The sequence below is a fragment of the Osmerus mordax genome, chromosome 5, assembly GCF_038355195.1.
Source record: "Osmerus mordax isolate fOsmMor3 chromosome 5, fOsmMor3.pri, whole genome shotgun sequence".
Classification (NCBI taxonomy): Eukaryota; Metazoa; Chordata; class Actinopteri; order Osmeriformes; family Osmeridae; genus Osmerus; species Osmerus mordax.
The window spans coordinates 21831503-21901645 of NC_090054.1; the positions used below are offsets into that span (position 1 = coordinate 21831503).

At 49.2% G+C, this 70143-nt stretch overlaps 5 protein-coding genes across 7 annotated transcripts in view; 4 read left to right on the forward strand and 1 right to left on the reverse strand.

Moving 5' to 3' along the window:
• Window positions 1–12301: 12301 nt before the first annotated feature.
• Window positions 12302–13247, forward strand: map10 (microtubule associated protein 10). The gene is made up of 2 exons (XM_067235745.1): window positions 12302–12880; window positions 13119–13247. The coding sequence occupies exons 1-2, from the start codon at window positions 12302–12304 to the stop codon at window positions 13245–13247; spliced, it is 708 nt and encodes a 235-aa protein (XP_067091846.1).
• Window positions 13248–13847: 600 nt separating this feature from the next.
• On the forward strand, window positions 13848–14871 carry LOC136943566 (microtubule-associated protein 10-like). The gene has a single exon (XM_067236931.1). It carries the CDS (start codon window positions 13865–13867, stop codon window positions 14852–14854), a length of 990 nt encoding a protein of 329 aa, XP_067093032.1. The 5' UTR covers window positions 13848–13864; the 3' UTR covers window positions 14855–14871.
• Window positions 14872–15179: 308 nt separating this feature from the next.
• Window positions 15180–19441, forward strand: ntpcr (nucleoside-triphosphatase, cancer-related). 3 transcript variants are annotated; one of them, XR_010876664.1, is made up of 6 exons: window positions 15180–15258; window positions 16210–16372; window positions 16445–16547; window positions 17056–17259; window positions 18078–19087; window positions 19282–19441. XR_010876664.1 is itself a non-coding variant. In XM_067236424.1 (5 exons), the coding sequence occupies exons 1-5, from the start codon at window positions 15225–15227 to the stop codon at window positions 18153–18155; spliced, it is 582 nt and encodes a 193-aa protein (XP_067092525.1). In that variant the 5' UTR covers window positions 15180–15224; the 3' UTR covers window positions 18156–19441. The 3 variants fall into 3 exon arrangements, 1 of the variants encoding a protein (XP_067092525.1); XR_010876665.1 differs by having other exon boundaries at window positions 17056–17226; XM_067236424.1 differs by having other exon boundaries at window positions 18078–19441.
• A 5664-nt stretch (window positions 19442–25105) lies between these two features.
• LOC136942774 (uncharacterized) lies at window positions 25106–57720 on the reverse strand. The gene is made up of 35 exons (XM_067235746.1): window positions 57220–57720; window positions 55949–56044; window positions 53908–54057; window positions 53506–53592; window positions 51556–51690; window positions 50836–51027; window positions 49994–50077; window positions 49256–49374; window positions 49049–49163; window positions 48873–48944; window positions 48652–48767; window positions 47294–47429; window positions 43634–43767; window positions 43207–43318; window positions 42267–42416; window positions 41926–42075; window positions 41436–41692; window positions 39847–39985; window positions 39448–39639; window positions 39133–39285; window positions 37983–38200; window positions 36330–36513; window positions 35854–36015; window positions 35367–35711; window positions 34159–34278; window positions 29693–31840; window positions 29381–29509; window positions 29102–29179; window positions 28827–28913; window positions 28346–28437; window positions 27812–27897; window positions 27577–27646; window positions 27284–27453; window positions 26935–27126; window positions 25106–26820 (listed from the first exon to the last, which is right to left on the reverse strand). Exons 1-35 carry the CDS (start codon window positions 57718–57720, stop codon window positions 26573–26575), a joined length of 7419 nt encoding a protein of 2472 aa, XP_067091847.1. The 3' UTR covers window positions 25106–26572.
• An 11899-nt stretch (window positions 57721–69619) lies between these two features.
• The window catches only part of klhdc3 (kelch domain containing 3), a 21265-nt gene continuing 20741 nt past the window's right edge, over window positions 69620–70143 (forward strand). Inside the window, exon 1 of the mRNA XM_067235747.1 lies at window positions 69620–69698. The gene's annotated coding sequence lies outside the window, so the exon portion shown is untranslated. The remainder of the gene's footprint in view (window positions 69699–70143) is intronic.

Sequence of the window (70143 nt, forward strand, 5' to 3'; positions counted from 1 at the left end):
AGGGGCGTGTCCTGGAGGGGGTGAGGGGCGTGTCCTGGAGGGGGTGAGGGGCATGGCCTGGAGGGGGTGAGGGGCGTGTCCTGGAGGGGGTGAGGGGCGTGTCCTGGAGGGGGTGAGGGGCGTGTCCTGGAGGGGGTGAGGGGCGTGTCCTGGAGGGGGTGAGGGGCGTGTCCTGGAGGGGGTGAGGGGCATGGCCTGGAGGGGGTGAGGGGCGTGTCCTGGAGGGGGTGAGGGGCGTGTCCTGGAGGGGGTGAGGGGCATGGCCTGGAGGGGGTGAGGGGCGTGTCCTGGAGGGGGTGAGGGGCGTGTCCTGGAGGGGGTGAGGGGCGTGTCCTGGAGGGGGAGCATTCACAACACCCGGTATGAAGGACACAGACGACACACGCACAGATTTTGACACCAGCTGTGCCCAAAACGCAATCCCCAGTTCACACACACACACACACTTTCATCATGTTCTGGGCTCAGCCTCAGTTGACAGATGATCAGCAGGCCAAGTCTTCAGAGTAAAGACCTAGAAGGGTAGTCTGATCTCAGTCATCAGCATCCTTCCTCCCCCACCCCTCCTCCCCCAGCCCTCCTCCTCCCCCACCCCTCCTCCCCCAGCCCTCCTCCTCCCCCACCCCTCCTCCCCCAGCCTGAATGCTAAATGGGAGGGAGGGTGTCTGGGGGGACGAGTGTGGATGAATTCCTTCCACCAGGAGCCAAGTGCAGTCATCCGGTCTGACAGGAGGCCCCCAACGATCGAGAGACCCCTGACCTCAGAGAGCCGTCGGGGCTAGCGATCTGATGAGACGCTGCAGAGTCGCGATGGAGGGGAGGGGATGAGGGGAGGAGGGGAGGAGGGGGACACAAAGAAAGCCCTCTCCTCTAACGGTCGCTTGAAACAGCCATCTGATGTCCTCTCCTGCTGCCTACCTCAGACCACACAACCCTGTCTGTGGGAAACACTGGACCCAAACAGCAAACCTGTCATTTAGACAGACATCAAGAGGGCCTACAGTTACATATCTCAGTGTCTCTCCACGCTGCTCAAGCGGAGATCAGATGAAAAGCGAGCGCAGGACTCGATTGCAGAGTTGACTGAGCTTAAAACGGCGACCTGAATAAAGCTCCTCATTTCTCACTTCCTTATCTCCCCGCCGCAGACTGCGAGGAAGGACTCAGGAGAAGCTGGAGGTTAGACACGACGCAGCCAAGCAACCTGTTACTAAGGGGACTGACCTGCTGTGGGGGGAACACTGTGTCATGGAGGACTTCCAGACACAGCCTTGAATTTTACTGATCAAACCCTGATTTAAAACACAACAAAGAAATAACTAATTCAGCTATCCATAGAGCAGTGTTACTGGCTTGAGTTGATATCCAGACATGGAAACAATCATTCCCTTTGTTTATAAGGATGGAAGCAATCAATTGGTGGTTTGAGAGGGACTAAATCTCCCTTGTCCAATCATGGGGCAGAGGTGAGACTTCTTCACCTTTGACCTTCACCTCTGACCTGGGCATCAGAACGGAGGGACAAACACACCAGCTTGCCATTTTATGACTATTAAATGAAATGACAGGAAACAATTAACTAGTACTTTCTTTCCTTCTTTCTCGCTCTCCACCGAAACATGTCAAATGTCACCACCTCCAGGAATAGCTGTCTGAGGGAGAGCAGGTTAGAGAGCCAGCAGGGAGAGCAGGGAACACCAGGTGAGACTGTTGGGTGTGGGGAGAATGTTGAGGTTGTCAGATCTACTGGCCTAGTTGTGCAGAGAGGGTCTAGAGCTGGTGTCTGGTCAGCCTGTCACGAGATGCCTCACAGACAGGAAGGGTTATGTAAGATCAAGGCCCGGCTGGGGACAAAACACCACAACCCCTCTGTTTCTGCTGCCCCTCTCCCCTGGTACTGCTGCCCCTCTCCCCTGGTACTGCTGCCCCTCTCCCCTGGTACTGCTGCCCCTCTCCCCTGGTACTGCTGCCCCTCTCCCCTGGTACTGCTGCCCCTCTCCCCTGGTACTGCTGCCCCTCTCCCCTGGTACTGCTGTCCCTCTCCCCTGGTACTGCTGCCCCTCTCCCCTGGTACTGCTGCCCCCCTCCCCTGGTACTGATGTCCTGGGGGAGAGCTGGTAGGGGGAGGGGAGAAGAGGGAGACTCTGATCTTGTCCACATTCATTGAGAAAGACAGACAGACACACACACAGAGAAAGAGAAAGAGAGAGAGAGAGAGATTGCAGAGGGGAGGAGAAAAGAAGAATCAGGCCACTGTCACTCCAGATCATTATCCTCAGTCAACAGCCTTTAGAAATGGGATAAAAGGAAGGCTATTTCAAACGACATTGCAGAAAAACAACACTGAGATGGAATCGACTAGCTTGAGATTAGCTCTGCCTGGCTGGGCGGCCTGTCTTTAAACAGGCCTGCTGCTGCAGCCTGCACACAGCACTGTCCAGCCGGCCCCAGCCCCAGCCTGGCCACAGCCCCAGCCTGGCCACAGCCCCAGCCCCAGCCCCAGCCTGGCCACAGCCCCAGCCCCAGCCTGGCCACAGCCCCAGCCCCAGCCTGGCCACAGCCCCAGCCCCAGCCTGGCCACAGCCCCAACCCCAACCCCAGCCTGGCCACAGCCCCAGCCCCAGCCTGGCCACAGCCCCAACCCCAACCCCAACCCCAGCCTGGCCACAGCCCCAGCCCCGGCCCCAAACCCAAACCCCAACTCCAGCCCCAGCACCAACCCCAGCCCCAACCCCAGCCCCAACCCCGGCCCCAGCCCCGGCCATGTGCATTAAGCCTCCCTTCCACTCCATCTGAGTCCAATAGCACTCCCAGCACACACCAGCAACCCCAGTGTGTCAAGCATGTCTGAAAAAGTCAAAGAATAACATTCCTTTGGTGGAGAACCGTCGATCGCTCAGGGCAAGTTTGTGTCGTACTATTTTTGTGTGCTTAATCAAGGAGCAATTGCATCCAGGCTAAACACAAGAGCAGAGGCTTCACCTGTAGCATCTGACAGCCACAGCAACAGGGACGTCAGGACGCCTCCTGAACCCTGAGCAGCATGTGCAGCATGGAAACAACGTTAGGAACACGGGAAGTGTGAAATCTCCATTGTGTTCTGATTTATGAGCCAAGGAAAAACAAACAAGTTAAGCATCCACAGCCTTGCTGTTTGGTCAGCTTTCCTGAAGACAAAGACAGAGAACAGACCCTGACACCTTCTCATGTGTCTCCCGTCTGTGAGCTGGCAACATGAAACCAGCCAACAAAAAGCAGATCGTTTCTCACGACTGATAAAAAGGCTGTTTAGGACAGAGTTCCTTCCTGGAACACGGCTGATATCCTGCAGACCAGCACATTCCCCTCTGAGCTGCTGTCACTGGGCAGAACATGGGCTGGCTCAGGGCTCCCATGGATACGACACTGGTCTAAAAGCCCCCAACTGCTTCACAGCTAGCAGTACATTGTTGATAAAGGATTTCATTTATAATAGATACACAATCTTCCAGATGCTCCATTCAACATTTTTTTATTACAAACAATATCCCCAGAGAAAATTGCATTTCACCCTGTGCAGTATGCTAAACCTCCCTCATGCCATCAAACGAGTTTGCATCCGGCAGTGGGGCTAAATTGAATAGAAACACCAGCTCATGTTCAGTCCCAATAGAAACACCAGCTCATGTTCAGTCCCAATAGAAACACCGGCTCATGTTCAGTCCCAATAGAAACACCGGCTCATGTTCAGTCCCAATAGAAACACCGGCTCATGTTCAGTCCCAATAGAAACACCGGCTCATGTTCAGTCCCAATAGAAACACCAGCTCATGTTCAGTCCCAGTAGAAACACCAGCTCATGTTCAATCCCAATAGAAACACCAGCTCATGTTCAGTCCCAGTAGAAACACCAGCTCATGTTCAGTCCCAGTTAGAACCCTGCAGCCCTCATCTGGTCTGGAGTTACTGCAGAGGTTAAGTGAAGGATACTGGTTCCAGAAGCAACCCCACACACACACACACCACACACACACACACACACACACACCACACCACACACACACACACACACACACACACACACACCTTTACAGGACACACACACACACACCACACACACCACACACACACACAGTAGATGAGCGCTCAGGACATTAAAGCACATCTGTCACGGATGTGCTCCATTTGACTCGTTAATTACATTCCACCTCCATCAGAAACAGAGCAGCATGCTCTCCTCTGACACAACTCATCCGTTGTCTATGTGCTCCGAGGTTCTTCTGAGTCCATCTGACAGTCAAGGACACACATTTGTCTGTGAAATGGTGTGTTAGACTACGTTTGGTTGACGGCTGAAGGGCCAAAAGGTTTCAAACTGTTTATGTCTGGTGAGTGAATGTGCTCAAGCCATCTGTTCCCTTCACCTTCAGACAGAGAGAGAGAGAGGGAGGAAGACAGAGAGACAAAGGGAAAGGACTGAGAGAGAAAGGTGGGGCAGACAGAGGAAGAAAGTAAGAAAGCAAGTGAGATAGATAGCAGGTTTCCTCTATGTTACCGTGGCGTTTCGTTGTTTGTATTCTTCCCCTGCTACCCAAATTGCACATGTCTGTTGATTCGATAGCGATTGCTGCCCTTGCTCACGTTTGTATTTTAGGTGCATTATTATGCTGAAGTAGTTTTAATTAATGAATAGTGGGTTTATTGTTATTATTTGCTACAGAATGTTTAGCCTATCAAGATCAAATGAAGCAGGCAGTGTACATGCTTCTGAGTGGCCTACCTTAATCGATAAGCTAGGCTACTGACCATTTACAATAAGTTGTTACTTTATTTATTATTAATTGGCAGCATTTATGCCATTTAGAACATACTTTATGAGTGTAAGGTGTCTTTAAGTAACCTCACTTTATTGCTTGCTATCTGTCTGGACACACTGGACACTCGGGTGAGGGGAGAGTTGACCCCCTGGGTCAGCCCTGGCCCCTGGGTCAGCCCTGGGCTCTGGGTCAGCCCTGGGCTCTGGGTCAGCGCTGGGCTCTGGGTCAGCGCTGGGCTCTGGGTCAGCCCTGGCCCCTGGGTCAGCGCTGGGCTCTGGGTCAGCCCTGGGCTCTGGGTCAGCCCTGGCCCCTGGGTCAGCGCTGGGCTCTGGGTCAGCGCTGGGCTCTGGGTCAGCCCTGGCCCCTGGGTCAGCCCTGGGCTCTGGGTCAGCCCTGGCCCCTGGGTCAGCCCTGGGCTCTGGGTCAGCCCTGGGCCCTGGGTCAGCCCTGGGCTCTGGGTCAGCCCTGGGCTCTGGGTCAGCCCTGGGCTCTGGGTCAGCCCTGGGCTCTGGGATAATGACTGACTACCTCTCAGTCTCACTATTGTGGCCGTGGTAAAAGAAATGTAGACAAAACATGAACGAAGGGTCAGCAACTTTCTGTGAGTTGTTCTCCAACGTTCCAGTCAGGGAAACTAATGAGTCCCCATGGGAACCAGAGGTGTAGACATGTTTTATATGGGGAGTCATTTTCTTTTGGGTTCATGAATCCATAATGCATGAACTGCATGAGGTGTTTTGCTGTGACATTGTTTAATGATTGGAGAAACAAAGAGAGATGTTCAGACTCTCGCTCTCAGCTCAGAGACTCAAACAAGAGCTGTTGGCTCAGCATATCACAGGGCAGGCAGGTCACGGTGAGACCACTGTGTCAACATGGGAAGACAAAGACAGTATCCCTCCTGGGTTAGAAGTGGAAACACTCCTGGATGGAGGACAGCCGCCTGACCCTGCAGCCGCCTGACCCTGCAGCCGCCTGACCCTGCAGCCGCCTGACCCTGCAGCCGCCTGACCCTGCAGCCGCCTGATCCTGCAGCCGCCTGACCCTGCAGCCGCCTGATCCTGCAGCCGCCTGACCCTGCAGCCGCCTGACCCTGCAGCCGCCTGATCCTGCAGCCGCCTGACCCTGCAGCCGCCTGACCCTGCAGCCGCCTGATCCTGCAGCCACCTGATCCTACAGCCGTCTGACCCTGCAGCCGCCTGACCCTGCAGCCGCCTGACCCTGCAGCCGCCTGACCCTGCAGCCGCCTGACCCTGCAGCCGTCTGACCCTGCAGCCGTCTGGGGAAGCTCCTGTGTGAGACCACATCAGAAGGAGCCGGGATCCTCCTGATAAGAGGGTTCGAGTGGCCTCCATGGTTTAGAGAGACACCCCTGTGGCCTAAACTGCAGATGAGATGGGCTGGATGTCACTGCTGTGGTGCTGGTCTGCTGCTATAACCTGGATCATCATCATGTTACAGATTGAAAACAACAAAGGTTGCATGTAATCAGTGGTGTTCTGTAAACAAAAAGCCTTATCTTATCTACGATGATCATATCCACTGCTCCTGTAACCCTGTAGCTGTGCATGTGGTTACTGTGGTCAAAGTGGGTCACCAGGGGGCTCAATGCCCCCCTCCCCTCACCCCCTCAACTCTGCTCCTCACCCCTCCCCTCACCCCTCTTCTCTCCCCTACCCTCACCCCTCCCCCTCTTAACCCTCCCCTCCCCCTACCAGGGGGACACCGTGTGTAACCAGAGCTTGACTGCTCCAGAGCCATCTGCCACCCTGTGCCCCTGATCCCTGGGTCAACGTCTGCCCTCCAGGCACTGCCCAGGTGCTGCCCCGGTGCTGCCCCGGTGCTGCCCTGGTACTGCCCCGTGCTGGTACTGCCCGCATATCCCAGGTCTTCACTGGCATGCCAGCCTGCCTGGGTGGCAGGACTGAGGGACAAACTGTTTCATCCCCAAAGCACTGATCCCAGGATGTGTGAACCACATGAATAATATCTGTCCCAAGATGATGTCCATCTGTGCTCTGCCCGAGCTTAGCCACATCTGTAAGGCCAGATTAATCTGCAACACGACCGACAAACACAAACAAATACGCCAGCGATCACGCGAGACCAAACTGTCAGATGGCCTGTGCTGGTTTCTCCCACAGGAGGGTGAATCTCATTTGTCTACAGCTTGTCTAGAGCAGGAAACACAGAGGATAGGAAACAGAGCATCAGTGGTGTCTATCCGTGGTCCCTAATGCATGACAACTAAACACGGTGCTTGACCAAGCTGTTAAAACATGCCATCTTGCTAAGCATCAAGCCCTTTACACATGAAAAGACATGCATTATGCGCAGAGCTAGGACACAGCCAACTACAGCCCGGTGAGAAGCAGCGATCTATACAATCTGTCTCGGTTTCACTGTGGCCCAGTAAGTAGCTTCATTGCAGAATTCACTCACTACTGTGTGTTTTCTATAGGATACTCTTTGCGGATAAACTCTTAGTGATTATGTTACCAAATCTGAATCATTGGCCGACACCTCTCAGACAGACACAGCTTCACCTGTCTGTCCCCACATAGCGGCCAACGGTAGCTAGCTAGCCACATGACTAACGCCCGTGGTATAGCCAGGTTACTATGGCTAGTCGAAAATTCAGCAAATTGTTTATATGATTAGAAATAGCTAAATGTACAAAAGAACACACATTATGTCTGTTTAACGAGAAGAACCAGCAAACAGTCTGACATATTTACAACGGGCATTGCACTGGTTAAAACTAATTGAGGCACAGGGGAGTGATTAAGGAACCCCGTCAGAATGCTGGGTTGACAATATTGTATTCACAGAGGTGCGAGGGATGCAATATGAAGTCATCCGTTTTTAATCAAGTCCCCCACAGTCAGTGATGCTAGGGACCAGTGATGGCTAACACTGCAGGTCTGTGGAACTTCATGAAGGTGACTCTTCCTTCCTCTAATCTCATTCCACTCTGTCCCGGAGGGCAAAGAATCTCTCCTCTCCTGAAAGAGCAAAGACACACAATGCATTTCCATTTGGCCAAGTGAACATTCGCCGACTGTACAGGGCGCACACATCCATCCCATCAGGGCAGCACGACCACACTGGGTCCTGCCTGCACAGCCTGCATCTCGGGGAAACGGCACCAACAAACAGAGAGTGGCACTGTCTCTGTGGATCAGCTCAGAGAAACCTGAACCCTGGGCTGCACGAACAAGCACGCAGACAACCACTCAGAACACCAAACTGCTATCTAAACAATGTCTGATAAAACAAAGGGGACAAGGAGGGAGAGTCAGAGAGAGAGAGAGAGAGAGAGAGAGAGAGAGAGAGAGAGAGAGAGAGAGAGAGAGAGAGAGAGAGAGAGAGAGAGAGAGAGAGAGAGAGAGAGAGAGAGAGAGAGAGAGAGAGAGAGAGAGAGAGAGAGAGAGAGAGAGAGAGAGAGAGAGAGAGAGAGAGAGAGAGAGATGGAGAGAGATGGAGAGAGATAAAGAGAGAGAGCAGTCTCAGGTCTCTTAACAGAGCCAGGCAGCATGTGATTCCAAGCCTGATGGATGGTTAGTTTAGGAGAAACAGGATTCGGTTGGGAGGCCCTTTGTGACTTTTGCTTTAGCAAGGTTTCCTGATCCCAGTCACATGCGGGGCTGGTGGGCTCTGCCTGTCACACAGCCCCCAGGCCCCTGCCTGCCCCACGGCCACACAAGAGAGAGGTGCACGACCCTTGCAAGGCCTCAGTCATTCAACAGATCCCTTCTCTCACTGCGCTCCACATCGTGATCGTTCAGCACGTCGGCAGCAAAGCACCGTGGGAAAAGGGGCAGACCTGGAAGAGTCCGTGCTCACCACAGTCAGCGCCTCGTCCAGGGCTCAGCCTCGGCTGGTGCTCTGAGAGGAGCAGGGGAAGGAGAGCTCAGCCTCGGCTGGTGCTCTGAGAGGAGGAGGTGAAGGAGAGCTCAGCCTCGGCTGGTGATCTGAGAGGAGGAGGGGAAGGAGAGCTCAGCCTCGGCTGGTGCTCTGAGAGGAGCAGGGGAAGGAGAGCTCAGCCTCGGCTGGTGCTCTGAGAGGAGCAGGGGAAGGAGAGCTCAGCCTCGGCTGGTGCTCTGAGAGGAGGAGGGGAAGGAGAGCTCAGCCTCGGCTGGTGCTCTGAGAGGAGCAGGGGAAGGAGAGCTCAGCCTCGGCTGGTGATCTGAGAGGAGGAGGGGAAGGAGAGCTCAGCCTCGGCTGGTGATCTGAGAGGAGGAGGGGAAGGAGAGCTCAGCCTCGGCTGGTGATCTGAGAGGAGGAGGGGAAGGAGAGCTCAGCCTCGGCTGGTGCTCTGAGAGGAGGAGGGGGGGAGTTCAGCCTCACAGACACCTACTGTACCTTTTCATTCATATTCTGCAGCCAGTAAGACAAGGCCCATGACACAGCCCTGGTGCACCAGGTGACAGTCAGGCAAACACTGTTCCAACACGTGCAGAGCGTGATGTCACCGACGAGACGTACGGAGCGTGAGGCTAGCGAGCTGTGGCCCCTCCCCGGGCTTGCAGACTTCCAGGGGACCAATCACACCGGCCGCTGGGCTCGACACAGGAAGCTGTTCCTAGAGCTAACCTGACAGGTGCCTCTTTGTTCATGCAAACGCCCATTGTTGTGCACAACTTTATTTTGAGAGACGCATCTATCAGGCTCAATTACCCATTGTCTGGTTAGCCATGCAGAAGGCACTGTTCCTGCCCAGATGAAAGATAATCTTTTACTGAGGGGACAGTTCCTCATGTTTCACCCCTAGGGGCCTCTCTGACACCAGGGGCCTCTCTGACACCATGGCAGGAGGTTACGGCAGTCGCTCTCTATTCAGTCTTGCTCTGAAAGGCCTGCCTCGGTCCTGCCTCGGTCCTGCCTCGGTGCTGCCTCGGTGCTGCCTCGGTCCTGCCTCAATCCTGTCTATCACCAGCCACACTTCAAATGAGACTTTGTGAGAGTAGATCCAATTCGAATAAGTTCAGTTCACGTTATTGATCCTGAAGAATAAGTGTTCAGGTAACATGTAGAATATATATAATAGTTGCAAGGAATCATCCATATTTTCCTCACTCAGTGTAAAACCATCAATGGGGAGGAGGCACCGTTGAGCAGACACCTTGACATCATGTCAGCTGGACATGTTAACCAAACAAGTGCTTGTTTATTAGGAAGAGACGCTGCAGGCTGACTGAGTCAATATTATCCAGACAGATCTCAAACAACGCCATCCTGTTTAAAGAACTTTTCCTTTTTCCCCTACCTGCATCTAGACAAATAACTAAAAATATGCTTTCTCCTAGGTGACTTAATTTAACTCTGGTTGCAAATATAACAAAGTAAATACCAAATGAGGAACTTGGGAAAGTCAGTTTGGAAAAGTTGTTGGATGTAGACAAGGGAACCTCAATTATCAGGCAATCTTGTTGATGTTGTAGCTTCTGACAGTTGACACTCAGCCAAATCCTTTTGTGCAAAGTTAAATATATTCATTTGACTGAAGCAGGCCAAGTGTACATGGACGCCATCCTATGAGCACTCCTATGCAGCGCTGTTCAAACAAAAACTCACCTCTCAAACATGGAGGTGAAATAATTCAAGTTCTTTCTGACTTGACTTTGATATAAAAAGCAAACCATAGTGGCCATAGCCAACATGCTATATCTGAACAGGTTCACACACTGCATGTTCAGTCTGCCTTTCTCAGCACAAAGAGAGAAGAACACCAATGTGAGTATGTTGATCCTAATCCCTGGTATTTAGTTCTATAAGGAATGTAATCGCTGAGTAGGTTAAACTTCCTTCAGTAAAACAGAAAAGGATGCAGTCAAAGGGAATAAACAACATTGTTATTTATTCTCCCATGGGGGACCTACAGCAGGCCAGACTGAGGAAGCGTTTTAAGAGAGAACAACAATGTATGAGACTGTATGACTTAAACTAAACAATGTCTGCCATCACTAGTTCAGTCTAGACAAAACAGAAACTGAACAGATGTAAAGTTCAACGGGTCTACCGGTAAGCACCTGGTCACTGAATGGCCTAGATGGAGTCACAGGGTTTCCTGTGACACATGACGGTCTGATAAAGCTTGAAATCGTTACTGCCCCCTGTCTATACCAACCAAGTAGTGCAGCAACGAACAACGAACTTAATCAAACCTTTAAATCATAAGAGCAGGTCAATTTACTCATAACTGTTCCTTTACAAATGTAGCCCAAGATTGAGATCCTTTGTCAAGATCCGAAGGAAATATGTCACAGCGCGAAAATAAGACGATGGGAATATACAGAAAAACACAGTTTTAATATTTTTGGGAGAAAAATACTAAATCTTTAGTAACTCAAAGAATTAATGTGAACGAGTGCTATGAGTATTATAGCTGTTAAGCGAAATAACTTAAATTAGAGGTTAACCTAACCAATTAATTTGCAGGAGCGTTTATTGTAGCTAAGTATATAATAATCAAGAGCTGCTATATCGATTCTGTAAGTTCTTACTCACTTTGATATGACTACAAACTACAGGCTACTTGTATCACGGACTCATACTGACCAGACTGCCTTTTGCGTTTATTAATCCGAGAAAAATAAAATTTCGCTCTTACCTTTCACCTGAACAATGATCGGATAGACGTTGTTACGATGTGTTATTATCCTTGGTGTCAAATGGAAACGATTTCATCTTCAGAAATTTGCACCATGTGAGCTCACGTCTCGTTCCGTCAGCCTCACTGACTGTAGTGTATTCCAACAACATTCACCGCCACAAATGACAGCGCCGCCGGGCAAAAGCTCCGCCTCCTACATGATTTCATCTCTGGCTTCAGTGAAAGTGAACACTCGTCGTTGTTCTGTAGGGTGTACATAAAAAAAAGGTTGAATAGAATATATAAACTTGAGCAAAGACTACATACCAACAAAAAAAATCCTAATGTTTTTTGCATTTTATGTCAAGTACAAATCCTAATTCTAATTTATGAACGGCACAAAGGCACTACAGTGGCACCAGCTGGTGGAAATATGGATAGCGATTCTCAAATTTCAAAAAGTATATTCTGCTATGCTATTGTGCTTTGCAAAATCCTTCAGCATGGTGGGCTACCCAACGTTTATTTTCACAAACCGCACATAGCCCCCACACACTGTGCAGTTTGCGGAGCCTTAGACTAGTCTAAGAACTACATTACCCAGCGACCTCGTCATTCGTATACGTAAAATATACACGACGGGCGGGTTTCCATGGAGCTCAATTTAATGACAAAACATCACGCTTGTGGATTAGCCGAATTTTTGTGCCTAGTCCTAGCTAAAGATAAAATATATTTCTAAGATTGTGTTACTACGTACAACTTCTGGGCCGTGACTATCCAATATAGTGCGCTGTAAAAGATTTATTTCTTTGCTTGTTGGCTAAGTGTTGCAGTAGCTAGCTCTTGTTACTTTTAACTAGGCTAATTACTAGTCTAGACTAATCCAACCAAGGTTTATTCTGTAAAAATGTCAAAACAACTACTGGATTATAACGACGAGACGCTGTTTTCTTTCGAGCTCTTTGTGAAATATATCCGTGTTGACAAACTAAAATCATGGAAAGGTTCAGAAGAACTCGCTCTCGGAGTTCGTCTACTGGATTTCCCAACGTTGCTCATCTACCAGCCAGATTCTGCCATGTTGCACGACCGAGATCGTGATGAATATGCGAAGAAGAATGAGCTTTGTCGTTATCAATTTGAGACATTTGAATATGCTTTTAACAAAGGCAAGTCATGTTTGTTCAAAATAAATCTGGACTCACTCCACACCCATCTTTCCAATACTCCACTATACGCTATGGTGCTGGATATGTCAGACGAGATTCCAAAATTAATGGGGACCTCCCAAATCTCTCTGGCTAAACTGATCAACCAAATACGGTGTGATGTAGAGGCCCATGGTATTTCCACTCCTTCTGCACAAGGAGAGAAAACCATTGTTGGCATATTTAATCTCATGGGTCAAAATATTGGCTTTATTTCCCTGGGTTACAAACTTATAAGCTTGGGATCTAGTTTATTAACGCATATCCCAGAGAACAGGGTTCATAAAGTTGGATTAATGACCCAGCCAGACATGAAAAGTCTAGATCTTATGAAAAATGTGAAAGTTCCTTGTGAGAAAAAGAAATTGCACAGTAGCTCAGATCACAGTTCACACAACTCCGATGACAAGCCCTCCAATGTGCTGTTTCAGAATAACCAAGTCAGTGAACAGCCTAATGAATCAATATTGTCAGAGGAAAAGCAGAGAAGCACCGTTTCAATTTCCACTCAAACAGAGGATCCCGAGAGGAAGCAGACACCGGGAGTTGTTCGACGTGGTGATGAAGAACCAGCTGCAGAGTGCCCTCCACACCAAAACAGCTGCTCTGCAGAACAACACAAAGGAAATGAGACAGATGAGTTGAAACTATTTAACCTGGACCTTGAGTCTTTACTGACTGAGAGCCTTGAGCCCAGCTCAGGGGACGAGTCACCCGAGGGAGAGATGGAAGGCCCTGAGTTTGACCCAACAGACAACATGAAGACCAGCAGCCCAAGACACCAAACACAAGACACAGCGCCACCTGTCCTCTGGGAGGCTGTGAGACAGCTTCCTCTGCTGAACGCCCTCCTAGCTGAGCTGTCACAGCTGAATGTCCAGGGTCAGATGCCGCAGCAGCCCCTGTCTATTCACCCTAACCTAGCCTGGATCTACAGACCTGCTACCGAGGCCTCAGCAGGACCGGCACAATCAGCAAACTCGAGAACCAAATCACCACATAAAGTTAGACAGTCACCTAGTCCAAGCAGATTAAGGACCATTCAGCCTCCAGGACAGTTCTCCAATAGTTCCCCAAGGAGGGATAATCCAGACGCTGGCACTAAACGTCCCACATCGCCCTCTAGCAGGCTGGTGTATGGGACCACGAGAACGTTCCGTCTCAGGATGAAGAGAGTGACCCCAGTAACCAGACATCACGAGTGCACACAGCTGCTGGAAATACAGAAACATCAAACGAAAGGAAAGCAGTCAAGCGGTAGAATGTTCAAGAGCGACAAAAGCAGAACAGCTCTTCCCAGGAGTGCTGTTCTCAATGAAAACATTGAGACGTTAATGAGCAGTAATACAGCATTAATGAGCAGTAATACAGAAGGCTCCAAGCGGCAGGAAACCATGAAGGAGGAGGCCTCCTCTCTGAGACTAGTGAAGAAGACACAGACACAGTCCAAACCAGACAGGAAGTTGTTGGTACGCATTCCCAGTGTTCAGCAGGTGGATCACAGCGACGAAGCCCAAGATAGAGACAATTGTGATGATTCAGAGCTGAATCAAGCAGAGTCTAGATGTGACAGTGTCAGAGGCACAAATGAGCCTCCATCTGTCAGGGGCGACTCCAGCAGGCTGAGCCATGCTGAGTCCTCCAGTGACAGCCTGGGCGGGGCGGACGAGTACCCCGATGACTTCACCAGCCCGGACCCCGTCGATGGGTACTCTCCGGACCCCCTCAGTGATCCTAAACCTGGCTTGGTCCAGGCGGGGAGGAGCCAGCGATCTGATGACCCCTCCAGTTCCGACAGCTACTCAGAGACGAGTCAGAGGAACGTGGTGCTTCCTATGCCGATCAAAGCTACCAGCTCCCCACACAGGTCTCTGAGGGGCACACACATCATAAGGCCTCGCACCCTGGCCTCTGCCCTCAGCCTCTCCTCAGAGACCAGCCATGGAGACAGGCCAGCCTCCAGCCTCTCTCTCCGCTCCACCACACCGAAGACAGTGAAGAGAAGCACTAACAGGCGCTCTGTTTCAGGGAGTCTCAGAGCATCAGAGAGCCAGTTGAGTGACTCAATTGAGGAAAGTTTTCCAGTCAGGGGGTATTCTGTGGACACCAACATCTCCACCGATTCAAAATCCTCCCCGGAACCCCACGAGGAAGAGGAAACCAGAGATGAACTTGGTTCGCTGGGTTTCAGGAATAGGTACCAACACATCTCTGAGCTGGTAGCTAACAAGCTCCCTGGATATACTCTGTGATAGGCCAAACATGTTCGCAAGGTATATGCATTTGATGAAATTAATGTCTTCTGCAGAATAAGCCATCTGTAGGCCTATACAAAATGTTTTATAAAGTATCTTAAGTAAGCCTTTGATCTCCATTTGTTGATGTATTTTTCCCAAGAGCACTGCATACAGATTTGTAGAAAAAAAATCAAATTGTGGACAAGTTTAATGTCATTTTCAAACTGTAGGTTTAAGCAAACTAATGTAAACCTATTGCCTCGCGGCATTACAGGCTGTTGTGTGGATTGTGCGCATGTGTGCACGTATCTGTACGGACATGACGAGCACAGCACAGACTCTGGTGAACTAACGTTTGATAGACAGAGAAACCGGAGACACATAAATGATCAAGCACGTTTTCTTAACAGGACCTCCGGGTAAATATACACTAAGTAATAAATGCGACGTTTATCAATGTCCTAATTATCTCCCAACGAGTTAGTGCTAGCCTTGTCGTTTCATGCTAATCGCATGCTTTAGCTAGATTGCTAGTAAACCCCTAACAACAGCTGATGGCACAATAATATAATCCGGTCATTTATAAATCACAACAATAGTAAATGGTGTATCATATATATACACACGGACACACATACCGATATATAGGCTATCCGTCTCGCTAGAAATTTGTTTTGAAATCAACGTAACAACCGATTTTAGACTTGAGCTGACAGCTTTGAAATGTGTACATAGTTTATAGGACAGACAATATGATCAAATACATTTACATTTACATTTATTCATTTAGCAGACGCTTTTATCCAAAGCGACTTCCAAGAGAGAGCTTTACAAAGTGCATAGGTCACTGATCATAACAACAAGATAGCCAAAAAACATTGCGAGTAGCCAAAACATGAAGCACACATTGTGAACAACCAAAGTAAGTGCCAAAGGGAAGAACCATAAGAGCATGTAGTTAAACAAGTCACAACCAAACAACATGAACAGCTATAAGTGCAAGTGTACCTGTGGGAAAAAGCAAGCAACAGTAATAAAACAATATATCACAGTGAGAACCAAAAATTTAAATCAGTTACCACTAACCACAAGAGCAACAAGTCTCTAAGCAAGAGTCATTGTGATCCTTGAGGAAACTAACATCGGGTCAAGCGAACCGTTCCTAAGTACCGTTGTACTCCCGGAACAAGTGCGTCTTGAGCCTTTTCTTGAAGGTGGACAATACATTCATTTTTAGTCCAAAATAATTGAATACAATTGAGACAGTTTGACTTAATGCTTACCTTCCTAAATGTTGTCAAGTCCTGTGACTGGTAGGCCTATTGCCTGCTGCTCTGTCTCTTGTTAATAAAACTCCGGCCTGGTGTAAGGTGTCGGGAAGACCACACTGGTCCAGAAGGCTTGTGAAGCCTTGGTGTCTTCAGGCGTGGCGGCGGAAGGCTTCTACACGGAGGAGGTCAGGGAATCGGGGAGACGAGTTGGCTTTGATGTAGTCACCCTGGATGGGAAGAGAGGACACCTGTCTAGAGTCAGGTAGCGGTCACGTCACACATTGACCTAACTGGATATTTGCAGTTGTAATGATTCTCTGCCCTCGTTAACTAGGGGCAATGCCGGTGCCTCTCGTGGCAGACGGGAACACGTTGTCGGGCAGTACGTGGTTGATCTTTCATCATTTGAAAGCCTGGCTCTCCCTCTCTTCAAAAATGTAAGCTAGCACCTCTAAATTACCACTATTAGTAGCTCACAGTAAGTGCCCTACCCCTCCCCCCACTTATCAACACATCTGAGCAGTCATCTGATGTGTTGATGCTATAATTTAAGGACAAAAAACTTATAAATTCCATAGTGACATTTTTAGTGCTCATGGTGCCGTCTGGCTGTCAGTGGTCCTGAGGAATCCCCCACGCAGAGATCCTGGCTGGCGGGCACACGCATGAAGGCCTTCTAGAATTAGCTACACGTGTTCAACTTATCAGCCTGTTTATTTAGCCTGGGGTTCTCCAAACTGTCTCCACGTTTTAGCATTAAAGCAGCTCCTGCCCCTCACTTGAAACATTTAGGTCTGATAGAAACACAGTACATATGTCAAACACATGAGAAGTTGCATGTACAGTAAAGACGTATACCCCCATAGCTCAGTGGTGGTTTACACCAGAGACCATCTGTTCTGTATGCACTGATAGATGACTGACCATAGCACCCTTGTGGCTCAGGTTGTCCCTGCTGGAGGAGACCGGGGGAAGGTGTTTGTTATTGATGAGATTGGGAAGATGGAGCTGTTCAGCCAGTCGTTCGTTAGGGCGGTGAGACAGGCCCTGGACAACTGCTCAATCCTGGGCAGCATCCCCCTCCCCAAGGACAAACCTCTGGGCCTGGTGGAGGAGGTGAGGGCCAGGGGAGACGTCAAAGTCTTCACAGTGAGTCCACACACACACACACACACACACACACACACACATGGAGTCATTTATCATGTATCATCTGACATGCATATCATAGCCTTTGAACCCATCTTGCAGGAGATTACCTTCATGTTCAGGGTGCTGTGGGAATGATCAGGTCTCTAAAGTCTATTTTATGATGAGGAGATAATAGGTGTCTCAAAAAAGCTAGACATAACAGGAGTTGTTTCAATTAGTAGCAGCACAGTAAGATAGAGCTCCCTCTCACATGCACTCATAGCTTGATGCACTTCTTGTTTTGATCAGACAATCCGGTTCAGTCCCTCAGACTGGTCACTAATGGGAGCTCAGCCCAGAGGCCAGGGATTAAACACGCATGACTGATTCAACCACAAAAGATCGTCTCAGCCACCAAAATCAGTTTTCACAGTTTTCACACTTGAAGGACTCGTGACAGAATCCTTTTTAGTACATAATAAACACACAGTACCCAGCTGTTATCTTATCATCATTTATGAAATAAGAATGATCACTTCTGTCTTTTTGACCATGATGTGGAGTTGTAGTGGATCAGGCAGATTAAGCTTCCTAAGGATCATGGGATACTAATGCGGATGTGTTGGGACATCTCGTTCTGCAGAATTCATCACAGTATAGTAAACATTTTGGGAGCACATCCACCAACAGGATGAAAGTAGCATGTTAGAATGTATCTATCACAGCATTAGTGATCCTAGTTAACTTGTGGATGTGTTTGGAATTAGGTCCTCAGGTTAAAAAATATAAATATTAGTTTGAGAACATTTGTCTTATTCTCTTCTCCTTTTGGCCAGGTGTCCAAGGAGAACCGAGATGTCATCTTACAGGACATAGTGTCTGCAGTACGAGACAGTCTGAAACAAACTGCCTAGGAGTTCAAACACCAGCCTGGATCAAGTCTGACCAGCCGAGATGCAGAAGCATCCATCAAGTCTTGGAGATAAGCTGATCCCCTGCTGGGATAAACGCAGCCTGTTAATCTTGTGAAGCTTCAACTTTCAACTCTTCTGATTCTCTTCGCCCCAGTGTGCTGCTTGTCCAGCCAGTCGTTCTCAGACATTAATGGAAGATTCGCACGCTCCTTACAACACGTGAGCCGACCTGGAGTGCTTCATTTCACATGGAGGATTTAGTGCAGTGTGTCACATGCATACATTTATGTAAGCAATCAAGCTTTATTTTTTTTCAAAATGGATTGCGTGATGAATAATGGATGGTGAGTGCGTAGCAGAGGACCAGGAGGGCAGATGCACCTCCAGGACTCAGAGGAGCTGTGACGGTTTGTTGTGGCCCTTCATCTCACATGAAAGCCTCTGCAGACGACAAGTTTCCTCCAGAACGACAGAGGCGTTGTGTGTGGAGGTCTGTGGTCGACTGTAAGGCCATTCATCACAGTCCTCACTGTGGTCGACTGTAAGGCCATTCATCACAGTCCTCACACCAGCAGGCTGCCAGCTTGTCTTCTGGAACTCAGAAGTGCTCATGCAACAGCAAGAAGAATAAATATTTGAAAAGACAGTCTTCCATGTGTTTTATTCATGACTTAATGAATAAGGACACATGCATTGGGGAAATAAATTACAGAAAATTACCCATCTTGGGCAGTATAGTGGAGGCAAAATAATCCAGACTGTACTGTAATAACCATATTTGAAGGTTTTACACAATGATTTGCCCAAATTACTGGGTTTGGCCCTTATTTATTTTTGAAAGGATAGTAAACATTGTAGTAAGTAGGAACAGATGTGGGAAAGTCTTTATGTTTTCAGTGTTCGAATAAGATACTCAGCAAGAGAACTCAGCGGTTCTCCTTGGACACCTGGCCAAAAGGAGAAGAGAATAAGACAAATGTTCTCAAACTAATATTTATATTTTTTAACCTGAGGACCTAATTCCAAACACATCCACAAGTTAACTAGGATCACTAATGCTGTGATAGATACATTCTAACATGCTACTTTCATCCTGTTGGTGGATGTTCTCCCAAACTCAGCTGAGGAAACAGGGTTTTGTTGTTTATTCATAATATATTCATATTTTACACTCTGATTTTGTAATCAGATTTGATTTTTGGTTGTGTGGAAACAACACAAAAAGATTACTAGTTATGTAAATAACAGTAAATAAAGGAGAAATAAGCTCCCTTTTGTTTAAAGTTTGATATTTGTGAGATATTTGTTTTCCATCTAGGTTGGTATATAAATCATATGAGAACCACAAAGGAGAAAGAAACATTTTTCATAATTACACTTTACTGAGGGTTTAACATTGTTTTCAGATGCATTTGAAAGGTTTTAGTGTGTTAATTCAGGTCAGCAGAGGTCCATTAGAGGTCCCGGTGTTGTCAGGCTTGCATTAGAGCTTCTGAAGCTAACAGCTCAGGGATTTTCAACAGACATCTGCATTTAATAGGTCAGGTTAAAAAGCTATTATGATATTCATGTTTGTTTGTATATCCCATGGAGTTTGTACTTGGCCTGAACTCATGTGTCTGTCTCAGCACTGTTACGCCCTCACGCTGCGAAAAACAGCACTGTTAGCCCTCACGCTGCGAAAAACAGCACTGTTAGCCCTCACGCTGCGAAAAATAGCACTGTTAGCCCTCACGCTGAGAAAAACAGCACTGTTAGCCCTCACGCCGAGAAAAACAGCACTGTTAGCCCTCACGCCGAGAAAAACAGCACTGTTAGCCCTCACGCCGAGAAAAACAGCACTGTTAGCCCTCACGCCGAGAAAAACAGCACTGTTAGCCCTCACGCCGAGAAAAACAGCACTGTTAGCCCTCACGCCGAGAAAAACAGCACTGTTAGCCCTCACGCTGAGAAAAACAGCACTGTTAGCCCTCACGCCGAGAAAAACAGCACTGTTAGCCCTCACGCTGAGAAAAACAGCACTGTTAGCCCTCACGCTGAGAAAAACACCACTGTTAGCCCTCACGCTGAGAAAAACAGCATTGTTAGCCCTCACGCTGAGAAAAACAGCGCTGTTAGCCCTCACGCTGAGAAAAACAGTGCTGTTAGCCCTCACGCTGAGAAAAACAGCGCTGTTAGCCCTCACGCTGAGAAAAACAGCGCTGTTAGCCCTCACGCTGAGAAAAACAGCACTGTTACGCCCTCACACTGAGAAAAACAGCGCTGTTAGCCCTCACGCTGAGAAAAACAGCACTGTTAGCCCTTACGCTAAAAAAAACTGCGCTGTTAGCCCTCGCGCTGAGAAAAACAGCGCTGTTAGCCCTCGCGCTGAGAAAAACAGCACTGTTAGCCCTCACACTGAGAAAAACAGCACTGTTACGCCCTGACAACAAGGTCTTGTAGAACAGTTAGTGTAAAAGTCAGATTTGTATTTTAATTTTATATGAGGCTCAAAGCAATTAGTCTGTCTATCTCAGAAGATCATCGGATTATTATTTTTTTATATAATTTTTTTATTAAGTGAAAACTCCGAAAGGTGTTAGGTTCCTGTTTGATGTCACCTCGCTAGCTGATGTAAAGTGTCACCCTGGTCACCATGAGCAGTGCCAGCTGGGCGTCACCGTGCCAGACCTGCTGCTGGGATGGCATCTGCAGCCTCCGGCGAGCCCTGCTGATCACATGACGGGCCCAAGGTCAGCTCTGCATGAGCACGTTCAACAGCCTATAATAGAATTTTCTCCATGTCCTCTAAGCTTAGTAGTTAATATCTATCGGGAAGTTGTGAATTGTGGAGGATGGTGTTGATGTGTCGTACACGTCACCTGTACCACGTGGTTTATTGGTGCACTTCCATGTTGTCTGGAGCTCCTGCACAGTTTCTACCCCTAACCCTCTGCAACACCAGACACACCAGACACCAGACACACCAGCCCTCTGCCCATGTCTCATCCCATCCCAGCCCTCCAGACACCAGACACACCAGACACACCAGCCCTCTGCCCATGTCTCATCCCAGCCCTCCAGACACCAGACACACCAGCCCTCTGCCCATGTCTCATCCCACCCCAGTGGACAGTACACTCTTCTCAAGCTACGTGGACAGTACACTCTCTGGGGTTGCGTTTGTTATGTTAATACAGCTGATGCAACGGACGAAGCTGAAATGACAGCTGTGCATTCATATTCATTTTTATAAATCTGCCTTAAAACGTTAAGAGACTTGTATCCCGTTCTTGCTGGAGGCTGACACAGACCCCCCGGGGTACACCAAAGCTGAGTTCCTCCACGACCACAGCCACAATAGCACATGTTCTCTAGGGAGCTGCGAGTATTGATGTAGCCTAAGCTGTTTTGAATGCTCCTGATGGAGATGAGTTTGTCCTTGATATCCCATATCTCAGCGATGCATTCAGGGTGTCTGCAGGACAGATGTCTGTGTGACGGTCGTTCTCCTCCGGCTCCCGGGAAGAACACCCCTGCAGGGGGCCCAGCAGGCAGGAGGAGGAGGGGGTCTGGGGACGCCCTCCTCCTCCTGCCTGCTGGGCCAGGCAGGAGGGGGAGGGGGTCTGGGGACGCCCTCCCTCTTTGTGGATGCAGTCCAGCAGGAACGCTGTGAAAGCAGAACAGACGTGTTCAGAGCAGCGCTTGTGTTTAACAACCACATCAGCAGAACAATGACACTGGCCATGATGAGTGAAGGACTATGAGGACTGTCTTTGTAAAGTACAGCACAGTCTAGTGTGACACACTGTGACTACTAATACACATATTCATTAACACAACAGTAACTTTTTCCCCCACTGGTGTAACGTTAAACTCTGAAGCTGCTTTTTGTTTTATGAGCGTTTTCACGTGAGGAGAGTTGCGGGGAGAGAGAGGGGAGGGAGAGGGGAGAGGTGGATGAGATGACAGAGATGCAGTTGTGATTCACCCTCATGGAAGACTCTCCACCACGAGACCAGCAGACTTCTCTGATGGGAGCATGGCTGCTATGTGGATCTGGCCTCGCGGTTCACCCCGGCCAGCCATCCTCAGACCTCACTTCCCATGACATCACTTCCTCCAGCTCCCTGCAGCTTCAGTAGTCAGGCAGGGTTAGGTTTCAGATCCTCCCTCACAGCACACACCACCATCCCACCTTTCAAGATTGGGATCAAAGCTCAAAAGACCAACATGAAAGACAGCCTGAGAGGAGAGGGAAATCGAATCGAGGCAACACCCCCCCCCACCGCAGCAACACATTTACATCTGGGATATTTAGATTTTGATCATCTGAAGTGTCTTGCCACAGAGGCCTGGAGGGTCATTTTAATATCCAGGTTTTAATCCCGACAGAGAGACAGATTGTTTTGACACTATTACGTTGTGATTTCACACAGCAGCCAGCCATCAAACACCCTATAGATCTGTTTAGCAGAGAGAGAGAGCAGATCTGTTTAGCAGAGAGAGAGAGAGCAGATCTGTTTAGCAGAGAGAGAGAGCAGATCTGTTTAGCAGAGAGAGAGAGCAGATCTGTTTAGCAGAGAGAGAGCAGATCTGTTTAGCAGAGAGAGAGAGAGCAGATCTGTTTAGCAGAGAGAGAGAGCAGTCATGCACTCTGGATTGTGTTTGCAACACCAGCATCTTTATCTGATATGTCACCAGCTGAGGAGGGCTGTAGCCTGAGTCCCTGCCTCTCTCCCTCCCTCTCTCCTCCCCACCTCTCCTCCCTCCTCCCCACCTCTCCTCCCTCTCTCCCTCCCTCTCCTCCCCACCTCTCCTCCCTCCCTCCCTCCCTCCCTCCCTCCCTCCCTCCCTCCCTCCTCTGCTCCCTGATGTCATCACCTCAGCTTCAGTCTGTGGGGAAACACAAGTACCTGCCTCTCTGTGTACTACTCAGGCGCAGGAACACCTGTGTGAAGAACTGTGCCCTTCGGGGCTTTGAGACGTTTGATAGTTGAGGTGGGTGCAGGAAATGAATCACTGTTTGGAGGACTTTGTCTACAATGAAGCTCCACACACACACACATTCCCTCCAGCTTTTAGTGTGGTGACACATGATATGAGTCACTCTGTATCCGTCTCTTTCTAGGGGGTTGGGGGGGCAGGTTGGGGGGGCAGGTCGTGACCCGTTAGCTGCCAGGCTGAGGGGAGGGTGACGGACGGGGAGGAGGGCAGAGAGGGGACAGGGATGTCAGAGAGAAAAGAAAATCATTAGAAAGTTCTTTTTCCTCATTAGCAGCTGTCGTCAAGCTGTAAATCTCACCAAAACAACATGAATGTTAAAAACAAAAAAAATTCCCTTGTACGTGTACACATTATAGCTATGTTTTATCTGTAAGAGTGCATCTCTTTGTATCATCTGCAGTTCACGTCTATATTCCAGGAAGTATTTCCCTTTTAATTTTAAATTCAGCCATTTGACTCCTATGGATGAACTTTGACCTTGGGTCCAACTTCCTACATCAGCCTAAGAGAGGTCATGACCTTCATGAATAGTGGAACCGGGATCTCATGACCCGTCACCAACACCAGACCTGCCAGATCACTCTCGTTTGCGGTGTTCTCACTGAGCAACGACAACAGGACTGAATGACATGAATTGCCTTTCATTCCATTGATTGATTGATGATGCCTAGTCAATAACGAGCTAGCTGTTTTAATGTTTGTATGTGGGTATTCTTTGTATTCTAGCAAGGTCAAAGTATGTCACTCAGAAAGATCCTAGTTTTTCAGAGAAGCCACAGATTCCCACCAGCTCACTTTAGCTGAACATCAGTTTTAACTGTGTTAATGCTTCTTTGCTAGTAAGTTAACACAGACAACAGTATTATAACCTTAGTTTTCCTGCAACAACAATCTGTCTTGCCATCATATGATAGTTTGTTAGTATTGATTGTGCCTGTGTGGGGGGTGGGAGGAAGTTAAATTAATCTGCATTGTGGCAAAAGCACAGAGTTAATAAAACCCTAATATAGTAGAAGTAATATTTTAAGTTACGTTCAAATATTGCTTCCCACCAACCAATTTCCTTGTGTTTGTCCTCCTCCTGTACGACAGATGTCCTTGTTTTAGAGTAAGGAAGGAGCCTTTCATGCACATAGTCTCTTGTGATCTGTTTTACATAATAATAATTAGAAATACAGCAATAATATATGCAGATTTGAAACACTTTGCATATTGCCTGGCTCTTCCTAAAGCCCCTCTGGCAGCTTTTCATATGCAAATCCATCCCCAGTGATGTGGACGTCCATCCCCAGTGATGTGGACGTCCATCCCCAGTGATGTGGACGTCCATCCCCAGTGATGTGGACGTCCAGCAGCAGTGATGTGGACGTCCATCCCCAGTGATGTTGACGTCCAGCAGCAGTGATGTGGACGTCCAGCAGCAGTGATGTGGACGTCCATCCCCAGTGATGTGGACGTCCATCCCCAGTGATGTGGACGTCCAGCAGCAGTGATGTGGACGTCCATCCCCAGTGATGTGGACGTCCAGCAGCAGTGATGTGGACGTCCAGCAGCAGTGATGTGGACGTCCATCTCCAGTGATGTGGACGTCCATCCCCAGTGATGTGGACGTCCAGCAGCAGTGATGTGGACGTCCAGCAGCAGTGATGTGGACGTCCAGCAGCAGTGATGTGGACGTCCAGCAGCAGTGACGTGGACGTCCAACCCCAGTGATCTGGACGGGTCACTGGTCAGGTGATTGGATTTGGGCTCATTAGTTTCTAGAGGCAGCAGGCCTGGTCTGTCTTCATCAGTCAGTCTGAAATCTTGGACGGCGACCACAGGCCTGCTCTCAGAACACGCGTCTGTGAAAGTGTCCTCTTGTTTCCCCCCCGACTCTTCAGACACCAGGCCCCCCTCTTCAGACACCAGGCCCCCCTCTTCCCCTCACGTTTACATATCAAAGCTGTGGGATCAGAGGACAAACTTCTTGCACTAGTTTATTCATATTTGACCTTCTAGCAAAGAGCACAAACGCTGATCGTGGAGGTACAGTGATAGTATCAAAACAAGCCAGGCAGTTTCAAACTGCCACAAATATTAGATGTGAAATGTTGCTCCTTGATCTGCAACAGACACAAACCTGCAAGTGGTGTAAGACATGTCTGAATATACTGTAGACTGAGTGAAGTGAGCATAATCTCATGAAAGTGTGTATCTATGTAAATGCGTGGTTCTCAAAGTCATAAGGATACAGTGATCCCTCTGTACTGAAAAGCATTGTGTTATACAGAAGAATGATGTTTTTTTTTGGTAGGATACGGGACAACAATGTTCCCATGAGTTCATTTCCAAGAAGTAAAACGAATGACTTTACACACTATAAACACCACACAAAACAAAAACAAACAAAAAAAACTGTAAATGATTTGCACACAATATATCTTTCAAACATAAATACAGCATGTCATAAATGTCAGTTCTTCCCTCTTCTGAAATGTGCACTGCACATTCACACACAGTCCAGCCCCGAATCCTCAGAGCTCAACCAGTCACACAGTCCAGCCCCGAATCCTCAGAGCTCAACCAGTCACACAGTCCAGCCCCACATCCTCAGAGCTCAACCAGTCAAACACAGTCCAGCTCCACATCCTCAGAGCTCAACCAGTCACCCACAGTCCAGCCCCGAATCCTCAGAGCTCAACCAGTCACCCACAGTCCAGCCCCCAATCCTCAGAGCTCAAGCAGTCACACAGTCCAGCCCCGAATCCTCAGAGCTCAACCAGTCACACAGTCCAGCCCCACATCCTCAGAGCTCAACCAGTCAAACACAGTCCAGCTCCACATCCTCAGAGCTCAACCAGTCACACAGTCCAGCCCCGAATCCTCAGAGCTCAACCAGTCACCCAGTCCAGCCCCGAATCCTCAGAGCTCAACCAGTCACACAGTCCAGCCCCACATCCTCAGAGCTCAACCAGTCAAACACAGTCCAGCTCCACATCCTCAGAGCTCAACCAGTCACCCACAGTCCAGCCCTGAATCCTCAGAGCTCAACCAGTCACCCACAGTCCAGCCCCCAATCCTCAGAGCTCAACCAGTCACACAGTCCAGCCCCACATCCTCAGAGCTCAACCAGTCACACAGTCCAGCCCCACATCCTCAGAGCTCAACCAGTCACACAGTCCAGCCCCACATCCTCAGAGCTCAACCAGTCACACAGTCCAGCCCCACATCCTCAGAGCTCAACCAGTCACACAGTCCAGCCCCACATCCTCAGAGCTCAACCAGTCACACAGTCCAGCCCCACATCCTCAGAGCTCAACCAGTCACACAGTCCAGCCCCACATCCTCAGAGCTCAACCAGTCACACAGTCCAGCCCCCAATCCTCAGAGCTCAACCAGTCACACAGTCCAGCCCCCAATCCTCAGAGCTCAACCAGAGCTCCGGCACTTCAATCTTTCTTCCCAAAGAACTTCTTGAAGACTGATTTGTTGCGGGGGCGTGGCAGGCTAGCGTAGCCGCGTGGAGCCGGGTCCGGGGGGGAGTCCTGCCTGTCCAGCCTGCGGGGCGAGACGGCGCTGCTGGCCTGGACGTCTGTCTTCTTGTCCCCGATCAGCAGGGTGACCGAGTAGCAGGAGCCGCAGGACCCTCCTCGGACTCCAGGGGGCAGCATCACAGGTTTGATCTTCTGATAGGTTGCTGTGACAGAGAATGTGTTTGAAAGAACGTGTGGGTCACATGAATCCACGAAAAGACAGACTTCATAACGTAGTGGTGTTCAGGGTCATTCCAGGACGGCTGCAGTGTTCTGACCTGAGGTGAAGGAGTGAGAACGTCGCTTGTGGCTCGGCCCGTCATGGCTGCCGGAGAGAGGAGAGTGAGGGGAGTGAGGAGAGAGAGGAGAGAGAGGGAAGTGAGGAGAGAGAGAGGAGGATGGACTGCTCTCCTTGGGACTCCCACACAGTGCTCCTGTCACCATCTTCCTGGGCGAGCCAGGATGGTCTTCTGCCAGACAGGAAGGTGAAGGTCAGCTGGATGTTCACAGTCAGAGGAATATCTAGACTAAATCTGTGTTTACGGAGCACAGCTTCACAGCTTGCTGGAGCTGAGCTGCTGTTCGCTGGCTCCACCTAGTGGTTGAATCTGAACTCCCTGATCTCACCATCACGGCCAGCGTGTGAGCGTGGGGACAGCGCCCCCTGCCAGCCGGGAGGACCCAGCACCGCTCCACTCTCTCTGGTCAGGACTACAATCTCCTTGGTCCGGACTGAGCCAATGGGAGCAGCCCGTGGAAGAGAGGAAGTGAGGTCATGGCGGGCCGGACAGTGACAGCTGGAGGGCAAGGAAAGAGAGATAGAAAGAGAATTTAAGTTACATTCATATTACCCTAAATCTTCTGTTAACTCCATGTTGTAACAGCAGAATGTGATGGCGGCACCAAGCAGGAAGACTTACTGGGAGGTGGGAGGGGCTGGAGGGGCTGGACCACCTGGTGAAGACACTGAGGTCACGGGGTCACAGCGACCTACAGGACACACAAAGACATGATGACTTCCTGCAACAACACACTGATAACACACTGATAACACACTGATAACACAGTGATAACACAGTGATAACACAGTGATAACACAGTGATAACACACTGATAACACAGAGACAACACACGTTGTCAGGACTCTGTGCTTACCTGTGTTAGCCTGGATCTTCATCATCCACTTCCTCATCAGGAAATGTGACGAGGCGCTGAAGAGGTACTCTGACCCATCACGCAACCTAAAGGTCACCAAGCAACACTGTCACCAAGCAACACTGTCACCAATCACAGCCAGCCAGGACTGACAGCTAACAGAGCCCAGGGAAGCGACATGCTACAAAACACTTTTACCCAAAGTGATGCACAGTACAGTGGGGATTTAAACCTGCAATCTCAAGATCTGCAGTTAAGTACTCTAACCACTTAGCTATACCATACAATTGTGTTTTCTGCGGTCTGTCTGGAGGCTAACAGTATCATGGCAGTTGGTCACAGCGGGTACGCTGGTCTGTAGAAGTGTTCCTGCTCTGTAGTGCTGGCTAACGAGGCAGCCGGTCTCACCTCAGAGGCAGCCGGTCTCACCTCAGAGGCAGCCGGTCTCACCTCAGAGGCAGTCGGTCTCACCTCAGAGGCAGCCGGTCTCACCTCAGAGGCAGCCGGTCTCACCTCAGAGGCAGCTGGTCTCACCTCAGACTGAAACAGTTGGGCTTCTTGCTGTACTCCGGAGCAGCTGCACATTGGGCTCCAGCCAGGTTCAGGGGCAGCCCGCACACACAACTCTGCAGCACAACACAACTCGTGACTAAACAGATACATCAAATCACTGATTATTTGTGTCTCACTTGTATCAGTAAACACACAGAAGCCTAGGTGTCACGTAATGTCTTCCATCAGCAGATGCTTTGATCCAGAGCAAAGTATAGTACAGGTGTGGATCTGAACCTGTGACCTCTGATCTGCAGCCAAGTCCTCTAACCCCTGAGCTGTACCCCTTCAGGGAGCATCCCAGGCCTGCCACTCCCCCTTCTCCTGCTCACCCTCAGTACATCCCAGGCCTGCCACTCCCCCTTCTCCTGCTCACCCTCAGTACATCCCAGGCCTGCCCTCCCCCATCTCCTGCTCACCCTCAGTACATCCCAGGCCTGCCACTCCCCCTTCTCCTGCTCACCCTCAGTAGGTCCTTCCTGTCCTGGTAGAAGCACAGAGTCTGTCTGTGGAGGACAGCGTGGAGCGAGCCCCAGGCCCGAGACGAGGCCTGCGGACCAGGAACACACATCAGTACTGGTACACACACATCAGTACTGGTACACAGTGCTGTGTGGAGCCCCTCTCACCCTCCTGCCCTCAGTGCTGTGTGGAGCCCCTCTCACCCTCCTGCCCTCAGTGCTGTGTGGAGCCCCTCTCACCCTCCTGCCCCCCAGTGCTGTGTGGAGCCCCTCTCACCCTCCTGCCCCCCAGTTGCAGCTGCTGTTTCCTTTCCAGGGGTCCTTCCATGGACAGGAGCTCCGCCCCCAAGCCCTTCTGAGAGGAGAGAAGCCAGACACAGTCACACCACAACCAGCACCAAGCCCAACCATTCATCTGTTTGTTTTGTGGTGATTTTAAAGTTAAAAAAAAAAGTAATTTTTAATTTGTATGTTTTCACAAATGCTTCCATGCACTAATGATTGTTAAGCTCACCACGCTGCTGTGTGGTATTAACAGTTTAGTTGTGGCCCTCACCGTGACATTACAGCGCCCTCCAGTGGTCAGCCTCTGTTCCTGCTCCTCTGCGTCGTGGTCCTGAGAGGGTTGGCTCGTCTGAGCGGTCCTGACCCCGGTCATGTGACCAGACAGCAGACTCACCTGCTCCTGACCACACACAGAAACAGCCGTGGAGCGACTATGTTGATTTAACCAAATCAAACCATTTGATTATGGTAAAATATAACTTTTAGAAAACTAGGGACAAACTATTTCAACAAACATGGAGTTTAAGATGCAGCTGGGCAATAAGATCAACTATCAGTGGTCAGAGTCAAGCGTAGACCTCACCTTCAGACAGCCTGTGTCCTCCTCTTCCTCCTCCTCTTCCTCCTCTTTATATTGGTAAATATATCTTTTCTGGTCCTGTATATCTGGTAGCTTCACTGGGTCTGCAGCAGTTTCGTTAACCAGTGCTGAGGGCTTGCAGGGCTGCTGGTGGTCAGGGAAGGCAGCCCAGGACCTCCTGTCTCTCTTCCCCAGGGCAGGGGGCTGTGCTCTGGGGCTGCGCTGGCCGGAGGAGGGCAGGGTGAACTCAGCCACCAGGAGGTTGGGTGCAGAGGCTGTGACCAGCTTCCTGTACAGGCCAGGCTGGGTCCTGGGGGACTGGGGCTCTCTGGGGGCAGCCAGGGGGGGGCCCTGCCCCTCATCCTCCTCCTGGTGGGGCTGGTACATGATGTCAGAGCAGATGCTCTGACGGAGGCCGGGGGTTCGGGTCCAGATCTCCTCCAGCTCCTCCTCCTCCTCCTCAAACTGCTGGTGGTCTGGGTGGATGGGGTCAGCCTCTACTGAGGCCGAGGCCGGGACTGAGGCTGGGTTCATCCTAGGTTTTCCGCAGTCCAGACCCCCCACCTCCAGGGCTGCCACCCTGCCCACCACACCCCCGGGCGGGGGGTCGTCAGGAGTGCCAGCGCGGGGGACGCTTCCGGAGCTGGACACGCCAGAGTCCACAGAGTCGTCTCTGCCGGCGGCTCTGCTACTGGAAGTCAGGCTGACCACCAGGGAGGCCTGGCTGCACTGGCCCCTGGGGCTCCCTGCCAGGGCGCTGTGGGGGCTGGCGAGGTCAGAGACCTGGGACAGGGAGAGGATACAGACCCCCTGGGAGAGGGAGCCAGGGCAGGGAGCGGGAGGCTGGTGCGCTGGAACGGACCTCTCAGCTTGAGAGGTGTGTGGAGAGGGTTTCCTGGGGTCACGCTCAGCGGCCTTCCTGGCCCATCCCTGTTCAGCATCCTCGTGGAGACTGACCATCCCAGAGCACCTGAGCCGGCCGTCAGCTCGGTCATCATGCTGTACAGTCTGATCTTCCTCGTGGAGACTGACCATCCCAGAGCACCTGAGCCGGCCGTCAGCTCGGTCATCATGCTGTACAGTCTGATCTTCCTCGTGGAGACTGACCATCCCAGAGCACCTGAGCCGGCCGTCAGCTCGGTCATCATGCTGTACAGTCTGATCTTCCTCGTGGAGACTGACCATCCCAGAGCACCTGAGCCGGCCGTCAGCTCGGTCATCATGCTGTACAGTCTGATCTTCCTCGTGGAGACTGACCATCCCAGAGCACCTGAGCCGGCCGTCAGCTCGGTCATCATGCTGTACAGTCTGATCTTCCTCCCGTAGAGGAGGGGGTGGGAGGGCTTCTTCCACGTCAGGTAACAGTAGGACTGTCTGTGTGTTGTGACAGTCTGCCGAGCTCTCCTCAGGCTGGCTTGCTTTCACTGAGGGAGGAGCCCTGCCCTGCTTGAAGGAGCTCAGAGCAGCAGGCCTGTCCGGGTGTGAGGCCGTCCCCTCCCCCCTCCTGGCCTCTGGGGGCCCGATGGTGATGACATCCTGGAGGCTGGGGATGAGGCTCATGTCTTTCGGGAGGTCGAAGGTCAACACAGACCCCAGAGACAGGAACCTGCAGTGGCTCCGTACCTGTGGGGGTGGGGCGGGTGTCCCCTCCGACATTGCATACGGGGTGATGCTGAACTCTCCGGAACCCTCCGCGTCGATGTCACAGGCCAGCCGGTTCCTCAGGTAGTCTGGGAGTTCTGCTCCAGAGCCTGGAGGCTTCGCCCCAGCCTTCCTCCTCCACTCCTCCTTTAGCGGCCATGTTTGCGTGTCGTAGGAGACGCTCTCCCCCCCGCGGGCCAGATCTTCCCCCGCACCCTCCCCTCCCATGATCCTCTGGATGGTGTGTCGTCGGTCATCTCTCTTCCTCTTCCTCTTCTTGCTTCTCCTCTTCAGGCTGCTGAAGAGGGAGGCACTGCTGCTGCCCCCTAGGGGCAGGGAGGGGAAGGACACACTGCTGGTGGGAGGCAGGGGGCAGGAGGAGGAGGAGGGGGGTGGGGAGGAGCAGGAGGCTGCTAGGTGGGTCTTGCCGTGAAGGTGAGGCAGAGTGATGCTCTCATACAGTGGAGACACAGCCAGGTGGTTGTCCTTCACATGCAGGTAGGTACTCACCTGGAGGAGGAGAGAACAAGGTTAGATGAGGGGTCACAGTCCAGTGTTCCCTCCTGATGGTTCACCATGCTCTGCTGAAGACCAGCACAGCACTGGGAGAACAAAGACTCTTTGGTTTTGGTTTCACACGTGCTACAGATGGATCATCAGTCCAAAAGGATGATGATCTCCCTCGCAGACACACCCCTGCTTCCTGCACACCCTCACAGCTGGAACACCACAGAGCTGGTCACAACCAGGCTGGAAAAACAACCCACAAGACTAAACAGGATTGTTATCCCTCTCCTTTCTCAGGGAAAAAAGGTAATCAGAATCGTGTGGCCTCCAACACACCGTCATGTGCAGCTGTAATGGCTTGACCTTTCAACTCTGTGACTAATCTCATGTTGCCGTGGCAGCCCTAGACTATAAATCATACAGTCTAGGGGCCTTTCTCGAAAGTTCCCCACTCATTCTCTCTCTAATAACCCTGCCTGTGTTAGCCTTCTGGCCCCAGTCCTGCTGGGAGATGCTTTAGAGCAGCACATTCATGGGAAGCGAGGGGTGAGGTCATTTATTTTCGCCACACAATTGCTCCGTGTCCAAGGAGAGACAAACAAGAACAGGTTTACGTCAGGCCCGCGGTGAAATGACATAACGCTCAGAGAGAGAGGCTGTGTTTCCTTTCCAAGCCTCAGTCTGTCCTCGTCACAGCCTCAGCTCAGAAAGCCCCTGGCGCAGCACTCGGCTGAGGTGTCAGGATCAGTTGTCAGATGAAACAAACCGTGTCCAAGTTTCACTACGCTGGAGAAAACAGGAGCTCTTTGACATCAGCGGATTTGATCCGTCTAACCTTGTACTTTCCGACTGGGATTGGTGCCATCATCTGAGTTTACAGACTGGCTCTGAAGCACGAACACCAGAAAGCTCTATTGAAAACCCATTCTGAGGCGAGCTTTCATTCCTGTGAAACTGATCCAAGAAACACACCATGTTTGTTTTCAGGGAAATTACTTTGCAGACATTTTCAAGATAGTATAGTAAACAATCAATCACAACTGCTCCTTTAAAAAGGTATTTCTGTTTGCTCTGGCCACACCATGTGCTTCTCTGACCTTGTTCCTCACTTCCTGTGCCTGACTTCCTGTGCCTAACTGGCTGCAGCACAGGCCTTCCAGGCCACTTCCTGTTCCTCACTTCCTGTGCCTGACTTCCTGTGCCTAGCTGGCTGCAGCACAGGCCAGCCAGGCCACTTCCTGTTCCTCACTTCCTGTGCCTGACTTCCTGTTCCTAGCTGGCTGCAGCACAGGCCTGCCAGGCCACTTCCTGTTCCTCACTTCCTGTGCCTCACTTCCTGTGCCTAGCTGGCTGCAGCACAGGCCTGCCAGGCCACTTCCTGTTCCTCACTTCCTGTGCCTCACTTCCTGTTCCTAGCTGGCTGCAGCACAGGCCTCTCCAGGCCATTTCAAGTCATTATTGAAGTCATTATTCACCACTTCATTTGTTCTGAACCCAAGAAAAACTGCCTGCAATGTTCCCACTCAGAGCAAACGCAGCCTACCTCTTGGTAATGTGTGTATAATGTATAATGTATGTGTGTGTATAATGTATGTGTGTTTGTGTATGTGTTATTGGCTGTCATCCAACAAGAAGATGAAGTGTTTGGAAGGACTTCAGACTTCAGACATGAAAGTAAAATAAAAAGATCTAGCTAAGGAATCGCTACCTGAATGTCGCAGCTGCAGAATCCTGACTAACAGCTAGCATGTAGACGAGCAGCTGAAAGCATGATAAGTGTTTGTACAGCAGGGAGATCCTTCTGTCCAGGGCACAGCCGGCCCTCACACACAGCCGGCCCTCACACACCCAACGCACACACAGCCGGCCCTCCTAAACAGATCAGAACACTCAGATGGTTGAGTGGTTAGGGAATCGGGCTATTAATTAGAAGGTTGTTGGTTCGATTCCAGGCCGTGCAAAATGAAGTTGTGTCCTTGGGCAAGGCACTTCACCCTACTTGCCTCGGGGGAATGTCCCTGTACTTACTGTAAGTCGCTCTGGATAAGAGCATCTGCTAAATGACTAAATGTAAATGTAAACACGATTCTGATTCTGACCCGAGCATCTGTGAGGAGACTGACCCTGAAACTAGTCCTCTCTACCTGTTAGCAGGGATTAGCTTAGCATGCCCACCCAACACACACACACACACACACAGCATGCCCACCCAACACACACACACAGCATGCCCACCCAACACACACACACACACACACACACACACAGCATGCCCTCGCAGAAACACAGCATGCAGCGTCACTTCACACCACATCATTTACCTCATCCGCACTCTGGCGATAAATCTTTTTCTTGCGCTTTAAACTACCAAAAGTATTTTCCAAAAGCCCCTGGCAACGCCTCCAAAAGCTTTTACAGGCAGAGGGCAGAGGGGCAGAGGGCTGAGGGGAGGCGAGAGGGGGGGAGGAGGAAAGAGGGGGGAGGAGGAGAGAGGGGGGGGAGGAGAGAGGGGGAAGGAGGAGAGAGGGGGGGAGGAGAGAGGGGGGAGGAGGAGAGAGGGGGAAGGAGGAGAGAGGGGGGGAGGAGAGAGGGGGGAGGAGGAGAGAGGGGGGGAGGAGGAGGAGAGAGGGGGGAGGAGGAGAGAGGGGAGGAGGAGGAGAGAGGGGGGGAGGAGGAGAGAGGGGGGAGGAGGAGAGAGGGGGGAGGAGGAGAGAGGGGAAGAGGAGGAGAGAGGGGGGAGGAGGAGAGAGGGGGGAGGAGGAGAGAGGGGAGGAGGAGAGAGGGGGGGAGGAGGAGAGAGGGGGGAGGAGGAGAGAGAGGAGGAGGAGGAGAGAGGGGGGAGGAGAGAGGGGAGGAGGAGGAGAGAGGGGGGAGGAGGAGAGAGGGGGGGGAGGAGAGAGGGGGAAGGAGGAGAGAGGGGGGGAGGAGAGAGGGGGGAGGAGGAGAGAGGGGGGGAGGAGGAGGAGAGAGGGGGGAGGAGGAGAGAGGGGAGGAGGAGGAGAGAGGGGGGGAGGAGGAGAGAGGGGGGAGGAGGAGATAGGGGAGGAGGAGGAGAGAGGGGGGAGGAGGAGAGAGGGGAGGAGGAGGAGAGAGGGGGGAGGAGGAGAGAGGGGGGAGGAGGAGAGAGGGGGGGAGGAGGAGGAGAGAGGGGGGAGGAGGAGAGAGGGGGGAGGAGGAGAGAGGGGAGGAGGAGGAGAGAGGGGGGGAGGAGGAGAGAGGGGAGGAGGAGGAGAGAGGGGGGAGGAGGAGAGAGGGGAGGAGGAGGAGAGAGGGGGGAGGAGGAGAGAGGGGGGAGGAGGAGAGAGGGGGGAGGAGGAGAGAGGGGAGGAGGAGAGAGGAAGCATTGAGGAAGACAGGGAAGGAGAGAGTAAAATAACCAAATAGAACAGTGAAGGAGGTGATGAACGGTGGAAGGCCAGAGTCAGGGAAAAGCTGTGGAGATCTGGGTTCATTATATCAGATTTAAGATTAAAACACCAGCTGTAGTTGTGTGCGTGAGTGTGTGTGAGATTTTGTGTGTGTGTCTCACCCTGTGTAGAGGTTCAGAGCTCTCCTCCCCCCTGCTGAGAGACGCTTCCGGATGCTGGAGGCCGTCAGGGTTTGCGAAGCTGAGGATGAGGTTCACCGTGGCCCCCAGCGCGGGCGAGCCAGGGTCCCTCAGCACCAGGGCGGGGGAGCTGCGGTTCTCAAGGGTTGTGACCACAGAACACCGGGGGCCGATGCTGTTCATGACCTCATAACCATCATCCAGCTCTTCCTCATCCTGCTGCTCATCCATCCTGGAGGTCAGTAGAGAGGGATGACTGTCTGAAGGCCTCTGTCTGTCCTCGCCCACCACACCCAGCTGTGAACAGTCTGCCTCAGGTGCCTTGTTCTGCGAGGAAGAAGAAGAGATGGGTTTTAGGGGTTATGTTGGGTTATGTTGATGTGTTACTGCATGTATCTTTATCTTCATCATTATCATTATTTTCATCATCCTCCTGATAATCAGAGTTCCTGTAGTCGTCCTCCCTCACCGGTCTCAGTGGAGAACAGACTGTGGTCTCAGAGTAGATGTTGTCTCCTGACTCCTCCTCTTTCTCCTTCCTGCTCCTTCTTTCCCACTGCTGCTTCTGAGTCCTCCAGTGGACCAGGATCCATCCCAGCATGCTCCTCAGCTCCTCCACGCGCTCCCGGATCTGGAAGAACCACAGAAGAAGACGTTGACTGAAACTACAACTATCTTGGTTGGGTGTGTGCATCTCAGGGGTGGAGCGTTCAACAGCAGACCATCCTTCCACTCTCCCTCTGTATGTTGCTTTAGAGAAAAACATTAACACATTGAGATCCAGATTATTTATCCCTAGGGACATAAAGGCTGCCAGGTAAAAAGACAAGCAGTTATGGTGTAGTAGCAGTCCGGTGCTTGCAGACATGTTGATGTATAACCCTAACCAAGCAGTTAGGGTCAACACTAAGCACAAACACAAACACTAAGCAGAAGGTGTTTCACCGTCTCAGCCAGGTGGTGTTCGGCCTCCAGCAGGTCCCTTCCCGCCGCGGCCAGCTCCTCAAACTCCTCAAACTTGTGCTGGATCTGCAGGTCCAACTCTGCAGCCACAGGCTCCTGGCCGTCCTTCCCAAGATGCAACGTGCTGTCTGAGAAAATGCAGGAGCGCGTGTCTTCTGTCCAGGATCTGTAGGAGAGACAGCGAGACATGGAAGGAGGCAGATGTGAGAAGACTGGGAGAAAAGTTGTGCGTCTCAGAGGATGACAAACACCAGGCCCTGTGACAGCATGCCTTGCCATGCATACAAGAGCCAGAAAACTAACAAATACCAAACTCTTCAGCACATATTAAATTACATATCTGACCAGAGGCCTGCAGTTGACAGGCCAGAACATCCTGTCCTTTCATAAACAGATAAGAGACTGGTGTTCTCTCCCGGCGTACTGCGTACTGACACTGGTCTGGATGGATAACAGGACACATTGCTCGTCACTCACTTTCCTCCTCATCTTCCCTGTACTGGGGCTGCAGAACTGAGAGGTTGGAAGAACTGAGAGGCTGCAGGACTCAGAGGCTGCAGGACTGAGAGGCTGCAGGACTGAGAGGCTGCAGGACTGAGAGGCTGCAGTAGTGAGAGGCTGCAGAACTGAGAGGCTGCAGGACTGAGAGGCTGCAGGACTGAGAGGCTGCAGTACTGAGGGGCTGCAGGACTGAGAGGCGGCAGGACTGAGAGGCTGCAGTAGTGAGAGGCTGCAGTACTGAGAGGCTGCAGGACTGAGAGGCTGCAGGACTGAGAGGTTGCAGGAGTGAGAATATTTTTTCAAGCTTAAAAAATTAAATCAAATAAATGCTAAAATATTTGTTGAAAATATTTGGAGGGAAAAGGGGAAACTCTTTGGGATTTTTTTTTTCAACCTTTCAAAACGTTTTGGGAAAATATTTTTGGAACTTATCCAAAAAAGATTTAGAGAAACTTTTTAGGAAAATATTGGTTCACAACCTTTCAAAACTTTTGAGAAACCTTTTGGGAAAATATTTGTTCAACCTTTCTAAACTTTTGAGAAACCTTTATGGAAAATATTTGTTCAACCTTTCAAAACATTTTTGGAGAAACTTTTTGGGATTGTTTTTTTTCAACTTTTCAAAAGTAAATATTTGTTCAACTTAAAAAAAAAATTGAAACTTTTTGTGAAAATATTTGTTCAACATTTCAAAACTTTCGAGAATTTTTTTTGTTAAGTATTTTTTTAACTTAAAAATAAATACAATTTAGAAACTTTTTGTGAACATATTTGTTCAACATTTCAAAACCTTTTTTGAGAAACCTTTTGGGGAAAAGGTGTTGTGTTAAATCATTCAAAATTTTTGTCAGCCAGCCAGCACTCTCAGATTCAATGTGTTTTTGTTTTGTTAATTGTTTATTTTGTTGTTGTATTGGTATTTTTTTAAATGGGTCACAGACACTCGTCCATTCTAAATTTTGAATGTTGTTGAAAAACGTTTAATCGTCGTTAAAGAGCGTCGGTTATCGGTCAAATATTTCTTTTTTTTTTATGAACATCCCTACTGGGCAGTATGTCTGGAGGAGGGAGTTTAACCAGTTCTACCGGGTTACGTGTGAGGAGGAGGTGAAGCCGAACATTCAGCCTACTTACATCATCCCCAGGTAGTTCCTGAAGAAGTCCTGCAGATGAACAAACTGCCGCAGTCGCCCTCTGTTCTCCATCACGTTCCGGCCCAGCTCCGCCCAGGCCTGCAGGGTGGCCTGGACCTCCGTCCCCAGCAGGTGAACCCGCTCTGGGCACAGCTCCTCCAGGCGAGAGCCCTGCCTCTCCATCTCCTCCACCTCAACTTTGATGGCCTTGTAGTCGATCTGAAGGGTGAGCGGATTAAAACACAAACGTTTGAACCAAGGTAGTCAGAAGTTCTCCCATGTCAGGGATCATGTAGCCTGGGGGTTTCTGTACAAATGGATCTGCAGCCATATGTCCACAACTTACAGTCTATATAGTGTGTGTGTGTGTGTGTGTGTGTAGAGAGAGAACCATATGCTTTACATATGGCCAGGAGTCCTACAGCTTTTTTCACGAGGCAGTAATTAATAGCACTGAGGTCTCTATGGGAGAAATACTTCATAATGCTTCTCAACAAATGGTCAGGAACACAGATTGGAGGATGCCTTCTGGATGACGGCACAGCAAAGAGAGATGAGGTCATTCCTGCTCTTCAATAGTATCGGGTCTACACAGCTGTGCATGCGTGTGATAAACACAACGCTGCCCAAAAGTGAGTCATACAGCAGACAACTCAACCACACACACACATAAACATAAACAAATACCCCTGGTGGATAATAAACTTCAGCAGGATCTGTGTGGGATTGCATATTGCAGTTGACATCATAAATTAAACAGAAAACAAGACAGGGGCTGGCTGGGTCTGTGTGGATGTGAGAAACTTTGGCACAACAGGAAACAGGCTGTGGAGCAATGTGTGAGAGGAGGGAGGGATGTAGAGAGAGGGATGGAAGGAGAGAGAGAGAGAGGGAGAGATGTAGAGAGAGGGAGGGAGGGAGGGAGGGAGGGAGGGAGGGAGGGAGGGAGGGAGGGAGGGAGGGAGGGAGGGAGGGAGGGAGGGAGGGAGGGAGGGAGGGAGGGAGGGAGGGAGGGAGGGAAGGAAGGAGGGGAGTAGAAGAAAGGGAGTGGAGAGGTAGACGAGGAGAGGAGTAGAGAGGTTGGCAGTGTGTGTGATGGCAGTGTGTGTGATGGCAGTGTGTGTGATGGCAGTGTGTGTGATGTGTCTCACCTCCTGCTGGTGCTGTTCCTCCTGCAGTCCCTCCAGGCCACAGTGATCTGGTTCACACTTCACCACCATGTCCGCCTCGCGCTGCAGCACGGCCTCGCCCAGCTCCCTGCTGCTGGCCACACGCTCCTGCACACGCAGCGCCACGCCTGCGTGCTGCACGCCACAGGACGCCATCACCATGACTACCATCGCCATGACTACCCTCAGCATCACCATGACTACCCTCAGCATCACCATGACTACTCTCAGCATCACCATGACTACCATCAGCATCATCACCATGACTACCAGCATCATGAGGGTGTGTTCTCCTACCCTGCTGAGCAGCTCCAGGACAGCCTGGTTGTGGCTCTGGGTCCGGCCTCGCTCCCTCACTGTGTGGTTCAGCATCTCCACAGCCTCACGCAGCTCCTCCACAGGGTCTCCCATGCTCTGCAGCAGGGGCGCTCCCCCGGCCCGCTGCAGGCCCAGCAAGGCTGCCGTGGAGACGAGCTCTCCAGAGAGAGGCTGGGAGACACACACACACACACACTTGTTTTTGACTCACTAAATTACTTTACATCTGCAAATGTATTTGACTTAACTAGACAAAGAGGTGAAAATGTGACAAATGCCTGCAGTCTGTCTGTATATAGTATGCATTTATATGTATACTATATAGGTCAACGCATTCTCCCAACCACAGGATGTTGAGTGACAGCAACCTGGCCTCACCTGCTCTGAGCTGCTGGCAGGACTCCCCCTGCCCGCCTGCTTCTCCTCCAGCTCCACCCGCTCCAGGAACTCTGTCAGCATGCGTGCGTCCTGCAGCTCTGAGCTCTGCTGGGTCAGCGCAGTCTGGACACGCTGGTACCTGCAGCACACACACACACACAGGGAAAACATTAACTTTAAGGTAACTGCTCTTCAGGCTGTACATCCACACTCTTTAGAGAACCAGCCTGCCAGAGAACCAGCCTTCCAGAGAACCAGCCTGCCAGAGAACCAGCCTTCCAGAGAACCAGCCTGCCAGAGAACCAGCCTTCCAGAGAACCAGCCTGCCAGAGAACCAGCCTGCCAGAGAACCAGCCTGCCAGAGAACCAGCCTGCCAGAGACCACAGACACCAGCAAGAATTCATTTCATCTTGCATAAGCGCTGTATATCTTAAGGAGTTCATACATCATATTTCTCCCAGATATATACAAGGCAGGACATAAAGTACTCTGTCCATCCCTGGGTTACACTCACGGTTGGTAAGTGGAGAGAAGTGACAAGGTACTTTCCAGAACTGATGACCCTTCAGTTGAGCCACTCGCAGCGTTAAACAATGATATCATCGGTGCTTCTATCCTACAGCTGGTGAAGACATACCTGCAGATAGACCTCTCACACTGCCCCTCCCCCTCTCACACTGCCCCTCCCCCTCTCAGACTGCCCCTCCCCCTCTCACACTGCCCCTCCCCCTCTCAGACTGCCCCTCCCCCTCTCACACTGCCCCTCCCCCTCTCAGACTGCCCCTCCCCCTCTCAGACTGCCCCTCCCCCTCTCACACTGCCCCTCCCCCTCTCACACTGCCCCTCCCCTCCTGCCTCTCCCCCTCTCAGACTGCCCCCTCCCGTCCTGCCTCCACCCCTCTCAGACTGCCCCCTCCCCTCCTGCCTCTCCCCCTCTCAGACTGCCCCCTCCCCTCCTGCCTCTCCCCCTCTCAGACTGCCCCCTCCCGTCCTGCCTCCACCCCTCTCAGACTGCCCCCTCCCCTCCTGCCTCCACCCCTCTCAGACTGCCCCCTCCCGTCCTGCCTCCACCCCTCTCAGACTGCCCCGACACCTCCAGGTAGGATCTGCTCTACGTGCTTCATGAATCATGAATGAATAACCTCGGCCCTGGTATGAATGAGGGCATGGAGGATTGAGCCAGGTTATACAGAGTCTAAAACCTTCTTGTGAGTTCTATGAATAAACATTTTTGTGGTTTATTGGGTGAGCTTGTTTTCATTAAATTAGAGGCTTGGATTTTATGAATAACCTTCTCCCTATTTTATCCTGTATATCATACAGTATTGGCAAGGTAAACTTTGCGACCACTTGGAAACACTGACAAAATTCATACTTTCTTTCCATCCCATTACCAACTCCAAAACCACAGGACACAGCCTGCATGTTAAAATTAATCCTTAACACGAATCTCCTCTGACCACACAAGTTAGAGAGTAAGAGAGTTAGAGAGGACTCTGCCTCTCACCCTGTCCTTCCCTTCCTCTCTCCCTCCTTCCCTTCCTCTCTCCCTCCTTCCCTTCCCTCCCCTATGACCTCCTTCACTCACTTGTCCTCCAGCTGCTCCATGCGGGCTGGGAGCTGCTCTGTGTGGGGGTGTCTCTGGCCGCTCAGCCGGTCCACCTCCTTCCGGAGGGCTCCCAGCTCCAGGCCCCGCTCCGCCACCTCCCTCTCCAGCAGACGGCTCTCCCGCTCGGCCACGCTCATGGTCTCGGGGTCCCCGGCCAGGGAGGACTCCCTCATGGACAGCTCCACAGACTCCAGCCAGGCCTCCAGGCTGCCCAGCGTCTGCAGCACCTTCACAGCCTGGGGAGGAGGGGGGCAGACGGGGGATGAGGTCAGTACAGGCTAGGGAAAAGCACATCATCCATTTAATGATTTAGGGGTGGAGGTGAGGGTGGAGGTGAGGGTGGAGGTAAGGGTGGAAGTAAGGGTGGAGGTGAGGGTGGAGGTGAGGCTGGAGGTGAGGGTGGAGGTGAGGGTGGAGGTGAGGCTGGAGGTGAGGGTGGAGGTGAGGTGCAGGTGGAGGTCGTCCTCACTCTGAAGCCCAGCTCCTCTGAGGCCAGCAGGACGGCAGCGTTCCTCTGGTGTCTCCTGCTCAGCTCGTCCCACAGCCCTTCCAGCTGCTCCAGGAAGCTCTGGATCCTGGCGCTGCCAGGGTGTCCGGCCAGCACCAGGCCCCGGCCCTCCTGCAGGGGGCGCAAGAGGGACGTGAGGACAGACTCTGACCAAGTCTCAAGTCAGGGTGGAGGAGCTCAGGTCATGGAACATTAGATTCTTGGCAGAACAAAACAAGTCACCCTATCCATGATGCTGTACACTGGAAAAACAGTGTCCCACAGTGGAGCTCATCTGTGTGTGGACACACCCCTGTGTTTACCTTCTTGACCACCTCGATGCGAGCTCTGTTGGAGAGGATCTCCTGCTCCAGCAGGTCCTGACGCCTCCTGGCCGCCTCCACACCCTCCTCACCCACCAGGGAGCACACCTGCATGGCCATGGCAACGTTGTCCTTCAGCCAGGACAGGGTCTGGAGAGGGGAGGGGTGAGACGAGGGAGGGGGGGAGGTGAGGAGAAGAAAACAGAGAGGAGAGAGGTTTAGCAGACAAACAGTGAAGGAGAGGTTAGGTAACCTGTACGATCCAGGATCCAGTTCTCCTCCTGGCTGTAAGACCTCTTAGTCCCACACTCTGCCTGCTCACAGTCCCACACTCTGCCTGCTCACAGTCCCACACTCTGCCTGCTCTCAGTCCCACACTCTGCCTGCTCTCAGTCCCACACTCTGCCTGCTCTCAGTCCCACACTCTGCCTGCTCTCAGTCCCACACTCTGCCTGCTCTCAGTCCCACACTCTGCCTGCTCACAGTCCCACACTCTGCCTGCTCTCAGTCCCACACTCTGCCTGCTCACAGTCGACCCGTCTCTCAGGGCGCTCCTGGACGGGACAGGAAAGCGGTCTAAGCCAGCTCTTACAACACCAGCTGCAGACATGACCGCCTGGTAGTTGTATAATATTAGTGGTATGATAATTATTGTGGAATTGATTACAGAGTTCTTGCGTAAGTTGTGGGTAGTTGCATAACAATCGTGCGGTAATTGAGGAGTACTTGCAGATGAGGAATTTGTAGAACATGTCTAAAATGTGTTCTTATCAAAGTAGCTGTTGCAGCGTTGAGGTTCAATCAGACTTCAACATCTCATGTTACAGTATCTTACGTCATCCAGCAGTGACCTGTTGTCCTGTTCTAATCCTGTAAACCAGACCAGGTGAGGTTAATCTAGGTGTGTTTCACCCAGGTGCTGCAGGGGGGGATCAGGTACCTTGTCTGCAGACAGGGTGAACTTGTGGAGCTGGTGGGGGAGCTGTGTGTGGGGGAGCTGTGTGTGGCCTCGCGCCCGCCCTGAACCCCGTGGCTCGCCTCTCTGTTTCCTGCTGCAGGGTAAACACAGACATGAGACTCTCATTAGGACTTACATAATGAGGGAGAGAGTCAGAGATAGGCAGAGAGAGGCAGAGAGAGAGGCAGAGAGAGAGAGACAGAGAGAGACACAGAGAGGCAGAGAGGCAGAGAGAGACAGAGAGGCAGAGAGAGACAGACAGAGAGAGAGAGACAGGCAGAGAGAGAGACAGAGAGAGACAGAGAGAGAGAGAGAGAGAGAGGCAGAGAGAGAGACAGAGAAAGACAGAGAGAGACAGAGAAAGGCAGAGAGAGGCAGAGAGAGCTGCCAAGTCAGGCTGTACTGTCACCTCTCCCAGTCTGACGGACGTCTGGTGATGACACCGGCCAGGGCGTCTCCAGGGAGAGAGGACGTCCTCTGGTCCTCATCTGGGCAGATCAGGTCTCTCCTGCTGCCCTCGCAGACACCTCCACCTCCTCCAGCCTGAGAAGACACACACAGCAGACCAGTCTCACACACAGCAGACCAGTCTCACACACAGCAGACCAGTCTCACACACAGCAGACCAGTCTCACACACAGCAGACCAGTCTCACACACAGCAGACCAGTCTCACACCCAGCAGACCAGTCTCACACACAGCAGACCAGTCTCACACACAGCAGACCAGTCTCACACACAGCAGACCAGTCTCACACACAGCAGACCAGTCTCACACACAGCAGCCATGCCAATAGGAGCTGACCGGAAAGATAATCACGTCATCGCACGAAGAACGACACGACAAGAGACAGAGAAATGATTCCACTACGTGCTGTTGCCATAGCAGCCCCTGGACTCGAACGTTTCCATGCGGCTGGAGGCTGGACAACACAGAGAAGTGCCTGGAATGAAGTTCAGCTTTTCCTGTAAACTGTTCTAGAAACATCCCAGGCTCAGAGGCTGTCCAGACAAGGCTGATAGAGCATCCCTGGTCGTAAAGATGCCTTGTTCAACTCTTGTTTGTCTTGTTCAACAGCAATAACAACAGTGTGACACGAGCTCCAGAAAGCAGACTTCACAGAGCTGGGAGAACACGTTACAAAGTCATTACTCATCTCAACATCAACATGTGCTTCACGCCTCTGATGACTAAGAAGAGCGACTACAGCTTCATCTACAAGCCCTCAGCACCCCCCCTCAGCACCCCCCCTCAGCACCCCCCCTCAGCACCCCCCTCAGCACCCCCCTCAGCACCCCCCCTCAGCACCCCCCCTCAGCACCACCCTCAGCACCCCCCTCAGCACCCCCCCTCAGCACCCCCCCTCAGCACCCCCCTCAGCACCCCCCCTCAGCACCCCCCTCAGCACCCCCCCTCAGCACCACCCTCAGCACCCCCCTCAGCACCCCCCTCAGCACCCCCCTCAGCACCCCCCTCAGCACCACCCTCAGCACCCCCCCTCAGCACCCCCCCTCAGCACCCCCCCTCAGCACCCCCCCTCAGCACCCCCCTCTCTCATCCATCCCATTAAACTGCAACTCATGTTTTTTCAGCTTTCCCAGCAGCACCAACCCTGCTTCTCTCTGGAGGGGACTCAGCGAAGGGGCCAATGCTATGGACTTTGTCAAGAATATATTAAGATTCGTCAGCTGGCAGTGAGACTGTTTAACAAGCACTCAGGTAGGGGCGGGGTTGGCTAAAGGCCCTGGCAGTAGAGAGCCCAGGTCTGAACAATGAGAGTGCTGGTCTGGTGTTTGGATTAGTTCTGGATGGGATGTGAAGCCAAGGAGAGGCTGAGGGTCTGGAGAGTCACCCTCCCATCAGCTGGACCACACAGGACAGCCCCAGACACACCTAGCACACAGCCCCAGACACACCTAGCACACAGCACAGCCCCAGACACACCTAGCACACAGCCCCAGACACACCTACCACACAGCACAGCCCCAGACACACCTAGCACACAGCACAGCCCCAGACACACCTAGCACACAGCACAGCCACACCAAGCACACAGCACAGCCACACCTAGCACACAACACAGACACACCTACCACACAGCACAGCCCCAGACACACCTACCAAACAGCGCGTCTCCATGGGAACGTGTCTCCACGGCTCTTGAAGGAGAGGCCGTAACTTTAAGAGTCCAACATCATTTACAAACATGCCAGTCACTGCGCAGACCAGACTGAATTACACCGAGGCACGTTATGGGTGTATTTATGTATTCAAAGCGTTAACATAACAACCAGGCTAATGTGGCTGACAGGCTAGATAACCCTGGCTGACGTCTCCTCTCCAGATATGTGCTTCCGTCCGTCATCCCTCCCAGCGCTCTCCACTGTAAACAACTCCAGCTGAAACAGAACAACCCCACTGCCCCCCCCCTCCTCAAGAGGAGATTCATGTCACATAATCAGTCTCACCAGAGGAAGCAGAGGTCTCTGATGTGGGCCTCTCTGATGTTCTTTAACAATCCTCCTCACTCTCATATGGTCTGCTGCTCTCCTCTCCTGCTGACTCCTTGCCTTTCTTTCCTCAGTCAGTATTTGAACCCTCTCTCCCCTCTCCCTCGCCCCTCTCTCCCCCTTCTCCCCCTTCCTGTGTGTCTCTGGGATGTCCACCAGGGTGCCCTGCTCATCTGGTCTGCAACCTCTGCAGCTGGGTGCTGTTAGATGCGGGCATTGGCACTGTCCATTCGTTCCTTTTTTATTATCATTTGTATCAAGCAACCAGACAAGAGGCCACACTTGCTGCTGACAGTAACCCAAAGCTCTCATGATCACGCACCAACATGCATCCCTGTAAATATGAACGCATACTGTAAACACATAGAATAGCACAAAAGACAAGCTGATTAAGGAGACCACTTGTAAAAACTGTAATACATAAGTGAGTCAGTGTGTGTTCTGAGTGTGTGTGTGCATGTGAATGTGTGATTATCCATCCTAAAGACCCAGGCAGCTGTTTCCGGTCCAGCCTGCCTGCCTGCCTGCCTGCCTGCCTGTCTGTCTGCCTGTCTGCCTGTCTGCCTGTCTGCCTGAGGAGAGACAGGGAGGAGAGGAGAGACTAGACAGGCAGGAGAAGAGAGACAGGTGCCAGGACTATGGGTCAGCAGGAGTAGAGACCATGTTCTCCCCCAGAGCCAGAAGCTGAACACTCACACTGCATTCAGTTTCTGAGGCGCACAAACATAAATGACTGATGAATGATAAACATAATGACTGTATTATTACACACTCTCTGGTCAAGTTCAATTGACCAAAACCCCATATACCAAAAGACAGTAAACAGTGTTTGCTGTAGGTTCTGGTAATGGTCTTGGGGGCTCCAGACTGTGAAGGGTGTGTCAGACTCCAGGATGAAGACTGTTGAGCGAGGAGAATACCTACCCTCTCAGCACCACATGCTGATGAACTAGTGGCTATTAATACTGCATTAATCCAATGAGTGTGTACTTATGTTACGGCGGTTAAAAGCCCACAGATGTTTTTCTAACCATAATGTCAAAGGATATGAAAACTATTAACATTCTGTGGTTGAGAAAGAGGCCTATGTTCCCTGGCTCTCCCTGCACCTACGTTGCCCATCACAACATGACATTTTTCATGGAAAAGTATGAATTTCTTGTGCCAGAGTACATAACACCTCTGAACGATCTCCCTATGTGTTGTCTAAGATTTCTAGCGCAGACAGCCTGGACGTTGTTGGGAGATAGTGAAGAGTGTAATAAAACTGAGCCTAAACAGACCTCAAGTACTCTGGATAATCTCCTGCTCCCTAACACACGGGACAACCTGGGTAAACAGTCAGTCAGGTATGTCCAAAGAACAGGGACAATTGCGTCACGATCCTCAGAGCCACAGGATGCTGTTTGTCAGGCTGTCGTCTGTAAGGTGAAGGCTGAAGAGAGACCAGCTGACCTGATCTCTGCTAGGAGGCTGAATCTATCCCTCTGCTAGGAGGCTGGTTATCCCTGAAGGAATCTGTGGTTAGTCTGGTTAAAGCTGAATACCAAAACACTCACCAGAGAGCCTTTCAGACGATTCTGCTCCTCTTTCACCTCTTTTCCCAGGATCCTGTGCGCCTCAATTCCCAGGGTGCACTGCAGTTCTCTGGCTGGGGTCGTGGGGTCAGAGTCTTCCCTGGTGAATGTTGAGCTCCTGCGGAGAGAGCAGCATGGTGAGCTAAACCTGTCATCAGCTTCAGACTCACTGCCCTCAAGGCCCAGCATGGAACCTCATTAAAGGCCCAAAATATTCTGACAGTGTGGAGCCGAAATGTCCATGAAAACCCAGAGATAAGAGAAGGAGCATGATGTAAGATGTGGGATCTAAAGATAGACCACAGACATGAGAGGCTAAGGCCGTGAGAAATGTTTGGGAAACTGCAGGCTGGAGACCTAAATCAATCAAGTTTTATTTATGTACGTGCAAAACATGATTCAATGTTTGTGGTAAAAGGGGAAAGCGTACTGTTAACATCACTGGAAGATAAAAGTGTTATATTATTGAGATTTCTGATGCCGTTGGCTTGGAAGTAATCTGGTGAAACACCAGGAACCTTTCAGTATTTCTGCAGGTCTAACCAAAACCTTTTGGGGGGTAACATAACCTTGTGTGAAAGCTTGTCAAAATGTAGGACATTATTTCAGTTGGCTAAATGTTAAATGTTCCATTCTTCATACTGAACATTAACCATTTAGAGTGGAACACCAAATAATGCAGATTTCATCTACAATTTCCTCAACATGTGTCCACTTTTAAACGTCTAAACAGTACAAGTTGCCATCCCAGCTAAGCCAACGTCCTAAATCAGCCAAGTATATATTATCGTACCAAAGCAAATTTGCCATGCAGTAAATGTCTGGATGTTTGTAAACTCACTAATAGTTAGCTCAGGGAATACATTCTGTAAAATATTTTTGTAAACATATTTCAGCTTAACTTGAGCAGATGGTGTGAGCCTATGGCCAGATCTGAAGAGTAAGGTCTCTTTTTGCTAAACAAGCCTGCTTGACTAACTAGAAGCCTGTTCTCACGGACCCAGCTTAAAGATGAAGGTTCTAAGTGGAGTGTAAAAGTATGTGCCATTTAGCACAGGTACATCCTTGTCTTTAACAGGAACTTGCAGTACTTTATTTATGTTCACTGAATAAATCCCAAACCAAACAAGCTAATCAAGATGGAAAGAATCCACCACTGCACTTTAAACACAACTCATTAGTATTTGGAGCGGGTCTACCTGGAGACTCCAGTGCGGTCGTATTGAGAATGGTACAACGCTGGAGGGAGGCTCAGAATTAACCGTGGAACCGCTAACCGACCATACGAATTTTTACCTGTTTATACTAAACATTGACGATTTTATTTTGTGGGTGTGTACCTGATAGCCTTCTGGAGGAGCGCCCAACTCTCCTTCACCTCTGTCTGCTTGTGAGCCACATGAGCCACCAGGACCGGGTGGAGGTTGGACAGTTGGGAAGCGCTCACGTCCAGCATCTGCAGTTGGAGAAGGTCAAAGGTCAAACACATGAAGGAGGCGACAAACCTCCGGAGCAGCGGAGCTTTGTACGATGACATACAGGAGAAGAACGTGTTGCTCACCATGATGTGGCTGGCTATCTCACGGACATCTCTGTCCCCATTACTCTCCTGGGCTTTGGAAGTGCTTTTCCTCTAAACAGAAGAACCAAGCAGAGGAGAGAGTGATGAGGATGTTTAGAGCCATACATCACAACTTACAGTACTTACGAACAATAGATCACATTCTGTCAACTCACCATGTTGTTGATGTCAAACAGGATGTTGTCTGCCTGCTGGTAGAAGGAGGAGACTTCCAGAGCCAGCTGGAGGTGCTCATGAAAGTCCTTCAGATTAGACTGGATCTTCAGCCACCTGCAAACACAATACACGTTCAAGCTCCAACACTGTCTTTTGAGGTATCTTGTAATCTAGAGGTGATCTAGGGGTCAGAGGTCAGCCCATACATCTTGTTGAGGTGTTTTTTCCTGGCGGAGATGTTCCTGCCCTCGGCCTTCCCCTGTTTCTCCAGCTGCAGGGCCAGGTGGTTGACCTCCTCATGCAGGCTCCTGTAAAGCTGCTCATCCTGCAGGACGACACCGGAGATCCAGAGAAGGGGTACTGTACTGTGGTAATGTACTGTGGTACTGTAGTGTGGTAATGTACTGTGGTACTGTAGTGTGGTAATGTACTGAGGTACTGTAGTGTGGTAATGTACTGAGATAATGTACTGAGGTAATGTACTGTGGTGCTGTAGTGTGGTAATGTTCTGTGATGCTGTAGTGTGGTAATATAGTGTGGTAATGTTCTGTGATGCTGTACTGTGGTAATGTTTCTTCCCATTGGCACTTATTTGCTTTTCACAAGGATAAAAGCGTCTGCTAAATTAATAAATGTAAATGTAATGTACTGTGGTAATGTAGTGTGATCATGTACTGTGGTAATGTAGTGTGGTAATGTACTGTAATGTTATGTGATGCTGTACTGTGGTAATATAGTGTGGTAATGTACTGTGGTAATGTAGTATGGTAATGTACTGTAATGTTATATGATGCTGTACTGTGGTAATATAGTGTGGTAATGTAGTGTGGTAATGTAGTGTGATAATGTACTGTAATGTTCTGCGATGCTGTACTGCTAGGTACTGAACAGACAGGCCGCTGCACATGATCATGTTTCCCTCTCTCTCCCCTGACGATGCTCACCTGCTTCAAGTCCATGATTTTCCTGGTCAGCTGCATCTTGTCCATGTTCCCTCCGAGCAGGCTCACCAGGGACGACTCCTCCTGCTGAGATACAGGAAGATGTCAGGAAGGGGCAGATGTCTGAGCGGTTAGGGAATCGGGCTACCAATCAGAAGGTTGCCAGGTCGATTCCCGGCCGTGCCGAAATGACGTTGTGTCCTTGGGCAAGGCACTTCACCCTACTTGCCTCAGGGGGAATGTCCCTGTACTTACTGTAAGTCGCTCTTGATAAGAGCGTCTGCTAAATGACTAAATGTAAATGATTACATATAAAATGACTAAATGTCAATGTCAGCTCTTTACACACTACACCTTCCTTCACTTACAGAATCGCTACTGCTGGTCCACACAAAATAAATAAGAAAGGTTGTGTAAAAGTGGTCTTTTCCACAGGGGTGGATGTGAAGTGCTACTGTAAATAAGCTTTCCGTAATATCCGTACTTTCATAACCACTGGCAACATGACCTAGTGTATAACCCCCTGAGTCAAACCCTCCATGACCTAGTAGTGTATATCCCCCTGAATCTGTATAAACCCAGATGATGGACCCTGAGGTGGGGGTTGTTTAGATTTTGAGGGGCCGTGAGCGTAGGAGAAGGTCAAACACGCTCTGCTTAGCAGAACTGCTAAACACCAGAGACCTGTGGGACCACAGGAAGATGGTGCTTAGCAGAACTGCTAAACACTAGAGACCTGTGGGACCACAGGACGATGGAGGGAGAGACAGAAGGAGAGGAGGGAGAGAGGAGACGAGACAGAGCAGGAAGGAGAGAGACAGAAATGTTTCACACGGTGATCACACCTTTTCTTTTATCCAGACCTCCAGCTTGTCCACTTTCTTGTTGAACTCCTGCAGGTTCCGGGCACTGCCCACTGCCCTGGACTGACTGTCTGCTGTTTGTTTTAAGGTCTGCCATTGGTCCTTGAGCTGGCTGAGTTGCTTCCTGATGTGGTCTGCAGAGGGGTTCAGCTGGCAGGTGAGCTGTTGTCCTGTCTGGTAGAGAGAGGACCAGGCTTGAGGAGCATCGACATTTACACAGCAGACACAGAACATGTAACAGAACATACTAACCAAGTTTAGGTAGGCGAACAGGCTAGCTGAAGCTATTTGGAACATTTCCACCCATGATGTGATGGACCATATCCTTAAGAAGTCTCATGGTTCTGGAGTGGTCCCCCCCCTACCCCTCACCTCCCCCTGTGTGTCAGGGAAGGTTAATTATCGGCAATGTACCGTTTCCAAACAGTCCCTCCAGAGGGAGGAGATCTAAACTGGGCTGACAGGGCCGTCTGACATAGTGAGAACCAGCCCACCGCTCTCTCTGGGTGAGAGACCTTGACACAGTGAGAACGAGCCCACCCCTCTCGCTGGGTGAGAGACCTTGCTGCTCACTAAAAGCTACAGAGGATGACTGGTAACACAGTTACAGTACTTTTACATTCGATGCTCAGTTACCTTGGTGAGCTGGATGAAGGTTTGTACTGATACCTGGGTGAGCTGGATGAGGGTTTGTACTGATACCTGGGTGAGCTGGATATGGGTGTTCTCAAAGTCCCTGAGGTCCCTGTGGAGCGTCTCCTGCCTGTCCTGTAGGGGGCAGTGCTGCGTCCCCCCATCCTTCAGGTCCTGCAGCTTCGCTCTGATCCAAGCTTCTGCCTGCCAGACAGAGGGACACCAGAGACCAGAGCATTAGCTAACAGTGTGTGTGTGTGTGTTGTGTTTGTGAGATAATTAACCGCTGAATAAAAACATTACGCCTACTAGTGGGTGTGTCCCTGTGTTTGGATCTAGCAGCACTCCTACACTCAACAGGTTTTCCTTCCTGAGTCAGGGCAGTGCTTCCCACAGACTGTGACCTCCAAACCTCCTAGTGAGAGCTCATCCATCCTGCGTGTCTGGGGTTAAACACGTCGCTGCTTCTAGATGGCTCATCCATCCTGAGGTGGCTCAGCCCTGGACTTGTTACGAGCACAACGTGTGGCTGTCTCAAGCCCACCCACGTCACAACAATCAGGTTGATCAATAAATCATTTTAGTTAATGGACCAAATCCAACATCCAACACTGATATGAAAAATACAAAGAACTGAAGTAGAAGTATGTAGTGTGGATCTGTGTGTGTGGATCTGTGTGTGTGTATCTGTCTGTGTGTGGATCTGTGTGTGTGTGTGGATCTGTGTGTGTGGATCTGTGTGTGTGTGGATCTGTGTGTGTGTGTGTATCTGTGTGTGTGGATCTGTGTGTGTGTGGATCTGTGTGTGCGTGGTGTTCTTTGTGTGTTTCCTGAACTGGCTTCTCAGATGATGAGACACACATGCTTCCTAACCCCAGAAGTGCACTGAGGTTGTAGTTTGGATGCCATCTGGGATCTACTTCAACTCATCTTTTGAATCAAGAAACACAATCCATCTTTGCATGAAATCAAAGGATGATGTCACCTATTCTCAGAGATCAAAGTAACTACATTTAAAAGAGCGTCCTGGGGCAATGGAGGTATAAGAACTGAGGGAAGAGAACTTGACTAGACAGGCCTGTTCCTATCTCCTCACATCACCTCGCATGCTATTACTGGCCTCAAATCATGACCTCATACAGGAAGTGGATTATGCCTTTGTTTCTTCCTGTTCTCTCAAAAACAATGGTCTGTTTATGTCCAGATATGTCCAGCCACAGCTTGAGCCTCACATGGAAAGGGAAGTCTAGTGAGCACGGTGTGTACTAGACGTCCACGTTTAACTAGACTGTCTCTGTTTATCTGTCCCCCCACGTTTAACTAGACTGTCTCTGTTTATCTGTCCCCCCACGTTTAACTAGACTGTCTCTGTTTATCTGTCCCCCCACGTTTAACTAGACTGTCTCTGTTTAGCTGTCCCCCCATGCAGTGCTTTTCTGCGTTAACATCTCTCAGGACTCATGTATCAGAGCAAACAGCCAAATAATCCTCTATTCCAGAAGAGATTCCATCTTCCGTCATGCGAGAGAGCTGTGGTGAGATGTTTCCCAGAGCAGCAGACACAGAGCCATGTTTCTGGATGTGATGACATCCTCTGCTCTCTTTACTCTGAACACTCAGAGGGGTTTAAAAGTCTCTCACTGGAAAGCTTACTTCCACATCAGTGTAATGCTGTAATAACACATTTTCATCAGCGCTATCAGCCAACCAAATCGCTGTAAAGAGAGTCGGACCCCAGTTAAAAAGGCATCAGTAGTTTGAAGTGTATACAAAATAAATATGTTACTGGGGGAAAATTCCTCCTAAAACAACAGATCATCTAGCATGTCGGGCTCTCTATAAAACTAACGACTGAGCAGCTTGTTAATAATAATCATGTGTCATGGAGCAGTTCATAATAATAATAAACGCATTTATCCTTATGTTCTTTTGCATGTTAATTTTCCCCTTATTCTAAGGACACAGCGCCTGGAGGGTAAACAGGGAACTAATGACTGAGGACTGTGTCCTCAGGCAGACCTGAGCTATGTCCCTGACTGTCAGAGCTGAGGCTGGGAGAGGAGATATCTCTGCTGCTGCTGGTGCTGCTGGGCTCTCCTGGTCTCCCTGAGCCACACGCGTGAAGACAAGGAGCCAAACAATGATCTCATCCCCAAATAATTGCTTCTCTTGTGGCAGACCCCTCCCCTCCGACAAGGCCAAATCAGTATCACCACATATTTTGTTCTTTTCTCATAGGATAGGAAAAGGCCTCTGTGATTTAATCTGCCAAACCCAACCTTCCTGTCTCCACCATGTCAAACTCATAGAAACGTCAGACATACTGGGCCACAGAAAACACGGTAGCTTCCCACTCATAGAAGCTCTACTGAATCCTATCTACATGACGAGGGTATAGTGGTTCTCAGGACCAGTGCATACCTGCAGGACTTCTCTGCTGAACAGGGAGGTGCGATGGATGAAACAGTCACTCTGGGAGTCAGCGACTGTCACGCCATCTCTGAGCGTGGACGATGGACTCTCTCTCCTCAGCTGGTCTTTTTGGGGCGAGCGAGCTCCAGGCCCTGCAGTCTGCAGGGGAGACGCTATGTTACACACTGGAAACTCAATTATCTTTCAGCCGATAGCAGCGTCTCTCCTCTTTTAGTCAAAGGGAAAGTGAGTTCAGTAAACCTTCCGTCATAGCATCAACTGTCTGCTGGTTCCACATTCTCCTCAGTGAGGGAAGTCTGTCCCTGACTGGAGCCAGAAGAGACATCAGGGATCAGGGAGGGGCCCACACCCAGGACTGTAATCACCTCACGGAGAGAGAATGTTAAACTGTCCATTTAAACTGTTAATTATGCCTTTTAAATGATCTGGTGAGACAGTGCAAACGTGTCAGACGAGCCCTCGGGTCTCTGAACAGACTCCTCCTGTCAGCACTACACAGGCTGACACACACATACACACACAGCACTACACAGGCTGACACACACACACATACACACACACACACAGCACTACAAAGGCTGACACACGCACACACACACACACAGCACTACACAGGCTGACACACGCACACACACACACACGCACACACACACACACAGCACTACACAGGCTGACACACGCACACACACACACACGCACACACACACACACACAGCACTACACAGGCTGACACACGCACACACACACACACACACACAGCACTACACAGGCTGACACACACAGGACAGGCACTATTTCCTCGGCAGACTATGCCCCTGCCGCGCTCTGTCCAGGAAACATCTGGGCAAATAGTAGGAAAAGGAACGGACTAGCCCTCAGATGGAGTAGGGTTTCTGTCGCCCATACAGGGGAATTCTGTCGCCCTTGGAGAGAAATATGTAAACATATAACTAAGAAAGAAAATAAAAAAAGTTCCTTTTTAATGAGCTAGTGAAGAACCTGCTAACTTTTCTGATGCTGTTTGTTTTTGGACACGTGCCTGTGTTATGAACGAGAGCAACAGGATAAGAAACAAGAGCGCTGTTTCCAGTGGCTGTGTAAGGAGAGGAAGTAGGCGCAGCGCGGCCTTCATGTGGTGTCACCTGGCCGGGGACCGGAGCAGGCCTTCCTGCATGGCTTCCCTGACCTCATGATTTCCACGCGGGGAGAAACCTAGCCTGCTCTGAAGCAGCTCAGCACAGTGATGACCCAAACCTTGGACTCAGCTCAGCACAGTGATGACCCAAACCTTGGACTCAGCTCAGCACAGTGATGACCCAAACCTTGGGCTCAGAACAGCACAGTGATGACCCAAACCTTGGGCTCAGAACAGCACAGTGATGACCCAAACCTTGGACTCAGCTCAGCACAGTGATGACCCAAACCTTGGACTCAGCTCAGCACAGTGATGACCCAAACCTTGGGCTCAGGACAGCACAGTGATGACTCAAACCTTGGGCTCAGAACAGCACAGTGATGACCCAAACCTTGGACTCAGCTCAGCACAGTGATGACCCAAACCTTGGGCTCAGAACAGCACAGTGATGACCCAAACCTTGGGCTCAGAACAGCACAGTAATCACTTAAGCCTTGGGCTCAGGACAGCTCAGGCTAAAGAGACCGGCTCACTCAAACCATTCTGTACATAAATATATTCTGCCTTTTACAGTACCGTTACGCACAGGTGGTCTAACCGCAGATGTGCGCGATAACAAGACGTGCCCTCTTTATGGGCTTTGAACTACGTTCACCCCAGAACTCAATAAAGATTTCACCACTAGCTTTTTCCTCCTGTATAACTCTCAAAACTTAAAATAATAAGTCCTTCAGGCTTGGCGACCATGGCCATGACATCACTTCCTAAATTCCAAGAGACCTATTATCATGTGCAGCTGGCACAGACCAAGCACTCACCACTATGAGAGTCAAAACAAAATGTTATTCGCTAGTTTGAGAAAGAGAGAATGTTAAATGGCACTTAATTTCTTACCTGTTGAACAGTTTCCTCTCTGTTCCCTTGTACTGAGGTGTGTTCCTGAACTGGGCTGGCCTGCTTCTCATCACAGCTGGTCTGCCTGAGCAAAACCTGCAGATAACACAAACATGTACAAAAGTTATTTCGATATTTTCCTAGTATGCATCACTTATAAAAGATTACTAAAACGTCTTAGTAACATAATCATATATTACATTTTAAATTATATCAAAGGATCTATTCATATTGAAATGATTAAAAACGTTCTCAAATTGCCACTTACCATAACCGGCTCTCCAGAAAGAGCTTAATTACACAGCGTAATAACAAGCTGCAAACATAATAACTTGTAACTAAATGAAGTATGATGAAGTCATAAGGACAGCCTACGGCATGAGAGGATGTGTCATGCGCACATATCAAATGTGGCTTTGTGTTGAATGAAAGGAGTGAAACAATGATCTCATCGCGGTTAGTAATATGAACATTGCTAAATTAAATTTGTGTCTAGCTGAATTCACTTTCATTCATAAGGACAAATAACTTCGCATATAAAACACAAAGTTGAGTGCATTCTTTGGAGACCGATTTTTCAATTCATGAAATGTATTCGTTTTATAGATTAATGTTTAGTTTATATTATTCAAAGGCATTTAAAATAGAAATTATCCACAGAAGTAACAAGTAAACAGACGAAGAAAAAGAAACTTGACGTGCCGTGTATTATCAATGTTTTCCAATAACTATTTCATTCATTCGTTGACACTTCTGGGCAAAGTTTTCAAAAACATGCCTGAGGACCCTTAGACTTGCGCCTCAAAATAATACGACGAAAGGAGGTAATGATGAGACCAATCTGATTACTCACTACTCTACAGACAACTCAATGAGGTTAGAGATATAAAATACTGAATGAACGAATGAGGAATCAAATCTTACATAAGTAGCCAAATTAGTGCTTGCACGTGGGCGTCATGACAAATTCAGCAGCGGTCCAACTAGCTCCGTGTAGCGGTCCTTCTCAAAACTGTTTTCATATCTAAAGATATTCATCCCACAGTTGTTTACTACCGTTTTCATTTGCTGTTCCCATTGTCTATTTGATTGTAGCCTTAATAAGTACCAGTATTTTGAGCGTAAGAGAGGTCATTAAACATTTACTTCTAAATAATGCCATTATGAAAAACTCTAAAATAAAAAAACATGTTTAATGTCTAATCTCTGATTTGTTTATGAAATACTCCCCTCAAAAATCAAGCATTTATAAGAGTTAAAAGGGTGGTTACCTTAAATTGAGAACTGGGTTTATTTTCACAGCTCACCCCAACTATCCTGGGCAGCTGGGAGTTTGAGGTTGTGATGTTATTATTATTGTTTATGTTCTCCGTTTTGGGAGATGCCGCGATGGCGGGTCGATGATGTCCCACAGCGGCTTTGCTCGCTCTGTCCTCCTTGCTCCCAGAGATGGTGATCTTCCGGATGGATCTGGAGACAGTGTTGGGAGAAACAGCGTTTCTGTTCAGGTGGTCCTCGGCTGCCATGTCCTCCTGCCTCCTGGCTGGGGGGTCCCTGCGTGCCAGCGGGAGGAGGGAGGCGCCCGCTCGCACCTGGGACCGGCTGAGGTAGAGGGTCACACGCTCGTTCAAGTTGTGTTGGCGCGAGCAGTTATCCAAAGTCTTGCTCTGCAGGTAGCCCTGTGTGAAACCTGTGCATTTTGGCACCGCAGGGACTGAGAGCCTGGTCCCAATAGTGAAGGACTGGACCTTCCTCACAATACTCTCCGACATGGCTGTTATTAAAAACGCTTCGGTCCAAATGAGCGATAATAAAAGTCTGAAACCTCCCCTTGTTCTCTCCCTCCCTCCCTCCCTCCCTCCCTCCCTCTCTCTCTCTCTCTCTCTCTCTCTCTCTCTCTCTCTCCCTCCCTCCCTCTCTCTCTGTCTCTCTCTCTCTCCCTCCCTCCCTCTCTCTCTGTCTCTCTCTGTCTCTCTGCCTCTCTGTCTCTCCCTCCTCCTGCTCAGACGAGGAGGGAGGGCTCAGTTGTCCACCTTCTTGTGCATGTTGAGAATGCACAGCACACAGGACAGGACGGCTTCCTTGGACTCCTGGGATCGGACGCGGTCCCAGACGTGACGGAGGGCCGTGCCGAGGTGGGCCGCGCCCGTAGAGAGGGTCCTCCGCAGGAAGCTAGCCAGAGAGGCTGCTAGTCTGCTGCTGACAAGTCTGATAACCAGGGAGCGGAGCAGCAGGAACACTGGCATGGTGCCTGGCTATGCTGCACAGGAGAGAAAAGAAATCTAGAAAAAAGAGAAAAGCAGCATTAGAGGAGGAAGGGGGTGGTTTTGTGAAAGAGGGAATGAAGTCACCACCCCTCTCTCTCACACACACACACACACACACACACACACACACACACACACTGTCTATCTCTCTCTCTGTGCATTTGGAGGACATGAGAGGAGGCTGTAAAGTCTGGCTGTCAAAACTTCCTCTCTGAAGCAGAGCAGCAGAGATAAGAGGGGTAATGGAGTTAGAGAGCATCCTCTCTCTGACCCTTTCAATCACAGCTTCTCCATGAGGTCATGTTCTTAACTTAAAACACACACAGCAGCACTCACACACCTCACACACCTCACACATCTTACCTTTGCCTTCAACGGCAACCAAAACAAGAAATCCCAGCTCACAAAACTCAGCTCAAAAACTGAAACTTGACATAACTATTAAAAAATATATAAGAAAAAAGAAAAGAATGAATGAAATTGCATCTCCTTTCTGGTTGTCTCCACAGAGATGATGTTGATGATGTCTCCAGTAATGACTCAACGCCCGTGGAGGGTGAGGGAGCTGCAGTGTGCTGGAGGAGTGTGTGTTGTTCTGTCCATCCAGAAGACCAGTCTGCCGTCCTCTTCTCTGCCGTCTCACGTATCCTCGGCTGTGGGGCTCCAGCACAGGAACAGCTGCTATGGAGGCTGTGACTGAGAGGAACAGGGAACCCCTTTCACTCTCCTTAAACCCAACACACTGCTGGCTTGACAACTGTGGGGGGCGATTCTGTAGTCATGAATGGAATGACCCCCTCCAGCCCCACCCTGACCCTCCCTGGTTCTCACTCAACGCTGGTGGCACACAAGCCACTGCTGGAGATGGCTGGAGCACATGCTGGCCTGACTGACTGGAGTGGCAAGGTGTGTGTAGGGGTGAGAGGGGGTGAAGGGGTGAGGGGGTAGGATTGGGGGAATGAGGGCTGTTGAGTCTGGGTGACAGCAGAGAAAATATTTGCTGGGAGAGAAGTGATCCCCCCCCCCCCCCCCAGGTGAAAGCTTTACCAAAAAAGGAACATCTACATCTCTCATCCAGCACCAGCCAGCACACAGCTGAACCCAGAAACGCCCACAGAGATGTAATGACCTCACCCAGGATTTTGTAAAAAAATAAAATACAAAAATAATATAAGAATAATGCTAATAATAGTAATAAATAAGTGAAAAAATTTATATTTTTAAGTAATTACGATCCGAAGAGGTTTCTTCCGCACTGTCACTTATAGCTACCCTTTCACATGTCCGGCTGATTGGTTGTATACTTTATAGCTCAAAAAGACAAAAAGTTTGTTCTAGCCTAGGCTACTCCATTGAATGATCGGCCACAAAATAAAACGAAAATGGTAGAGTGGAGCACACAAAAAAATGCTCTGACTAAGTCATTAGTTACTATTTCAGACCACTATATATTTTGCGACGAAATATGGCCAAAAGGAATGAATGACGGGTGTTTAGGATTAGAGCGTAGCAGTCGCCACCATAGACATAATAAAGAGTAGACGCCACATTGGCTGCTGGGCACGAGAAATGCGGCGGCCATCTTGTACATGGCAAATTCCTAGTTGCTTAGCATCAGAATAAACAAGATGCCAGCACTGTGCAGCATATTCCTGCTCAAATCGGCGGACAATCGCAAACAGGGCTCGGGGGATTACTTTTTACAAGTAAGATTTAACATCACCATACTACCATTGGTTGTATTTTGTGAAAATAATAACCATGTCCCCTATCATAGCTACATGTAGCCTATGACCTTGCAGCAAAGCAAACCTCGTGAATATCAGTTAGGTATTCAGTTGTTATGATTAATTAAATGCGCTGACAGCTCATTGTCCCAGCCAAACAAATTACACTGAGTGGAGCGGTTGCCCGTTTCAAGATGGCGGCCCCACGGCTCGTCAGCGCTAGTAGGCAGTAGCAGTCGATGCAGCGTCTACTCTATTATGTCTACTGTATGGTCGCCACGCCTACGCATTTGAAATCCACAGACTATCTTCTGGCGACTCCAGCCTTGACGTTCCAAGATAAAAACAATTGAGTGTCGATGAACGTAGCTGCTAGCTAGCTGTGTGTGTTTGCTACCCCCGGCAATGTTGTTGTTTAATTTCCTTATTTCAAATTTTTATACACTTATATATAGCAATACATACATTTCGTTTAATAGCTGTGTGTGTTCCGGTATAGTTTAGCTAGCTGGGTGTGTTCCGGTATAGGTTAGCTCGCTAGCTGCAGAGCTGTATCATCAGTGTTCACATTCATTTTCTATGAATGACCCCTCCCTCGTATACTATACAATAGTTTATTGTTTGTGGACAACCCAATTCACCCGAACGAATACAAAACTTTGCTTTATTTGCTCACGGTGAAGAAACAAAATATATTTTTTAAATCCCAGTGACAAACAAGCATACTAAATAAACTTACCAAACAAAACGTTGGTCAAATTCTGTCAAGACCTACCAAACACGATATTACTTCTTCCTCAAGGAAAAACTAAAGAAGAAAAAAACAACATGATGAGGTAGCCTCCTAGTATGGCTCTGCTCTCCTAAGTACATCTGCTCAATTTTAGACAGATAAACCTAGCCTTATTACCAGAGATGGCAAAAGTACACACATCCTTCACTTAACTTTTTTTTGGGGGGGGGGAAATATTTGAGAAAAAAACGTTTTTCAAAAACGTTTTCAAAAAAGGTTTTAAAATAAATCAGTGAGTCAGGTGGCTGAGCGGTTAGGGAAGCGGGCTAGTAATCTGAAGGTTGCCAGTTTGATTCGCGTCCGTGTCAAATGACGTTGTGTCCTTGGGCAAGGCACTTCACCCTACTTGCCTCGGGGAGAATGTCCCTGTACTTACTGTAAATCGCTCTGGATAAGAGCGTCTGCTAAATGACTAAATGTAAATGTAAATCATATTGATCAATATTGAATAAATACAGATTAAAACTAAAGTAACAAGCCTGGCTTTAAATTGTAAGAAGTAGAAAGTACAGATATTTGTGTAAAAAATGTAAGGAGTGAAAGTAAAAAGTTAATATATAAATTGTGAAGTAAAGTACTTATACCAGAACAATCTACTTAAGTACAGCAATGAAGTATTTGTACTTCGTTACTTCCCATCTCTGCTTATTACTCACAGTTGACGTAATCCTCCTTGCTATGAATCTCACACCAAATGACGTGGTTTCACAGACAGCCGACAATGATAAGGTAAAGTTTATACTAACCCTGAGTATTTAGGGTAGCCTACAGTTGAGATTCAGTAGCGGGGAGAGCTACCGTAGATCAGTCACTCAGTAGGACACCACCTGGCAGAGCAGTGTTGGCTTACACACTGTTAATGATGCTTTTAAAAGAGCTCTGGTTTCATGGTGAAGTCATCTAAGGAAGAGTTTTAATGTGTTGCAGCTTGAAATAAGAGATCAATTCTGTGCAGGCTGGGTGGTGTTCAGGGGGAAGGGGGGAGCCCAAGGGGGCATGGCTGCCTGTAAAACTTCACTTCCGAGGTGAAGTGTCAAGGAAACTGCTGGAGTGATAGCTGCTCTGTGTGCACCACTAGACTCTAGAGCTCTAACATGTTTGTCTCGTTTACAGGGTGGCACCACCTAGCCTGGCTCTGGCTCTGGACAAGGCTAGGCAGCAACACGCACTCTGGAGATTTTGGCGAATCCACACATTCCACCAGGTAACATTTCCTTTTGTTAGTAAAAGGAAGACATCTTTCTTTAGTAGGTAGTATGTAAATGTTTTGAGAAAAGTGTCTGTTGTTTGCTCTGGGAAGCTCTTGTCATGTTAGATCAGAACCAGGTGTTCACCTCAGGCCACTGCAGCTCCTTCTTGTTGTTGTTCACAAGAAGAAGGCTCTCCCAGCCAGGCGGATCCAAATAATACTGGATACCCCAATCTCCCCATGCTCAAATATATTACATTACATTTAGTATATTAGGAGACGCTCTTATCCAGAGCAACTTACAGTAAGTACAGGGACATTCCCCCGAGACAAGTAGGGTGAAGTGCCTTGCCCAAGGACACAACGTCATTTGGCACCTGGCCCCTCTACAGAATTTGTCCGCTGGCCACAGTCCTCAGCAGAGACGTGGTTGGCGTCAGGGGTGGAGGTTCGCAAGGAAGGCCTCTCCCTCCTCATCCTCTCCCTCCGTGCCGTCCTCTCCCTCCATGCCATCCTCTCCCTCCTCATCCTCTCCCTCCTCATCCTCTCCCTCCGTGCCATCTTCTCCCTACTCGGTTCTGTAAGGATGCTGGTATGAGTGACTTCATGCCCGCCTAAGAAGATGATAAAACCACAAAGCTCATTCTGTCTTCCCTGAGGCTCAGCTGGTGAGAGGCCCTCTTAGATGTTGTCCACTTTATTAGAGTCGATAACTTCAACATGGGAGGCTTGGGCAGATTACACGCATGAAGTCATCAAGAAACCCCGCATGAAAGCAGGATGATGGCTGAGAGAGTAAATATGAACCAGAGAGAGCCTGCAGTTTCATACCTCACTCTTTCTGGTCATTATAGAGCAGCCCTGATTATTTTCTACCAGTACATGCTGATCTACAAGGAAAAACTGTGTATGTACATACAGGAATGTTGTGTTATTTGTTGACTTGATCCCTGTGGGGTGTAGTTTGGTGTAGGTTCAGAGGTTTGTTCGTTTTTTTTAAGCGTCCGGGACCTGGCAGGACAGTGTGAGAGGGATCTGCCAGCAGCAAGTGCTAACACAACACAGACTGAGGGGCAGGTTGTTTGCCTTGTCAAGCCCCTGCATGGTGTGTAGTCAGGAAGCGTTTGTGCCCCTGCATGGTGTGTAGTCAGGAAGCGTTTGTGCCCCTGCATGGTGTGTAGTCAGGAAGCGTTTGTGCCCCTGCATGGTGTGTAGTCAGGAAGCGTTTGTGCCCCTGCATGGTGTGTAGTCAGGAAGCGTTTGTGTCCCTGCATGGTGTGTAGTCAGGAAGCGTTTGTGAAAACTCTGGATTAAGCAAACTAAGAGGCTGAGGAGCATGTTGGCAATGACACAGTGAAGTCATCAATCTGTCCTGAAGCGAGAATCTTGTGGATTTACGCAGCCTTGAATTCCAATGTCCTTAGCTCAAGTGCCTGCGTCCACGACAACAAGCCTCTCAGAGGAGCAGATCTGGGACTTTCCTGCTCTGGGTTTGAGTCTCTGACTACACAAGTAATGAACAACATGGCTAACACAGCGTTTAGGACCGAAACCTAACTGTTGGAAAATGTTGATTACAAACACATTACTCTCATAGTAATTCTCTCTAGAAGGTCCATGTGTCAGAGTAAGTTGGATCCTGATTTGCTCACCCCAAATGTGAACCTAAAACCAAAACCTCAAACTTAAGTCATTATTGGTCCTTGTAGGGTACATAGGTATTTCATCAATGTTCTAATACCATTAATAACTGCCTGTGAAATGTGTCATGCTTGCACACTTCAGTAAACAAGACAAGGGGAAGAGAACCTGAGGCTTTTGGAACCACCCAAACTGCATACCTGCGTGCTGACGTTTCCACACACCTGTGGAGCTCCAGCCAGGGAGTCCTGTTTCAAACCTTCTCCTGAACCTCCTCACCCCACTGTAGTGGCTCCTCATCGCCATCACAACCACCACAAGCTCAGAGAGCCATGAAACTCACTCACACACCATAAATACATCACCTCAGTCAGCCAGTCAGTCAGCACACTGTCATGTAGAGACTTCAGTGAAATAAAACGTAGTCAGGTCTAACGGATCTGAAAAAAATCAAAGGAGTACCGTGTTTAAACAACAGCGTTTTACATAAGAAATTATTTTTGTATCCTCAATATTATATTTCTATCATCAACAAAATATAGATAACGGAGGATAGTTTTAAAATCTAATGATTTTACTTTAGAAGTCAAGTTTATGTTCTGTAACATTTTAAACCACTATTCAAATAGACACAGGAGTTTAGAGTTTAACGTACGGCAGACTGTGCAGTCTTGTGTAACTATAACGATCACTAGCCCACCATCTGGTAAATGTTTGCTGTTGTTGCATCTCTCTGCCTGTCCTGACACTAGTGACACTAGTGACTGTACCAGACTCTCTCACCCAAAGTAAGCAGAGATGGTTAGATGGTTGGGATGTTGGCGGTAGAATTAATCTATGCAAAGACGGTAGACAGAGTGGGCCTTTGTTTTAGTCAAGTAAAAGACCACCAAAGTTGATTACTTAGGTCTTTCCCTAGTCTAAATTTTTTGAGCCAAAACTTGAAGAAAAAAAACACATTAGGCTGTTGAAAATACATTTTGGCCTGAGAGTAAGAGAGTCATTTAGGCCAGGGGAACAAAACAGAACTGTATGATTTATTAAAATGCATTGCTCAAAAGCTGTGTGGAGGAATGAGCCAAATAAACACTTACATATTCATCTGACTGAAAAGGTGAAACTAGCACGCCAAGGAGACATGGGAACAAACATTTTAAGGGCTTTTGAAAATCCATCAGTGCGGTTCACCGTTCTGTTATTGAAGCTTGAGATGGAGAGGTGAGCCTGTTTCAGAAGCAACGATGAACGATGCTGTCTGGAAAGTTTGTACTTGGAGAAACTGGACATTTAAGAGAACAGAGATAAGTGCTGGATCTCTGTAACTTGTCTACTAGACAGCATTGGAATACATTCAAATGTTTCAGATGTTTATGACTTCCACAACTTGCGTGGAGTGAAAGGGTTCAACTACGCGTCTTTAGCAAACGTCCTAAGAAGATATTTCTGAACAGTAAGAGTAATAGAGTTACAGTAGAATGATAAAATAATGTTAAATCCCATCCAGTTATCCATTCCAGTCCAATCCTGTAGAGAATGAAAGGGATGGCTGTGTGCATTGTTGGAGTACAGTAAACCTGGACACACAGCATCAATCACCTTTATTGTAGGCTGAATTTGTGCCGTTGCAATCGGAAGCAAGCCTCAGGTGCCAATCAGGCGGACAGGAAGCCAGCAGGGATGAGGTCACTCCATCGTGTGACATCATGGGTTCACGCGGGAACCGCGTTCCAGCGGCAGGGAGCAATTTCCACATATCAAAGGTTGAGGGCCTTCTGGAATAACGGGAAAAAGCTGCAGCTTATTTTCTTCCTCTCCAGAAATATCAATCACTTTGAGAGGAGGTTTAACCTTTGACCTGTGATGTCATGCTGGCAGGAGGTGGAGTGCCTCTGACCCTCATTAAGACCCTGGAGCTGGGATTTATTAGCAATATGGAGATTTTAATCAAGTGTGCGGGCTCTAATGTTATTTAGCATGTCTGTTTGACATCTGTTTCAGCAAGTGTTAAAAGACAACTATTTCACTTATTGTTTTCAACTGTAACTGTTTCTTGATCATTGGGCATTGACAGCAGGCGAGGTATGAATAGAGGAGGTCTACAAGGACAACCTTGTCATCTGAAGGTACTGACTTCTCCTGGTGCGTGTTGAGACTGGGGCAGCACATCTTGAGCATGTTTGAGCACCACTATTACCAAAGCAAATTGGTTAAATGTGTTGGTCGGGGCCATTTCCAGCCAGATTCTAATTGGAGGTAAACAACCAATTACACGTAAATAAGCGGAGAAGCTGCAAAACTCTAGCAGATGCTCTCTCCTCCATCTCCACAACTGTTCTCGCTCTCTCTGGCTGGCCTGGACTAACCTAACAGGCATCGCTTTATTGTGTTTCATCAAAAGTAGTCTGGGTTAAATACAGGGAAGCAGAACAACTGATTGTCGTATTCTTTGACATACAATGTTTACTTAAAAAATGTTTACATAAAAACTTTGGACAGGCCTGAAAGAGTTGCTTGAGTCATTGTGCCTCTCATGTCACCTCAGGCCGTAGGAATGGATGATCTCAGTGCTGACACACATCTGAACCAGGCAGTGATTGTTGATGCTTGAAGCCTGTTGGCACTTCAAGGAGAAGACTGGCGCGTGATAACATGTAACACAAGAAAAGTGGTCAGACAAATTAAACATGAACAGAACACACTCAGAGCTCAGTCACAGTAATTGAACTCACAAAAACAAACAGCTCATATCAAGACTGTGATCAAACAGCACAGCTATGACACATGCCTTGTAGCTCTGCTGCTTAGCCGGCCCTAACAAAAGACCTCCAGGAGGTAAGATGGAAGCACAGCTTTTCTCATAGATTTTTAGGAGCTGTGAGGATGACGAGAACAGGTGGGTGTTTTGTAGGGACTGGGTTGTGGGAACAATCTAGTCTTGGACAGGTGGTTGCCTCCCCTCTGGCAACTGTTTTGGGGGTTTGGAGAAAGGGGGAAGGGAGAGAGAGACTGAGAGAGAGAGAGGTTGTCTCATGGGGCAAAAATAGAAAGTGTGTCATAATGAGAGGGTTTGGATGCTGAGGCTGTTTTCACTGATGTTGCCCTGCCAGTTGTCTCCTTCAGCCTGTCTGTGATAAAACAGCTGAATGTTTAGAGTTGATAGTTTTGCATCTACATCCTGATTAAGTTGCGTTCCTTTTTATCTACAGAATGGAATGTTTCACGTATTAAGTCTTTAAATGGTGTTATAGACATAGACATATATAACCATAGACATGTATATATGTCTATGGTTATAGCAATCAAGCATTAAATGCTTGGGGTTATCCAGCATTAACTGTATCCCTGATTAGGTGCCGTGAGCCTCTGATAAAGTCCTGCTGTCTTTGCCTCATCCTCACAGAGAAAAACTACTTTGGTTTCGGTCATAAGATCATGCCAATCCTCCTCCATGAGAGGAACTCTGTTAGTTTGAATTTCCCCCAAATTAAAGGAAATTGTATGATTCATTCATCTTGCTATATAATTAGATCATGTTAGGTGACTTCATCTTGGATTACTTCATCTTGTTGTCCGAATTTAATTAGAAGAAGTCCGATCACAACATGGAGCACACAGAGAATATCTGTGCTGTAACATCTAACTAGTTCAGCTGAAGCCATCCATCTGGTTCTGCAGCAGGTTTCAGACCCTAACCAGCCATGACAGCAGAAGACTATAAAGGCCAGCAGATTGTAACATGAGGATGCAACATCCACTGGAACATTCTGGTCTGTTCTGGAGTTTGTGCCTGCATGATGGGAACGCAATAGAAAGAGTAAACAGACAGAAAACACAGACCATGTCAGAGTTTCTCTTGTGTCTCTGGTTCCTGCATAATATCATATACACACCAGACTGGAGGGCAGGGAACAGAAACATGCATCACCCAATGTATTTATGTGTGTTGTTTTCTATGTTTCCAGAGTCAGGATACACAGAGGCAGTACATGCAGCTCCTACTTGCCTTTCTTTAATGAATGTGTGTTCTCATGCATTGGATTTATTGTTTAACGTGGCAAAAACACTCAACATTTTTATGCTTGTTGAAAAAGGGAAAGGTTAACCAGAGCCACCAATTCTCAGGCGGAGGCTATATTTTTCTCTACCACAGAGCATTGCAAAGCTCTTCCATCACTGGGTTTGTCCAAGCATCCAGAACAACTGTTGGTTTTGCAGTTGTTATTGACTTGCATAGTTATGCTGCAGTTGGACATCTCCTGTTTACTGTGTCAGGCGTATGAGCAGACCCACACCATATGTGCTGGCTGTAAACCGTGTACAAAACCACCACTAAGCACATGTGTCTACGTGTGTCTTCGCAGGGTCAGGGTGAGGTGTGAACATGCTGACAGGTGGTGAATGCCTGATGGTGCAGACCAGCCTGCAGAAGGACGGGGCCAGCCAATGATGGCCGACAACTGCTGATGTGCTTCAAACTAAAAACATTTCTTCTGTGCTCCTAATGATGACGAAAATCCTAAACTTGCGTTGGTATTTAGCTGTAACACTCAGCCGCTCCATGCTGAGTGCTGCTTGCATATTAGAAGCACCGTCATAATGAGGAGCGAATAACACTGGTCTGATAGACAGTCCGATGGCAATGTTCTCGGTTTTGCAGATATAATGGTCCTTAATTAAGTTGTCTTTACATCATAAACGTTTACGTCTAAGGACTACAAACACAAACAATCTTGCCGACCATCTACTAAATGTTGTAGAACCTAATCAGAGAAGAAACACAAAGCTAACAGTATGATTATCATGTCCATGGTCTAACAAGTTGATAACGTTGTACATTCCGGGAACTGGAATGTACAACGTAGGGAGTCAGATGCCTGAGCGGTGAGGGAGTCGGGCTAGTAATCTGAAGGTTGCCAGTTCGATTCCTGGCCGTGTCAATTGACGTTGTGTCCTTGGGCAAGGCACTTCACCCTACTTGCCTCAGGGGGAATGTCCCTGTACTTACTGTAAGTCGCTCTGGATAAGAGCGTCTGCTAAATGACTAAATGTAACTGTTACAGCTTGCTTTTCAGAGAGGTGCTTCATTTTAGGATGTTTAATTGAAATATAATAAAGTTGAGTGGAACATGCCTGCATTGCTGTGGTGTTTTTGGAGGGGCAGCCATGGGGCAGCTGTCGTCTTCAGGCTAAGCACAATCTGACCATTGTGTCTGCTGCAGCTGGCATGGGATGGTATGTCTCTCCACACAGTGAATCCATCAAAGTGGACCTGACCTGAACAGCAAAGCAGGCAGATTCAAGGACAGCTGTCTCTCTGCCACCAGCTGCTGCTCTCAGGACCCCGACTAATGACTAATCAACCTGCTTTTAACCACGCCCTCCTGGCATGGAGTCAGCTTCTACATGACAGGAATTTAATGAATCCTCTAAATAACATTTCTGTTGAACTTAAGCAGTGCTTTTGATTAACAATAGAACTGAACCCCCCAGAAGTGGGTGAGCTGAGAGTGGAAACTTTCACAGGTTTCCGGTGTTGTACCGAAGTCGGTGACCTATCGAAAACTGACCAGGGATCGCTGTTCTAACCGGTTTTAGCGTCGTCCTACCGCTAGCGATGTTTGTGCCTCAGCGCAAGTTACTTAAATGTCCTCGTACATTCTGAGGCCAGATAGAACACAATGGAAACCACATGTAACCAACTGTAATCAGTAATCTTACTGTATGTGTGTAGCCTGCTGTGTAGAATACTACAGCAATCCTTTTTTAATAATCCTGAATGATACACAGGTGTGACAACCATAAATTGAAACATGCCGCCCTCTTGTGGTCCGTCTACAAAGGACTTCCCTCGTGACCACGAGCTAAGTTGAAATAAAAACGATTTTATCATGAATCATTCCATTCTTAAATAAGTTGATGTGATAAACACGTGTGCGCTTGATACTTATAGGAAAGCTTAGCTGTATTCGTGTTTATTACTATCTGTATGAGAAAACATGAGCTTGTTCGTTATTTTTTGGTTTGACTGAACGTGGACATTTATAAACTAATTATTCACCGTAAACAAACGTCACCAGGCCCGCAAAGGGAGTGGAACGCACCGTCTCGCTTGAAAGCTACGCCTCGCTCCAAGGTAACCCCGGCTATACTTTTATTAGCACATACATGCACTTGTGCATTTTGATCAGGTATGTTTTAATAGCTTTCTTGTGTTGGTTGTCATCTAGGGACGGTTGCTAGCTGGATAACTAGCTACATGTAGTTAGTTGTTTGGCAGCCCGCTGACATAACTGGCATATCTGGGATATTCGTTTAGTGTACTGGTGTGCACGCCGGTCCGTCGGGAGACTACCCAGATTGATTTTATCTAGCGTTACTGCACTTCACCTTGAGGTTATGATATCGATACTTGCTTGTGCTTCCAAAACAGATGAGAACATCTACCGATGTCTTTGTTTTCATCGTTACCCACGTTTAAGTTATGGTTTGTTGATTTACTAGCATAGCTAGCGCACCCTGGTCATGTGAGTGGATTTTGTTCTGAGACCCATAACAAAGTAACCTTTCCTCGCTTATAG

Coding starts and splice junctions, on each gene's coding strand:
- LOC136942774 (XM_067235746.1), bottom strand. CDS start 57,720: ATGTCGGAGAGTATTGTGAGGAAGGTCCAGTCCTTCACTATTGGGACC. Junction 50,078..50,835: donor AGGTCTGGATAAAAGAAAAG/GTGTGATCACCG, acceptor CCTGTATCTCAG/CAGGAGGAGTCGTCCCTGGT. Junction 27,454..27,576: donor CCAGCCCCTCCCACCTCCCA/GTAAGTCTTCCT, acceptor CTTGCCCTCCAG/CTGTCACTGTCCGGCCCGCC.
- map10 (XM_067235745.1), top strand. CDS start 12,302: ATGTCAAAACAACTACTGGATTATAACGACGAGACGCTGTTTTCTTTC. Junction 12,881..13,118: donor CGCATATCCCAGAGAACAGG/GTTCATAAAGTT, acceptor CCACTCAAACAG/AGGATCCCGAGAGGAAGCAG.
- LOC136943566 (XM_067236931.1), top strand. CDS start 13,865: ATGTTCAAGAGCGACAAAAGCAGAACAGCTCTTCCCAGGAGTGCTGTT.
- ntpcr (XM_067236424.1), top strand. CDS start 15,225: ATGATCAAGCACGTTTTCTTAACAGGACCTCCGG. Junction 16,548..17,055: donor CTCTCCCTCTCTTCAAAAAT/GTAAGCTAGCAC, acceptor CTTGTGGCTCAG/GTTGTCCCTGCTGGAGGAGA. Junction 17,260..18,077: donor GAGACGTCAAAGTCTTCACA/GTGAGTCCACAC, acceptor CCTTTTGGCCAG/GTGTCCAAGGAGAACCGAGA.